This window comes from Lepus europaeus, chromosome 10 (genome assembly GCF_033115175.1).
Source record: "Lepus europaeus isolate LE1 chromosome 10, mLepTim1.pri, whole genome shotgun sequence".
In the NCBI taxonomy this organism is placed as follows: Eukaryota; Metazoa; Chordata; class Mammalia; order Lagomorpha; family Leporidae; genus Lepus; species Lepus europaeus.
The window spans coordinates 111,800,105-111,868,110 of NC_084836.1; the positions used below are offsets into that span (position 1 = coordinate 111,800,105).

Sequence of the window (68,006 nt, forward strand, 5' to 3'; positions counted from 1 at the left end):
TTTTATCCACTATGCTACAATGCCGGCCTCAGCTGCCAGTTGTACAGTAGGATGAGGATCTACTACAGTCCAAGGTCAAGGCTGGAACGTCATATGCATCTCCTCTGTCTTAGCCTATTTCTTGCAATTGCAAGGAAACATGCTTCACTCAAGACCCCTTAGGAAAAGGGGGCTTAGGAGTCATTGGGAGGAATGGGAAGGCTTAAGACTAAAGTCAACATGGGGCCTGTGCTGTGGCCTAGCAGGTAAAGCCTCTACCTGCAGTGCCACCATCCCATATAGACGCCGGTTCGAGACCCAGCTGCTCCACGTCCAATCCAGCTCTCTGCTATGGCCTGGGAAAGCAGTGGAAGATGGCCCAAGTCCTTGGGCCCCTGCACCCACATGGGAGACCTGGAAGAAGCCTCTGGCTGCTCCTGGCTTTGGATCAGTGCAGCTCCAGCCATTGTGGCCATCTGGGGAGTAAACCAGCGGATGGAAGACCTCTCTCTCTCTCTCTCTCTCTCTCTCTCTCTCTCTCTCTGCCAGTCCCCCTCTATCTGTGTAACTGTGACTTTCAAGTAAAGTAAATAAATCTTTAAAAAAAAAAAAAAGACTAAAACCAACGGGAAATCATCACGAAATCAAGAACTGAGTTGACGCCGTAGTTTACAGTCTGATCTCCAGGTCTTTAAGCCTTTCTACCTGGTCTTCATTTGAGGCACCTCTTCCTTTTCCTGGATGTGTGTCTTCCCTTTTCCTGACTTAAGAGCTCTCCCAGTCTGAACGGGGTGGGGTGGGGTAGGGGGGTGGGGGGATGGGGAAGACTGTCTGGTTGGCTTGGCTGTGGCCTGCATCGTTCCTTGAGGGCGTGCCTGCAGGCCAGGCCACTGACTGGATGATGAGCTGGCCTAGAGGGTGAACATCTTCCAGCTGTAAGAGACCTTGAGCAAGGGTGTGTTTAGTTAGAAGACAGTGTTGAAGGTCATCCTCAGCTGGCCCTGTGCGGTCGGTGGTAAGCGTTATCTCTACGTAACAGATGAAAAAGCAGGATGAGAGAGGAGAAATGACACAAGGCTGCCCCAGCTGGTCTGCAAACCCATGGTAGAGAAATGTGTGCTCCTGCTGCAGTCCACGGACAGTTAGAGGCTATTTTGTTATGCAGCAAAAGCTGACCAGTGCAGGATTCAAGCTCAGGTTTCTTTGATTCCGTCTGCCTCCTCGTGCTGTCCTACTGGAGGCACAGCCCTGATTTCTCTTCTCCCTCAGGAACATTTTTGAAGGGTCTGGTTCTTAATGGAGCAGAGCAGAGGATGCTGGGAAGGGTCCTGTATCCAAGAGACAACCAGGGTAGGCATTTGGTGCCGACGTTGAGATACCATTTGGGGTGCCTGCATCTCATATCCGAGTGCCTGGGATTGAGTCTCAGCTCTGCTTCCAATTCCAGCTTCCTGCTAATGTGCGCTCTGGGAGGCAGCAGGGGATGGCTCAGGTGCTTGGGTCCCGGCAACCCTTGTAGGAGAGCTGGATGAATTCTGGGTTCCACTTGACTGTTGCAGGCTTCTGGGGGAGTGAACCAGCGGATGGAAGATCTCTCTCTGCCTTAAATAATTAAAAATAAATAAATAAAAATTTAAAAGAGAGAGAGAGAGAGAGAGAGAGAAACCACTGCAGGTGCTCAGAGTTCAGCCATCACTGGTAAGCCTGGCATTGTGCAGCCTCTGTAGGGAGAAGGTTTCCCAAAACCCACCGGCCAAGAGTCTTGGAACACAGAAAGCCTGTTTCCAGAGCCACTTTGGGTAAAGGAAGGAGCAGAGAGAGGTAGGAGTACAAAGACAGACACTGCAGACATCTCTCGCCCAGGGCTGTTCCAGCCAGGAGAACCACCACACCCCGGCTGTGTGAGTCACTTCCTGCTTGAGCCTCAGTTTCTTCACCTGTAAGGCAGGGAGAATGGTCAGCCCTCCCTCCCGGGGGCTGTTGGGACAATAAGGTGAAGCCATGGAGGTGAGTGCTCAATGTAGACTGCCAGGTCCAGGGCACTCCTTCCGTGCTGGGGAAGAGGCAGTGGGAAGTCACACTGACCTGGGCCAGAGTTCAGCTCTGTTAACCCCCCGCAGTGTGGCCGGGTGTAAGTGGGGCTGCTCCTCTGTGCCTCAGTTTCCTTACCTGCTAAGTGAGACTATTATGGTACCTACAACCGGGCCGGTGCTGTGGTGTAGCCAGTAAAGCTACCACCTGCAGTGCCGGCATCCCATATAGGCTAGAGTCCTGGCTGTTCCACTTCCAATCAACTCCTTGCTAATGTGCCTGGGAAAGCAGTGGAAGATGGCCCAAGTGCTTAGACCCCTGCACCCGAATGTGAAACCTGGAGGAGCTCCTGACTCCTGGCTTCAGATTGGCCCAGCTCTGGCCATTGCGGCCATTTGAAGAGTGAACCAGCAGATGGAAGACCTCTCTCTTTCTCTCTGCCTCTGCCTCTCTGTAACTCTGCCTTTCAAATAAGTAAATAAATATATTTTTAAAAATTCATAGAAAATGTAACTAAAAGATAAGTTTATTTTTTTAAAAATCCAGCATTTTAATGCATATATATAGAAATTTTAAAAAGTATCTACAGCCCACCACTTTTTTTTTTTTTAAAAAGATTTATTTATTTATTTGAAAGAGAGAGGTCTTCCATCTGCTGGTTCACTCCCCAGTTGGCTGCAATGACCGGAGCTGTGCTGATCTGAAGCCAGGAGCGAGGAGCTTCTTCCAGGTCTCCCACATGGGTGCAGGGGCCCAAGCACTTGGGCCATCTTCTACTGCTTTCCCAGGCCATAGCAGAGAGCTGGATTGGAAGGAGCAGCCAGGACTCGAACCGGCGCCGATATGGGATGCTGGCGCTTCAGGCCTTGGCATTAACCTGCTGTACCACAGCGCTGGCCCCATGCTTGTTTTAGAAATTAAATAAGCATTACATGAGATTCTGGCGCTCAGCAAACATCCCTCCTCAAACATAGATGCACACACAGTCCTTAAAGACACCTGGGTGACAAAATGTTCTTGGTCTGGAAATAAAACAGGCAGCCAATGAGCGCTCTCTGCAGCTTCCCTCCCAAGAGAGGCGCCCGCTGGCCCAAGTCCAGGATGGTCGCTGATGTGGAGGACGAGCGGCCAAATGCTCGCCTCCCACGCAGAGTTTCCGAAAAGTGTGAGCACAGAGTTGCATAACCTGTCCCTAGGACACGTGTCTGCTGAAGTGTCTTCACGCAGCCTCCCAAAGGGGAAATGCCAACGGGGCAGTAGGGCAGCTCAGGGAAGGGAGGGGCGGGCGAGCTGGGGAGCCTGGGAGCCACTGTGGAACTAGGAAGATAAAGGATCTCATTTACTGAGCTCCTACTGTGTGCCTGGCACCGGGCTCCCCTGCCTGATACCTAACTAAACCCTGCCATAAATCTGAGAGATCAGGAATTTCCTCTCCCACATACCAAAGGAAGAAATAATTATAATAATTAATATTGCTAATGTTCAAACAACACCAAAAGGTTATCAGGCAGTGGGCTAAGCACACTTCTGGTTAAGACAACCCCTAGGGGCTGGTGCTGCGGCTCACTTGGTTAATCCTCTGCCTGTGGCACCAGCATCCCATATGGGCGCCGGTTCTAGTCCTGGTTGCTCCTCTTCCAGTCCAGCTCTCTGCTGTGGCCCGGGAGGGCAGTGGAGGATGGCCCAGGTGCTTGGGGTCCTACACCCACATGGGTAGACCAGGAGGAGGCACCTGGCTCCTGGCTTCGGATCAGCGCAGCGCCAGCCATAGCGGCAATTTGGGGAGTGAACCAACGGAAAGGAAGACCTTTCTCTCTGTCTCTCTCACTATCTATAACTCTACCTGTCAAATTAAAAAAAAAAAAAAAAAAGACAACCTAGGCATCATTCTTTTTTTTTTTTTTTTTTAAGGCAGAGTGCCAGAGAGAGAACGGAGACACAGAGAGATCTTCCATGCCTGTAATGGCTGGGGCTGGGTCAGGCCAAAAGCGGGAGACTGGAACTCCACCCAGGTGTCCAATGTGGGTGCCAGGGCCACAAGTACTTGGGCCACCTTCCACTGCCTTCCCAAGCACATTAGCAGGGAGCAGACTGGGAAGCAGAGCAGCCGAGTCTTGAACCAGTGCTCCAATATAGGATGCCTGCATTGCAAACAGCAGCCTGACCCCTGCACCCCAACATCGGCCCCCTGAGGCCCATTTTATAGAAGAGGAAATCAAGTCCTGCCCAGAGAGATGGAATACTTTCCCTCAAGGTCACCCTACAAGACAGGAGAGCCAGGACCCAAGTCTAAGCAAGTCCCCAAACCCAGGAATCCATGCAAGGACATTTCTCAAGGATTTATGGGGGTGGGGTCAGAAAGCGAGTCCAGTGGGTGGTGTCCTTGCATGCCCACAATGGGGGCTTAGTGTGGGAATGACGAAAGGGATCAAGTGACCGCAGGCACTCCCCTCCCCTCCACTGGGAGGACAGTTTGTCCCAGCTGGTAACTGTTGGTCACTCTGCCCCTGACCTAAAGTTGAACATTTCATTCATAAGTTGGGAGCCACAGACTTGGCAGTGTGGGAAAGGCCCGTGGAGACAGGCTATTCTAGTCCAACCCCCTCATATGACAGATGGAAAAAAAAAAACCCTGGAGCCCAACAAGAGCTGTGGCTACGCCAAGGTCACAGCAGTTTTCTGTTGGAGAGTTTGTTCTGGGGTCACGACAGCTCACGTTCTGTAGTTACCAAAGGTGGTCACACCTCTGACTCAGAGAATTCTTTAAATACACACATTTCTGCACGCTGCTCTTGGAGACTTAGATTTTGCAACAAAGGCTGAGAATCTGAATGTGTAACGTGCTTCTCAGATGATTCAGAAGGCACAGGGCCAGGGGCTGCATTTAGAAATCAGAGTCCAGTGCCCCACTTTGATTTTACAGATTGGGATTCTGGGATCCAGCAAAAGGCTAGCCTGGGGCCTGCAGCGAGGCAGTGGGACTGTCCTAGACCCGCGGTCCCGACCAGGTTGCCCACAGTCAAATTTTGGAAACGGGCCCAGGAGATCGGCACAGGGTGCTGCTGTGGTTTCCCCCAGTTCTGGTTTCCGTCTCGGATCTGAATTAAGGCGCACGACGGTGCCTGTTTCCGGGGCTCGGCAAGGCAGGCACCCAAGAGCCCGGCTTCTGAAGGGAAAGGAAAACAGCAGGAAGCTCCTCGCCTGCCCAGCGGGGTTTTCCCAGAGGAGAGCTCCCGCTCCAGGGGTGACGTCAGACACAGCAATTCAGCCGGCCTGTGTGGTAAGCTCTGGGCTACCTGTGTGCTTCCGTTTCCGGAGAACGGGGAGGCAGAGCCTGCCCTGTGGAGAAGGTGGGGGTGGAGTGGGCCCAGCGAGGGGGCAGGCCAGCTCCAGGAAAGGCCACACATTCCAGCTCCTGGCAGGAAGACAGCGCCAGCACTTTTCCTAAAGCTCTCCCACCTCTGCCTGATCCCTCACCCCGGGGTGACCTGAGCTCAGAGATCCACTGCTGCTTTTCCACTTCCCACTATGGCACCATCTGACTGCCTCACTGTCCCTGTCTCTGTCCTTCGTTCTCCCTCCCTCCCTCCCCCCTTCCTTCCTCCCTTCCATCTTTTATTTGGTGTTGGGAGTCAGTTGCCTGGGTTTGAATTCCAGCTCAGCTTCCTGTGAGCTCCCCTCCCTGAGCACGAATCTCATCACCTGTAAAAAGAAGGACAATGGGGGCCAGCGCTGTGGCACAGCGGGGAAAGCTGCCACCTGCAACTCTGGCATCCCATATGGGCGCCGGTTTGGGTCCTGGCTGATCCAGCTCCCTGCTAATGTACCTGGGAAAGCAGTGGGAGATGGCCCAAGTCTTTGAAGCTCCTGGCTCCTGGCTTCAGACTATCCTAGCTCTGGACTTTGAGGCCATTTGGGGAGTGAACCAGCAGATGGAAAATCTCTCTCTTTCTCTGTAACTCTGCCTTTAAATAAGTCAATAAATAAATCTTAAAAAATAAAAAGGGGATGAGAATCGACTGCAAATTTTCTTCCCAAACTGTACTCTATATGTTGTACGTGTACATGGGTGCAAATTGTTGAAGTCTATGCTTAGCCTGGAGTTGGTCCTCTGTATATAAAGTCATACTAAAAATGAACCATAATGAAGAAGGGGATGGGAGAGGGAGAGGGAGAGGGAGAGGGAGAGGGAGGTGGGATGGGAGCTGGGGGGGGGGTATGGAGGAATCATATATTCCTAAAGTTATATCTATAAAAAATGCATTCATTAAATAAAAACTAAAAAAAAAGGGGGTGGGGAGACAATAGCTACCTCCTTAGATTGTGAGGGTTAAACAAGATCATGTAGGCACTTAATACACAGAAGATGTTTTCTCATAAGCACTCGGTCATGTGGGTAACCAGTGGACTAGAGGAATCTATGTTTTTCTGAGTTGCACTGAGATGACTAAAAGAATGGCTGAGCTGGAAAGCACCTCGGAAGTCTTAGGCATTAATAACTCCCACACTGCAGCCCGAAGAGAATTGTTTACAGTATTTCCAAACGATAAGGGAAATCACTTAGCACTCAGTAAAGTCTCAAGTTGCTTTACTTTTGTCTGGAATTGTATCAACTCAAGGTGATACCCAGGCTATCACACGCTGTTCAGGAATTCTGATTGGTGATTGCATGAGTCTTTGATAGCTTTTTTTTTTAATGGGAAAATAATTGGTGGAGGGTAGATTAAATGTTGGAAAACGTTAACCGTCTCCAACTCCTCGTTTCATGAACAGAGAAGCTGAGGTTTAAAGGAGGAAGTGCTTTCTGGTCCCACAAGTACTAAGTGGTGGACCTGGCTCCAGGATCTCTCTCTTCTTTCCACTCCAGAGAGGGACGCCCTGGGATTAATGAAGCTGAGGGGCTCCGGTGGCCGGGGCAGGAACAGTGAGTCATGGGGGCCCACACTGTGGCTTAGCAGGTAAAGCCGCCGCCTGCAGTGCCGGCATCCCCATATGGGCACCAGTTTGAGTCCCGGCTGCTCCACTTCCGATCCAGCTCTCTGCTGTGGCCTGGGAAAGCAGCAGAAGATGGCCCAAGTCCTTGGGCCCCTGCACCTGCATGGGAGACCTGGAAGAAGCTCTTGGCTCTTAGCTTTGGATTGGCATAGCTCTGGCCATTGTGGCCAATTGGAGGGTGAACCAGCGGATGGATGACCCCTCTCTCTTTCTCTGCCTCTCCTCTCTCTATGTAACTCTGACTTTCAAATAAATAAAGAAATCTTTAAAAAAATAAGTGAGTCATCAGCTTGCTGTTGCCCTTTCTCTGTTCTTGACTCATTGAGGAAATATTTGCTCACTGCCCACGATTCAGACTTGGGGGCAAGGGCAGAGATAACATGGCTATGGCATCAGGCCGTGCTCGAAGTGACTTCAGAGCCATTGGATCGCTGCCTCATAAACACCCATCACCCTGACCGAGGGCAGGGACCCTCTCACGTGTACAGGTCCTGCAGTTCCTGGGACCCAGTAGGCACCAAATCAATCGTGCAGTGTTGGATACACCTGGATTCTTTTTTCTTAAAGTCCTTATTGTTTAAATATCTTATTTATTTGAGAGGTGCCCCTTGTGGTTACAGGTAGAGTTATAGAGCGAGGGGGAGACACAGAAAGAGGTCTTCCACCTGCTGGTTCACTCCCCAGATGGCCACAACGGCCGGCGCTGTGCCGACCCGGAGCCAGGAGCCAGGAGCTGCTTCCAGGTCTCCCACGCGGGTGCAGGGGCCCAAGGACTTGGGCCGTCTTCTACTGCTTTCCCAGGCCATAGTAGAGAGCTGGACCGGAAGTGGAGCGGCCGGATACTAACAGGCGCCCACCTGGGATGCCGGGCCGGGGCGGAGGCCCAGCACCTGCATTCTAACCCTGCCTTTGCCGGTAAGCGCAGGTCCTCGGGACAGCCTGCTGCTTCCTTCCCGGTCCTCAGTGTTGTCATCCATATAACGGGAGCAGTGGCGAACCGCACGTGGAAGAGCTTTCAGGCTCAAGTTACCCCAGACTGTAACCACAAGAAGCAAACATTGGGAACCGAGACTGAAAACAAAGCCCACGTTTATCCCCTCGTGGATTCCCCAACGTCATTCCCTCGGCCTCGGCCGCCCTCCTCATTTTCAAGACTGTCCTCTAGGGGGCACGCAAGCGCCGCGGCTCTCGTTCCTCACTTCCGTTCGCCTTCACTCTTCGTGGTGCGCATGCGCACCACCCGTTCCGCGCAGCCCACTCACTCCAGGTGGTTTGGGCAAAGGTTGCACCCACTACGCCTGCGCAAGGTCAGCCCCGCCCCTCCGCCGCTGTCCCCGGAAACGCTTCCTCCCCACGCAGCCGCTGCGGCCCCTCGGGTAGCCGGAGCTTTGCCTCTCTAGGCCTGTGAGGCCTCTCCTCCATGGTCCTGTCTGTCAGCGCGGGGCCAGGAGCCTGCGGCTGAGGCCCGGCCACTCTCGGACGCGTCGATCTTCGAGTCCGTCGCCGGTGAGTGGAGCCCAGAGGAGCTGGTGGACGGGCCGGGGCCGAGCAGCCGGCGGGGTGAGTGGGATTTCCCCGCACTCAGGGAAGGGGTCTGTCCGCCCCGCCCTGCCCCGGGGTCCCGGGTCCTCCTCCGGGGCCGGCTGGCTGAGGCCCGCCCCGTGTCTCCGCAGGTGCGGGGCGGCCGGGGGCCCCATGGCGAGGCGGCGCTGACCGAGGCCTGGGCGGCGACCCGGCCCCGCGGGCGGGCATGGCGGGCCAGTTCCGCAGCTACGTGTGGGACCCGTTGCTGATCCTGTCGCAGATCGTCCTCATGCAGACGGTGTACTACGGCTCGCTGGGCCTGTGGCTGGCGCTGGTGGACGGGCTCGTGCGAAGCAGCCCTTCGCTGGACCAGATGTTCGACGCCGAGGTAGGGTCTGCGGGCAGACGCGGGTGGGGGTCTCAGCCTGTCGGAGTCAGCTTTGTGGTCCGGCGCCACTGGGCCCTGGGCTCCGCCACCTGCTTCGCTGCGTGACCCCGAGGAAGGGGGGGCCCACTTGGTACCAGAGCGAGAAGCTGGACAGGCGTGGGTCCAGGCGACGCTGCCGCATCTGCTTCCGGAGACCGGGGGTAGTGGCTTAACTTGGATCGTGGCCTTTGGGGTCAGGCGGGCCTCTGTGTAAGCTAAACTTACTAATCCGTGACCTGGGACAGGTGGCATCACCTCTGTGCGCCCTGTTCCCTTCTGCAGCTTCTTGGACTGGAGGCGCGAGAGCTTGCTGGGTCGGAGAGGCAGCTGTGGTGCGTGGTGAGGGGCCCAGCTCCGGGAGCCGGGAGCCCTTGGTAGCCCTCGGGGAAGTTGTCATCCCAAAGAGATGCCAGTGAGACGCGTGATCGTGGCTTTGCTGGGCTTTTGTAAGGATAACGCGGGGTCATGGCTTGGCAGAGGCCTTTCTCTGTGAGCTGGAAGTGTGGACAGATGTTTGGTTCTGGGTCGTTTTGGGGCAGGGGTGGTAGACTGCAGCCTGGCCGGGTGCCAAGTGGCTTCTTAGGAGCTTCTGTCCTGAGGAGGGCGCGTGGGGACCCTGGACTTTGTTGAAAAGCCATCTGCTACACAGTCTGAGTCCCAGGCTAGAGGTGAGCACGCCTTTCCTTAAAGCAGGAGGTAGGAAAGATTTCCGGCTACAGCCACTCAGCTTTGCATCCATAGCCAGTATGTGAGTGAGCAGGTGCGACTGTGTTTCGGTCAAACCTTATTTGCAATAATGGGTGCCTGGCCTATGGGGCCATGGTTTTCTGAAGTCTGTTCTAGACCTGTCTCTTGCTGTTTGTTTACTGTGTCACTTTGGGCGACAACTTCTCTGAGCTTTTATGCCCTTGTTTGTGAAAGGAGAACGCTAACCTGTCCACCTGCTGTGAGGATGGAGTAAGATACCGTAATGGATGTGTGTGGAAGCACCTGGTGAGAATCGGGCTGCTGGACAGCCCAAGAGAGGTGTTGTCTTGTGTGCCCTTGCTTACAAGGCCTGCTGGGATCCTGGAGCCCGGGGCTCTCCTGGGCACATCTGCAGTGTCTTTCCGTTTGTGATTCCCCTCAGATCCTGGGCTTTTCCACCCCTCCAGGCCGGCTCTCCATGATGTCCTTCATCCTGAACGCCCTCACCTGGTGAGTATCACCAGTTTTGCTCTCAGCTTTTGGGGTCTTAGCACTAGGACTAGCTCCCTCAGTGTGCACAGGAGACGGACTGGCACTTGTTCCCAGGGAGCAGTGGGCTGAAGTGGCTGGCAGAGGCTGATTCCGGGCCTGGCTCTCTCCTGGGCTCCTTCCTTTGCTGTTTTGACTTAGCTGGAAACTTCTAAGGTCACCGTGTGTGCTGCCAGCAGGACAGCTCCCGCGTGAGCTCCCTTCTCTGCTCTGGAGCAGGTAGAGGGAAGGACTAGACCATCAGGAGAAATGTTTCTATTTTGGTCTGGGTGTCATCGACGGGCCAAGTTATTTCCCGCCCCTCTGGGTCTGCAATTCCACATCTGTACACAGAGGGTGGACTGGGCACCTCTGGGGCCACTGTCCACCGTTGCCTGTCTCTTGAGAGGGGCTTTAGCGTGGGCGAACAAGCTCTCAGGCCCCAGTGGCAAACTTACGTGGCTTTGAGTCTCGTCTTTCCTATCTGTCTAGCGACTGGGCAGGCTCACCTAGCTAAGCCCCAGGTTCCTCGTCACCAAAAGGGGCAAATAGTCTTACCTCTGTCAGAGTCGTGAGGCTGACGTGCGCTACTTCACAGGAAGTGCTGAAAACAATGCCTTGTCCTTACTCCGGAGTTTGAAAACTGCTGGACTGACTTGGACCTAAATTTGCCTCCCAGATGTGCTCTGAGTGGCTTATACAGGTATTCGCCCAAGCTTAGTGTTTAAAACATTTTTGTTCAATTGAAAGTATATTTTATATAAAAATCCAGGTTGCTGGCTTATCTTGAATAATGGGAAGATAGATTGATTTCAAGCCAAACATCTAGCATGATAAGATTTGCCTAGGTACAAGTTAGGTGTTGTTTTCACTTTAGATAGAACATGTTTGCTTTCAGGGTGCCACAGTCCCCACCAATCCCTAAGATCCCCCCAAGTGACAATTGCCATTAAGCATCAAGTTTATGCTTTCATTTTCTGCTCTTCCTTCGGACTCACTTTTGATAGTACCTGCCAGGTTCCTCTAGGTGTCTGATAGTATAACCCTTGCCTCACCCTTATCTCCTTCTCTTGTGACCACAATGTTCTTATCCTAAGTGTCCCCACCCCCAAGTAGCCTCATCTAAGGCCAGGACGACCCATGACGACTCGCTGCTGTCCTTTCCCCACAGCGCCCTGGGCTTGCTGTACTTCATCCGGCGAGGGAAGCAGTGTCTGGATTTCACGGTCACTGTCCATTTCTTTCACCTCCTGGGCTGCTGGTTCTACAGCTCCCGGTTCCCCTCGGCGCTGAGCTGGTGGCTGGTCCAGGCTGTGTGCATTGCGCTCATGGCTGTCATCGGGGAGTACCTGTGCATGCGGACGGAGCTCAAGGAGATACCCCTCAACTCAGCCCCTAAATCCAATGTCTAGGAGCAGGCCCTGTGGACAACCCTGCTGGAACACCTTGAGGCGCTCAGACCCTCCAGATGAGGTCCAGCCCAGGTCTCAGAAGATCCCTGGAAATGTGAAGTCTGTTGGTGTGAGAGAGGGGTGAGGCCCCGGCACGAAGGCAGGGAGCAGTCAGGATCAGAGCCGCACGAAGGGCCTCCATCTACGGAGCCTTGGTGTCTGGGAGGTCAGGAAGGGGACCTCCCTGAGGATCATAACAGAATTGAAACCGTGTCACTCTTGAGCCATCATACCTGTCACCAGCCTGTTATTCTAAAACGAGAACCGACAAATCAAGGATATCTGATTGGAGCAAACCACTCTTCTAGTCGTGTGTCTCAGCTCCCCAGACAGCTGCTGCCTTGGTCTCACTGCTGAGCCACAGGGACCGTGCTGGAGAAGCCCATGGTTTCTGGATCCGCAGCTGCGGAGAGATGGAGGTGCAGCGCACGAGGCCGCTGGCCGGGAGAGCGTGGCTGATGGAGGCATCGAGCACAAGGAGAACGCACAACCTGTGACCTGTTGCACACACGTGTGTGTGCGCCCACGAACCCATGACCGACTTCCTCCAGTTCCCTCCACCGAGTCCCCACCCTGGTCCCAGCTCTCAACATGGCAGCCCAAAGGACCCCAAGAAAAGTCCCAGCATCGCCCCCAGCCTAACTCTCATAACGAGTTCCCGCCAGCCCCCACTGGCGCTCTGTTCTGGCAGGAGCTCCATTTTCTTGCCTGATTTGGAATTCTGCGGTGAGAAGGGTGTGATCTGTTGCCCAGAGACAAGCAGCCCAGCCTTCCAGCCTGGGCCACACTGATAACGCTGACGGAGATAGGAGTTTGCTGCTAAGATTTTCCTTTGGGACAGAGTTTCCTCTGTGAGGGGCTTGTGGCTGGCCTTCCTATGTACATAAATGCAGTATTTTCCACGGTTCTACCTTTACTTTATAATGCCATGGTTGGGGTGGAGAGAGATTAACACAGCCAGCAAGGGAGCCATCAAGAACTGTAGGCTTCTCCCATCCTGGGCCCCATCTGCTTCAAATGCTAAGGGCAGGGACCCCCTGTGTCCCATCCCCTCTCCCTGCAGGTGCCTCAGCCCTGCCTCCGGTGAGCTGCCGTGAGCCTTGGGATTGCATCCTGCTCCCTGTGGTTTCTGGTCTAGACGCACTTCTGCGTTGAAACATCAGCGTTGCTCTTTGGTTTCTCTGGAGCTTGCCCAAGAAGCTGTCCATTTGCAGCTTCAGAGTGAGGGGTGGGCCCTCCTGGCAAGTCTTTCTAGGCTCCTGGCTCTCAGTCCTGAAGAGCAGGGGGCTGAGGCTGGCCAGGTGAAAGGTTAAAGAGTGAAAGCGCCTGGCAGACCTGGGACAGCACTGGGGTGAGGCACCTCGGTCACTCCGCGTGGTCTGGGACGCTGATCCCGGCTGACGGGTCCGGGAGCTGAGACCAGCTGGGGTGACTTGGCCTTGGGTGCTGGGTCCCCCCGCCCCCCGGCCACTGTGCACTGCACAGATGGGTGACTGGTGTCACTCTGAAAGGCATCAGGACCACGTGTGGCTGCTGCCCTGTGACCAGCTGTGGCTGAAACCCCTCTTTGGGATTTTCCTCAAGGGCTTGTGCCCACTTCTCTACGTGTCTTCTGCAGTGACAGATCTCTGTCTCTTGAGTGCTAATTCGTTTTTGGAAACCACCAAAAAGGGGAGCCAATTTTTAAACAAGTAACATAGCGACTGACCTGACACTTGGGGCTAAAAATGCATGCCCATCGTGGGCTGCTTATGATTTCCCTGTATGATAAGGGCAGTTTCTAGAGGTGAGTCCCGGAGAGGATGGCAAGGACAGAGACACGTCCTGTCATTTTATTAACAAATGACATCTGTCAATAAGTATCGGCAGTGGCTAAGGGCTCTATGTCTGCCCTGTCCCGCGGTCATCACACAGCCTTCTGAAGTAGGGAGCTGCACCTTCCATGTGTTGCAGGTCAGGAAGCTGTAAGGGGCTTACCCAGAGCTGCCTGTGCGGAGCTGGCAGGCCCAGGGTTTGTGCTCTGGTAGCGATACCAATAAGCTCATCCTGAAGGGGTCCTTAGTTAAGTTTTCGATTGATTAAGCAGCCCGTCGGACCTCAGGTCTTCTCATCCTGCCGTACTTGTTTTGTTTGAAATACTGAAGATGAATAGTGCTTTATAAAGTTACTGTGTTTCCAAGAAAAACTGTTAGTACATGAAATATGTCTAGACTTCCTAGCGACTGTAGGAATGAAGAAAATGTCTTTACTTCCTAAGGATAAAGGGTGGGGCCTGCATCAGGAAGTTGCTGCAGCCTCCTGCTAAGTGGGCGTAGTTTTTGACTTCCTAGGGTCTGAAGTCTGGCCCTCCCTCCATCCCATTCTCACGTGAACCCTGTGAAAAGCTGAGACTGCTGGGTAGCTGGTGCTCAGGGTGGCTTACAACCCTGAAGGAGGAGGAGAAAGGGGTCCCTGGCAAAGAGCAACTCTGACTCTTGGCTCCGTCTAGGCAGCTCTGTCCAAATCCGGAGCACGTGGAGGCCAGGATGGCAGCCAGCAGACGTTGGGGGTCCCCTTCAGTCCGGGAGGGCTGGTAACCCAAGCACGTTCCCCTGGAAGCTGTTTCGTGGGCTCCTTCCTCGGTGACTCCCGGCCAGGGTGGCTTGCCTCTGGCAGCCCCCGAGCAGAGCCTGTGCACAGGTGTGGAACATTCCCTGGTACCCGCAGCCCAGAAGCCACCGACTTGGGGCAGGAGCGGTCGTCTGTGGAGAGTAAAAGCCAAGGTCTTGGGACTTTTCCGTAGGAAAGTAGTAAAGGGTGGTGAGCAAGCCCCGGGGCCAGGGAGCTGAAGGTTTGAGGTCTGGCCTGCCACTCCCGGAGCGTAGGGCTGAGTCCCAGGGTCCCCAGTACCTGCTGTGAAAACCTGGGTGAGCTGCTCCAGCTCCCCTGTCCAACGAGGTGTCCCGTGTGAAGCACCTAGCACACTTCCTGGCCTGTAGGCTGTGACCCAGAACTCAGAACGCGTAGAGTTCTTGGGCTGGTGCCTCTGCCGCTGCTCCCCGTGCTCTGAGCCTTGGCGTCTTCTAATGTTAGGTCGCCTGGGGTCTGGGTGCTTGGTACTGAGCTCCTGTCTGCTCTGCACCACAGCTGACCCCTGCGTCTTCCCATGCAACCCAGTGAGGTCAGGATTTTACTGAGCCGGGAAGAGGAGCCTCAGGTTGGAGGGACTGAACAAGGGGAGCAGAGGGGTGGAGGGCCCCCAGTTGTGCCAGTCTGGCCACGGTCCACCCCATTCCAGCCTCCACGCGGGGCTCCCGTGAAAACTAGTGCAGCCCACACCCCCAAAGAGTGATTTTTGTTGGGAGTGCAATGCCCTGACACAGGATCGAAGTGTAGGCAAAGCCGATGGAACAGAAGTGCTTGAGAAAGAAGGCAGAGGCCCACTTCCGTTCTGAGGTTGATGGGGTGGATGGTGCCCGGCCGGCAAAGCCACGTGGAGGCCACTCAGGGTGTGGGCCAGAGGCCAAGCTGGGCAGGAAGACAGATGGAGGTGGAGGTCACGGGGCAGAGACTGTATGGGAAGTGGGCGTGCACCGTAGGCCGCAGCATGGTGGTGAGCTAGCGAGCACATGGCACACACCGCAGGCTGGTGCCGGAGCACACAGGTGGCGGGAGGTGGGGGGCACGCAGCAGAGGCGCCCAGCAGAGACTGAGGATTAGCCGGCTTGGAGCAGTCCCCACGCCGAGGCTGGGCCAGCCGGCAGTGCCCAGTGTCAGTGCCCAGCACTCAAGGGGAGACCTGCCCTGTGTTCTCCCTGTCTCCTAGACTGGGCCCTTGGGTCACTGCCCGGCTTCCCTCCGGGAAGGCCGTGGCCCCTCGCTGACGGCGCTGCTCTCCGGGGCCGCCTACCCCGCGCAGACTGCCTCTGCAGAGTGTGGAGAATTAGACTTACTCCGGAGAAAGGGTTCCCTCTCCCGACTGACTGCTGCTCAGGGCCCTGTGGCTCGGGTGAGGGTGGATGCCCATTACCAAGCCCCGCCTGGCCCTGTGTGTCTGACCTGTGACTCAGGCCGTGCACCCGTGGAGGCCTGGATGACGCCCGTTTGACAGCAGGGGCGCTGATCACCTCGGCACCACGCTGATGCACACGGCCGGCCTGTGAGCGCTGGGCAGCCTCTCCTCCCGGCCTTGTTCTTTTGTTGGGACAGTGGAATGGGGAGCGGCAGACGCCAGTTGGAGTTCGTACCCCTGTCTCTTCTGGACGAGCGAGCCTGGGCAAGGCGCTGTGCGTGTCCGTGGCTCTGGGCAAGGCGCTGTGCGTGTCCGTGGCTCGCAGAGCCGTCCTGAGGCCCCTTGCGCCCCCTCCGCTGACCTCACAGAGGAAAATGCAGCGCCGGTGGGGGAGGGGTGCAGCTCGCAGTGGACGGGAGTGGGGCGAGGCTGAAGTCCCGGCCCGCACACTCCCTCCCCTCCTCTGTCCTTCCCAGCCCCGGACAGACAGGTAGAGCTCACAGCAGTGTTCTGCAGTGCCCTGTGGGAGATTTTATTTGCAGACGGGAGACTTGTCCTGCCCCTCCCTCCCGTGCAGCCAACGGCGGGCGAGATCTCCACCCTCTCACACCTCGCTCTGGCGCCCACGCTGGATCACACCACCTGCGTGCAGAGACCTCAGTGTTAGGCGCCAAGGCCGCCTCCAGGGGGCACTGTCGGCCGGCGAGAGGCGCCGTGACGGCCGGCGGGTTGGAGGTGCTGGTTTTGCGGAAGGGGACCGCCGAGCCAGCCACCCCCTTCCTTTCACGGACACGCAGTGCTCCCACGGTGGGGCTGGAGTATTTTTTTTTTTTTTTGTTCACAGTAAATCTTATTTGAGGCATGCATGAGTCCAATATACATGGAGAGCAGATTTGGTCCAAGGGGGTGGAATGCCTCAAAGCCCCAGCTGGCACTAACCCACTCTCATGTTTGTTCCTAAACCCGCTTGCTTAACCTCTGGCTGTGAGAGTCAGAGGCGGGGCAGTTCTGGTTCCTCCCGAGCCATGAGACAATCCACCTGCGAACCCACACTTCCAGGGCCCCTCCTCCCCCAGAGCCCCTAGTGGCATCCGGAGGGGCCTCGTGGCCTTGGTCAGTGGCTTCTCCCTCCCTCTGGGCCCGAAGGTGGGACCTCCCAGCACTGCCAGTCACAGCTCTGCAGAACTCCGGATGTCGAACCCCACGACTTCAGGGCCTGCACCTCCCGATGGCCCGGCAGCGGCTCACCCACCTTGCGCGGATGGCCCCTGGGGTGCTCAAGTGATGCCGAGCAGAGGCGGGTGCAGCAGCGCTTGACCCAGCGCAGAGTGGAGGCCCTGCACATGACCCGGGGCCCTGGCAGGCGGATCCGTGTGGGCAGCCCCTCAAACCAGTCGCCCTGGTGGGCTGCACCCAGCTGCCTCGTCTCCTCCCAGGGAGTTCTGTGGTAGGTCTTGACGAAGTTGGCTTGGGGGCCCACAGCGGGTAGTTGCGTCCCCCAGGCACCAGGGCTCGTGCCGTGGCCCCTGGATGTCCTTGGGGCCTCAGGCTCCGCCTGCCCTTCCTTCCATGTCACTGCTGCACATGACCCCTTTTCCGTGTTCTTCGTCCCTGATGCCACCTCGGACTCCCACTCTGGGGGCTGCGTCTCCTGAGATTCCGCACTGGACTCGAATTGCTTGGACTCCAGATTCTTGTCAAGGCACTTAGCTGCCTGCAGCTCCTCAGTATTTTGTTTTTCTGTGTTGCTGACTTTGTTGTCCCTGGCAGGGAGAGGACAGGCGGTCAGTGGAAGTGGACAGAGGCCCTGGTCCTCCTGCCCAGGCCCGAGTTTGCGGCTTTGCAGCCAGCACAGGGAGCCTATTAGGATAGTGAGAGAGAGCCTGAAAAGAAAGTTCTCTACTGCCCGGCAGTGGGGTGTGGGCTAAGTAGTGGCAGAGAGAGGTGAGAGGTTTGGCTGGTGACAGGTGTGACCCACTATAAGGACGCATAGGAATATGAGGGCGGCTTCAAAAAGTTATGGAAAGATAGAATTAAATGGCTGGCGCCACGGCTCAATTGGCTAATCCTCCGCCTTGCAGCGCCGGCACACCGGGTTCTAGTCCCGGTTAGGGTGCCGGATTCTGTCCCGGTTGCCCCTCTTCCAGGCCAGCTCTCTGCTATGGCCCGGGAAGGCAGTGGAGGATGGCCCAAGTGCTTGGGCCCTGCACCCGCATGGGAGACCAGGAGAAGCACCTGGCTCCTGCCATTGGATCAGCGCGATGCGCTGGCTGCTGCGGCCATTGGAGGGTGAACCAACGGCAAAAAGGAAGACCTTTCTCTCTGTTTCTCTTTCTCTCACTATCCACTCTGCCTGTCAAAAAGAAAAAAGAAGAAGAAGAAGAAAAACAAAAAAGATAATGCAGGTTTTCCCGTGAGCTTTTTGAAGTGCTCTGTGTATGGTCCACGTCTGCGCCTAGGTTAGGGGTCTGTCTCTCTGGAGTTCAGCTGAGGGAATGAACAGCCTGGTGTTGTTTCAGATTGTGTTCCCAGGTATTGCAAGTACCCTGCATGGGTGGTTCTGGTGGGGGAGTGGGGGCAGGATAAGGGCAGGACACCACCCCTCCTCAGTACAGTTGGAGCTTGGGGGTACACATTTGAGGGAAGTTCCACTGACCTAAAAAAAAAAAAACAAAGGTGGAAAGCCTTGGGACTATGTGATCCCAGTCCTTTGGCTCCATCTTTCTGGGCTGCCCAATCAGAGAGATGGAGACATTGCGTGCTGGAAGGAGACAGCCTCTAAGGGCGTCTGATCAACTGCAGAAGCCTGTAGTGGCTACACTGCCCTGGCTGAGCGTGTGAGGAGGGCGAGGCCTTGGGCTCAAGATCACAACACTTCTGCAGTGGAGCCACAGGGCAGCTTACGGAGCGCGGGCTTTGGAGTCAGCAGATGGGCTCAGATTCTTCTACCCCTCACTGCCTGTGCAACAGGGCAAGAACTCTGACTGTTAGAGTTTTTGTTTCATTGTCTGTAAGGCTGGGATTGTCCTGTCTACCCAACAGGATTGTGGTGAATAATGAAATTGTGAGACGTGTGATTGCAAAGTGCTTAAAGCACAGGAGGTGGCATTGAGCAGGTGCCCAGCGAACGGTAGCTTTCTGACTGTTCTGATGGGAACTCCTATTCTGATGGGACTCGGCGATACGGCCTCGTCCCCAGATTTCAGGGGCCAGTCTGCAGGTGCGTCTCTGGTTGTGACGGCTTGGGAGGGAGAGGGAGGGGACTGAGCCCCCTCGGTGCCCGATGGTGGGCTGGCCCATAGTTGAATGATTATGACCATTGTTACGACCACAGCAGTGGCCTCGGATCCCAAGTCTGCCACTTCATAGTTCAGTTAACTGGGATAAGTCTCTTCACCCTCTGAGCCTTAGCCCCCATCAGGAAGGTAGGGCTGACAAGTAACCTTTGCCTGTGACGATCAGACCCATTCTGTAAGTCCCTTAGCCAGAGCTCCGTCCCTGGGAGACAGCTGTCGGGCTCCCCAGGGAGCGACAGGCGGCCAGGCTCACCTGGAGGCCATGTGGAGGATCTTTGGAACGCTGAGCAGTGAATTCCAACACCTCTTGGCCAGGTTATGCAGCTCCAGGATCCGGTGGTTTGAGCTCTTGAGTATCTTCAGGAGCGACAAGTTCCTCAACACCTGCCAGGGGTTGAGAAACCAGAAAAATAGAAGCTTCAGCTCTCCTGGCTCAACTCGGCTCCTGGCTGCACCTGCAGACCCCTCCTGGGTCACGCAGCCTGGCACGGGGGAGCAGCGCGGTGTGGGCACACGGGCCCCCCCGAGCTGGGGCCAAAGGGGGACGTCTCACCATTTTAAGTCGGTTCCGCTTGATTATTTTGTTGATAGGCTGTCTTATCTTGTTCTGCAGTTTCTCATCTTGTGTCTGCAGAACAGAGAGAGAGAGAGAGAGCGAGCGCGCGCGCAGGAGCTAACACAGGAGGACTTCCCCAGTGCCTCCACTGCACCTGTCCATTTGGCTGAGCAGTTTGACCTACCCGAGACTGGGAGTTTGACACCTTGGTTTTGGGGGCAGAGCTGGAGAGACCATTTTAACTCTCCCCTCTCCCTTCACCCTTCCCCCTCTCTCCCCTGTCCTTGGTATGGATGGACTCTCTGTTTAGGCCCCTTGTAGGGGGCTCACCTCCCACCCCCCCGTCGAGGGCTCTGGTCCAAAGTCCGACCTGGAAAACCACTCTACTCTGGGGCCTCTTCTTTGCTGGTGGGCTCATGCTGGGGCTGTGAGGCTCCAAGACAGATGGAGCAAGACTGTACCAAGTATATCTAGCACCCTGCCCCTCTCAGCACAGCCAGCACTCAGGCGGGGCATTGGATGTGACTGCTAGAGCTCCCAGGCCGGAGGGCTGTGACGTCACTGAAATGTGTGACAGGGCCAGGGTCGGAGGCTCAGAAGGAAGTCCCCGTCTGTGAGGACACACAGTAGATGACAACAGCAGCACACTCAGCAGACGTTGTCACAGCCTCCCTGTGAAGTAAGCGGTGGCCCCTGTTTTTCAATGAGAAAGCCAAGCTTCAAAGAAGTTGAATAGTTTACTCAAGGTCACCTAGCTGGGTGATGGTGGAGCTGGACATCTAACAAAGGTTTGAAGCCAGGGGGTCCCTCACTGTGCTCACTGGTGTTACGTAGATTGATTGCATACCTGCTATAGGCCAGGTGTTTTTTTTTTTTTTTTCGTTTTAAAAAGATTTATTTATTTTAAAGGCAGAGTTACAGAATGTGAGAGAGAGATTGTCCATCCTCTGACTCATCCCCCGAATGGCCACACTGGCTAGAGCCGGAACAGTCTGAAGTCAGGAGCCAAGAGCTTCTTCTGGGTCCCCCACATGGTTGCAGGAGCCCAAGCACTTGGGCCATCTTCCTCTGCTTTCCCAGGCACATTAGCAGGGAGCTGGATCAGAAGTAGAGCAGCCAGGACTCGAACTGGTATCCATATTGGATGCCAACAGCACTGGCTCTGCACCAGGTACTTTTCTAAGCATTGGGAGAAAATTCTCCCCTTGGGGAGCTTACAGTCTAGTGGAGGGGAAACAAAGCCATGTGCCTAATTGTTGAACAGTTGGCTCTCTGGAATGAAGTGTGTATGTGTGGGCGTGCAAGTGCTGTACATCTTAATTATAGACATCTACAAATAATTAAACTCCACAATACTCTTTACTGTCAATTTTATTATCCAATTCATATAGTATGATTTTCTTGAATTTTTCCCTCACTCTCCTATCCATGGCTTCCAACCTGTGGTTTTAATGGATAAACAAATGTAGCATATACCAACAGGAGCGTTGGTATCTCATTTACATTAAAGAGTAAGAAACGAAACAGTAAAGGTGTTGGAGTTTTACTCGTTCCTCAGTGACCTGAGTGAGTTCCTGCTGAACTGGATCATAGGTTTTGGATGTCGGAAGTATATTTTCTCAGGTTTTTATTTTTGTGCTTTACAATGTCATGGCTATAGACTATATCTGTTTACATTTCATCTGCATTTATTAACGTTTCTTCTAGTAGTTCTTAAGCCTAGACATGGCTAAGTGGATTTCTAATGTAAAGAGCCAGGTAGTAAATACGTTAGACTTTGCAGGCTGTAAGGCCGCCACAAAACACGCCAAACACTGGAGTTCAGAGAAGGGTTTATTGTCGGGTGGGGGAAGCCTGATGGGCCCTGGGGAGAGGATGAGAGAGTAAGAGAGTGTACAAGAGAGAGATATCAAGAGAGAGCATGTGCTTGGGAACAGGTCCTGGTAAACCTTTGTAGGGATGTGGGCAGGGTAGTAGGAGCAACACATCCCATTGGGTGTAGGGGGAACGAACACCGGTGGCTGGGCCATCTGGTCACCTGGCTTCCAGCAATGGTGGTGGGGCCTAGAGCCTAGGATGGTGTCTGGGGCATAGATGGCGCCACAGATAACACTGCACCATTTTACTAACCCAGGCCACATAGTTCTACCTAGTCAGCTGTGCCGTTGCAGTGTGAAAGCAGGCACAGGTAATAGGTAAATGAATGGGCAATGGCAGTGTGACAATAAAACTTTATTTACAAGACTAGTTGGTGGGCTGGATATTGTGCATGGCCAACCAAGGGTACAGGCAATCAACAAAAAAATAAATTAAACCCAATTTGTCATGTTTGTTTGTTTCTCTGATGTGAATACTCCTACCACAGATTTCAGCCAAGCAGTTGATGTCACCAAACTCAAAGTTGGGTAGAAATGCACAGTAGCTACCCTAACCCTAACCCCAGTCCTAATCCTAACCCCAGTCCTAGCCCTAACCCTAACCCTAACCCTAACCCTAGCCCTAACCCTAACCCCAGTCCTAGCCCTAACCCTAACCCTAGCCCTAACCCTAACCCTAACCCTAGCCCTAACCCCAGCCCTAGCCCTAACCCTAACCCTAGCCCTAGCCCTAACCCTAACCCATGCCTTTATAGTATATATTTCTACTGTACAGATAAGCAGATATAAAAAATCTCAAGAAGATACAGTTAATAAAAGGTAACAAAAAACTTAGAAAGTGGTAAGTTTGAACATTTTCATCTTTGTTTTTAGCATTCAGTTGTAAAATTCTTTACAGATTTCTACAGGCCTTTTTTTCCCCCCAAGACTTATTTATTTACACAGAGAGGAGAGGCAGAGAGAGAGAAAAGTCTTCCATCTGCTGGTTCACTCCCCAGTTGGCCACAACAACTGGAGCTGAGAGCCGAAGCCAGGAGCTGCTTCCGCATCTCCCATAGGTGCAGGGGCCCAAGGACTTGGGCCATCTTCTACTGCTTTCCCAGGCCACAGCAGAGAGCTGGATTGGAAGTGGAGCAGCCAGGTCTTGAACTGGTGTCCATATGGGATGCTGACACTGCAGGTGGCAGCTTTACCACCACAGCGCCGGCCCAGTTGTAAATTTCACAAGTGAAGTTTTGATGTTAAGCTGTGCTTCACAGTAGCTTTGATGAGCCCTTGTGAGCGAGCTGCAGCACACCACCGCCAGCTCGGGTGGAAATTTCTTGGAGAAAAGACTGCAGGGTGAAGTGGACAGGGAAGGCGCAGGCAGTGGGTCTGCTCTACAGAAGAAAGCACGGGCTAGAGGCATCCCAGTGGGTTGGGGACAGAGCTTTGCAGGGACACTGGCTGCTCCAAATGCCTAGTGCTCAGCTCTCTGCTTCCCTGCCGCCTGACGAGCTGGTGAAACGCAGGCACCCCCCAGTCAGAACAGCAGCTGATGCCCAGGCAGGCGTGGGAGCCACTCCGCCCCACACCGCACCTGGCGGGAGTGTGTGGGTGCACGGGGACTGCTTAGCGCCCGCTTTGAGGGTGCTGGACCAAGCCTCTCCTGTGGAGCCGCTTTTCCCATGGAAATGTCTTCTATTATGAGAGTGAAAGCGATGGCTGTGGAGGCGGGGTCTGGGGAGTGGCTGTGACAGGTTAAATTGGCTCAGGGACCAAAGCAAGAGGGTGATTGCGAGGGAAGATGTCAAAGATGCTCCTTGCCTTCTCTCCCTCCTGTCCACTGCAGTACAGCTCGGCCTCTGCCTGCTCAGCCCCCCCTTTCCTAGCTGGCACAATTTCAGCTCTCATCAGCTGGGTTCTGCTGGACAGAGACTGCTCGGAGGCCCTGGTGCCTGCAGCTACATCAGGGTCATCTGCACCTGCCACTCAGCCTCTGGGCGCCAAGGGCTGAGGACCCTGGTGTGCCAGGTACCACAGACAGCAACACTGCAGGCAGAACATGCCTCCCTTCAAGTTCACGGCCAAGAGGAGAGGTACCACTAGAATGTGGGCTCCTCGGGAGAACATGTTTTTTGTTTTATTTATTAATAACCTCCCAGAGCCTAGAATAGTGCCTAGCGGATAACTGGTGTTTGATAAGGATTTTCTGGAAAATGAATGATAAAGGTAATCTGCAAGGCACAGAGGAGGAGCTCCTGATCCAGCTGGGGAGGCAGGGAAGCCTTCCTGGAGGTGGTGCTGAGGATGGAGGATGAGTGGCACTAGGCCAGGCAAAGGTCTCATGTGGTGGACAAGGAACTCCCCAAAGAGGGGATGTAACGAGTGGAAAGGGGCTGAGAGTGGCCAGGGTTGGCCCTGGAGACAGTTCTTAGAGTGCGAAGAGCTTGGAACCAGGCTGAGGAGCTGGGAGTTTGTCCTAAGGGTCTAGGGAGCTCTGGAAGGGCTCCCTCGACTGAGATAGGGAGGCTGGATTCTGTGCTGGGAGCCCGCTGGCTGCCCCTGCTGTTCTCTTCTAGTCTGTACTTTTTTTTATGTTTATGTATTTTTATAAGATTCCCCCCCCCCAGCAGTTTTAGGCTCACAACAAAATTGATGGAAGGTACAGAGATTTCCCATCTATCCCCTGCCCCTGTCTCTGCATAGCCACTCCCCCTATTAACATCCCCGAGAGAGATGGATTTGTTACAACTGATGGACTTACACAGACGTATGGTCATCACTCAGAGTCCACAGTTTGCCTTAGGATTCCCTCTTGGGGTCGTATATTCTGTGGATTTGGATAATTGTACAGTGACGTATGTTCACCTTGTAGTATTTTCCAGAATAGTTTCACTGCCCTGTAAGCCCTGTGCTCTATCTGTTCACGCCTCCGTCCTCACTAACCCCTGGCAACCACTGCTGCTCACTGCCTCCGCAGTGTTGCCTTTTCCACAACGTCGTATAGTTGGAGTGATGCAGTATATAGCCTTTTGGAGTTGCATTCTTTCTCCTAGTAATATACATTTAATTTTCCTCTATGTCTTTTCATAGCTTGATCACACATTTTTCTTAACGCCGAATAGTATTCTGTTGTCTAGACTTAGGTTTATCTGTTCACCTACTAAAGAATGTCTTGATTGATTCTACACTTTGGAAATTATGAATAAAGTTGCCATAAACATCTGTGTGCAATTTTTTACAAGAACATAAATTTTCAGCTCCTTTGGATAAATACCCAGGAGTGCTGTTGCTGGGTCATAGCGTTCGCTCTTCCTAAGTGGCTGTACCTAGACCATACTTTTTGCTCCTCACTTGCTTCCCTGCCTTCTGAAGCTGTGACCACCTAAGTAGATCACCCCTAAAGGGGCCAGGGAGAGCCTCGCCACCAGACTTTGTACAGCAGCCATAGCCAACAAAGCAGTTTTTCCAAATCCAGTCTTGTTTGGTCCTTTCATTTACCAGCGGAAAACCAACACTCATGGGAAGAGAGACTTGGCCAGTGACACAGAGCTAGTAAGCCTTGTGGGCTAAATCCGAGACCCTTGAGTGAGAGACCTCCATTCTTTTTAATTGTAAAGTGCACATAACAACATTTATCATCTTAACCATTTTAAAAATGTTTTAAGGAAGAAACACACGCACACACACACACATGCACACACACGCACACTCACACACATGCACACACACGTGCACACACACATGGAGAAGGCTTGCTCCCATCTGCTGGTTCATTCTCCCATGCTTGCAGTGGTCAGGAGCTGAAATGTAATTTACGGCTCCCGTGTCAGTGGCAGGCACTCAATTACTTAAGCCACCACCAGGGTCTGCATTGGCAGGAAGCTGGATTCAGGAGCCAGGAATGAAACCCAGGTCCTCGAGATTTATTTATTTGAAAGAGTTACACCGAGGGAGCGAGGGAGAGAGAGAGAGAGAGAGAGAGAGAGAGAGAGAGAATGAATGAATGAATTTCCCATCTGCTGCTCCACTCCCTAAATGGCTGCAATGACCAGGACTGGGCCAGGCTGAAGCCAGGAGCCTGGAATTCCATCCAGGTCTCCCACAGGGGTGGCAGGGGCCCAAGTTCTTAGGCCATCTTCTGCTATTTTCCCAGGCAGATTAGCAGGGAGCTGGATTGGAAGTGGAGCAGCCAGGTCTTGAACCAGTGCCCATGTGGGATGCCAGTGTTGCAGACAGCTGTTTAAACCACTGCACCACAACGCCGACCCCTCTAGAACTTTCTTCATCTTGTGAAACTGAAACTCTGTTCTCATTAAACAGTGATCCACTGTCTCTCTCTCCCTTCAGTCCCTGGCAACCACTATTCTGCGTTCTGTGAATTTGACTACTCTAGGTACAGCATGTAAGTGGAATTGTAGAGTGTTTGTGTCTTAGTGACTGGCTTGTTTTATTTACACAGTGTCCTGAAACTTCATGCATGTTGTAGTAAATGCCAGAATTTTTTTTTAAAGATTTTATTTATTTATTTGAAAGTCAGAGTTACACAGAGAGGAGAGGCAGAGAGAGAGAGAGAGAGAGAGAGAGAGAAGTCTTCCATCTGCTAGTTCACTCCCCAGTTGGCTGCAACAGCTGGAGCTGCGCTGATCCAAAGCCAGGAGCCAGGAGCTTCTTCCAGGTGTCTCATGTGGGTGCAGGGGCCCAAGGACTTGGGCCGTCTTTACTGCTTTCCCAGGCCATAGCAGAGAGCTGGATCAGAAGAGGAGCAGCCAGGACTAGAACTGGCATGGGATGCCGGCACTTCAGGCCAGGGCATTAACCTGCTGTGCCACAGCCCCGGCCCCCAGAATTTCTTTTTAAAGAATGAATGATATTCTATTGCATGGGTACCATATTTTGTCTATTCATTTATCAGTTGTTGGACAGTTGAGTTGTCCCTATCTTTTGACTGTTGTGAGTAATACTGCTGTCATTGTGAGTGTACAAATATCTCCAGACTGCTTTCAGTCTTCTTGTATATAATGAAGGGTCTTCAAAAAGTGAATGGGAAGGCCGGCGCCGTGTCTCAACAGGCTAATCCTCCGCCTTGTGGTGCCGGCACACCAGGTTCTAGTCCCGGTAGGGGCGCCGGGTTCTATCCCGGTTGCCCCTCTTCCAGGCCAGCTCTCTGCTATGGCCCGGGAAGGCAGTGGAGGATGGCCCAAGTGCTTGGGCCCTGCACCCGCATGGGAGACCAGGAGAAGCACCTGGCTCCTGGCTTAGGATCAGCATGATGAGCCAGCCGCAGCGGCCATTGGAGGGTGGACCAACGGCAAAAGGAAGACCTTTCTCTCTGTCTCTCTCTCACTATCCACTCTGCCTGTCAAAAAAAAAAAAAAAAAAAAAAGTGAATGGGAAGTGTATATTATGGAAGAGCTATGCAAGGAATTCAAAAAACATTTGCACCAAAACAAACATTTTAATTGTTTTCCACAGACTTTTTTAAGTATCCTTGTATACCAGCAGTGGAATTGCTGGACCACATGGTGATTCTATTTAAAATTTTTTTTAAAAGATTTATTTAGTTATTTGAAAACCTGAATTACAGAGAGGATCTTCCACTGGAGTATCCCCCAAATGGCAGCAATGGCTGGCGCTGGGCCAGGCCAAAGCCAGGAACCGGGAACTCCACACGGGAACCCATCTTCCACTGGTCTCCCAGGTTTACTAGCAGGGAGATGAATGGGAAGTGGAATGGGAGATGAAAGTGAACTGGTGCCCATATGGTAGCGGCTTAACCCACTGCACCACAGCGCTGGCCCCTACTTTTAATTTTGTGAGGACTAAGTGTACTGTTTTCTGTAGTAGCTGTTATATTCCCACCAGCAATGCACTTGGTTCTAGTTTTTCTACATCCTCTCCAGTGTTTGTTGTTTCTGTTTTTGTCTTTTTCTAAGTAGTAGCCATCCTAATGGAGATGAGTTTTCGTCTTTTGATTTGTGTGCTTCCTTCCATACTTAGTGGTTTAGTTCCTTCACTCCTGTCTGTGATCTCATATGTTCTACATATGGTGAAGTTAACACTTGTCGGTGTTCGCTCCCAGAAGCTGTGACAAAGGCACACTGTTACACAACCTCAACAATCGATGTGTGGAATGGTTGCATAACTGCCCTAACTCCCCTCGAGCCGACTCTTTGTGGTTAACCCCGGTCCAGCTTCCAGGCCTGGCAGCAGCTGAGATGTTTGCAGTCCCTACAGCCGTGCCTTTTCCAGAGCAGCAGATAAATGGAACTGCACAGTCCGGAGCTTTTTGAATCTGGATTTCCCTCACTCGAGAGTCACACGTGTTGAGTGTCAGTAGTTTGTTTCTGTTCATGGGTGACCAGCTTGCCCTTCTATAAACTGCCACTGTTTATCTACTTGTTAAGGGCTATCTGGGCTAGACTCTGGTTTTCAGTGATTATGGATCAAGTTAGCAAACACATTTGTGCAGATGTTTGTGGGAACACAGGTTTCTGTTTCACTTGGTTATACGGAGGAATGGAATTACTGGATTGTATGGTAATTGTATGTTTAACTTTGTGAGAACCTGCCGGTTTTCCAGAGTGGCTGTACTAGTTTATATTCCCACCAGCAATGGATGAGAGGTCTCGGTGCTCCACATGCTCGGTACCATCTGGTATTGTTAAATTGTTTGGACTTTTTTAATGTAGTTGTACCTCGTGGAATTAATTTGCCTTCCTCAATGATTAGTAATGTTGAGCATATTTTCATGTGCTTATTTGCCACTTCTGTCTTGTTTAGTAAAGTGTATTCAATTCTTTTGCCCATTTTTAAGTTGGATTATTTTCGTATTATTGAGGATTGAGAGTTCTCTCCAAAGTCTAGTATTTCCCTTTATCAGAAATTTGCAAGTATTTTCTTTTTTTTTAAAATTAATTTATTTATTTGAAAGACAGAGTTTCACAGAGAGAGAATGAGAGGCAGAGAGACAGAGGTTCTCCATCCGATGGTTCACTTCCCAGTTGGCCGCAACGGCCGGAGCTGCACCGATCCGAAGCCAGGAGTCAGGAGCCTCCTCCAGGTCTCCCATGCGGGTGCAGGGGCCCAAGGACTTGAGTCATCTTTCACTGCCTTCCCAGGCCACAGCAGAGAGCTGGATTGGAAGTGGAGCAGCCGGGATGTGAACTGGCGCCCATATGGGATTGCCGGCACTTCAGGCCAGGGCGTTAACCCACTGCGCCACAGCACCGGCCCCATGCAAGTATTTTCTACTAGTCTGTGGTTTATCTTTTCATGAACTTAAGAACAGATTCTTCTTTTCTTTTTTTTTCCGACAGGCAGAGTGGATAGTGTGAGAGAGAGACAGAGAGAATGGTCTTCCTTTTGCCATTGGTTCACCCTCCAATGGCTGCAGCAGCCAGCGCATCGCGCTGCTCTGAAGCCAGGAGCCAGGTGCTTCTCCTGGTCTCCCATGCGGGTGCAGGGCCCAAGCACTTGGGCCATCCTCCACTGCCTTCCTGGGCCATAGCAGAGAGCTGGCCTGAAGAGGGGCAACCGGGATAGAATCCGGCGCCCCGGCCGGGACTAGAACCCGGTGTGCCAGTGCCGCAAGGCAGAGGATTAGCCTCAAGAACAGATTCTTAATTAATTTATTTTTATTTTATTTTATTATTTTTTATTTTTTTGACAGGCAGAGTGGACAGTAGAGGGAGACAGAGAGAAAGGTCTTCCTTTTTGCTGTTGGTTCACCCTCCAATGGCCACCACGGTAGCGCGTTGCGGCCGGTGCACCGCGCTGATCCGATGGCAGGAGCCAGGGGCTTCTCCTGGTCTCCCATGGGGTGCAGGGCCCAAGGACTTGGGCCATCCTCCACTGCACTCCCTGGCCACAGCAGAGAGCTGGCCTGGAAGAGGGGCAACCGGGACAGGATCGGTGCCCCAACCGGGACTAGAACCCGGTGTGCCGGTGCCGCAAGGCGGAGGATTAGCCTACTGAGCCACGGCGCCGGCCCAGATTCTTAATTTTTATGAAGTCCAATTTATCATTTTTCAAAAAGTAGACAATGCTTTTACATCTGAGAATATTTGTTAACCCAAAGATACTGAGTCTTACTCCTATGTTTTCTTCTAGACATTTTATAGTTTTAGGTTTCTTTTTTTTAGATTCATGTATATAGTATAAGGTGTGAATTAAGGTTCTTTTGCAAATGATTATCCAATTATTCCAACACAATTTGTTAAAAAGAATGTCTTCTCTCCATTGGATGTTTTTGTGGTTTTTTTCAAGTCGATGGACCACACACATGTGGATCCAATTCCGTACCGTCTGTTCTATCTCACTGGTCTATGTGTGTCCTTTTGCTAGTACTGTACTGTCTTGATTCCATTATAGTAAATCTCACAATCTGTTTTGATTATTGTAGCTTTGTCGTAACACTTGAAATCAGTGAGTTCAGCAACTTTTCTATTTTTTTTATCAAAATCCCTTTGACTGTTGTATTTCCTCTGCTTTTCCTTGTAAGTTTTACAATCAGCTTGTTGATTTCTGCACAATATGCCTGTTAGGATTTTGACTCTGCCCCCTGGACTCTTCATCCTGGGGCATTGCTCCTGTTTTGTTCGTGTTTGCAGTTCTGGTTTTCTCAACCTGCTTTCTGCCAGTAGAATTTTGGGATTCAAAGGTCTCTTCTCACCTTGAAAATTTATTTTTTAAAATTATATATAATTTTAGATCCAAAGGAAGTTGCAAAAATAGTACAAAAAGGCCCCCTCTATACTTCGCCTAGTTTCCCCCAGTGATGACAACTTTCAAAACTATTTGAAATTGAGGAGATTGACCTCAATACAATACACAGGGCTTGTTTAGATTTTACCAGTTTTAACTGTTTGTGTGTGCATGTGTGTGCTATCATCAAAAAGATCTCTTGTACCATCTACACTGTTTCTCTCTATCCCATCCCTAATCCATGGAAATCACTGATTGTTCTCTATCTGTATGTTTTTGTCATTTCAAGAATGTTATATAATGGAATCACTCAGCATATGGTCTTTGGAAATTTGCTTCCCCACCCCCCACCCCAGCATAATGCTCTTAGGGTCCAGCTGTAGCAGGCATCAGTAGTTCACTCCTGGGGTGCATGTTTGGTTTTGCAGTTAAGATACCTGTCTGTAGCCCATAGCAGAGTACCTGGGTTTGAGTCCCAGCACCGGCTCCTGGTTCCAGCTTTTTATAGACTCTTTATATTTTATAGACTCACAGAATATTTCAAAAAATAAACACCTGCAGGTCCTGTGCGTTTTTCTTTCCTTTCCCCCAGTGGTAACATCTTAAATGCCCACAGCAGTGTCAGAGCCAAGTGCAGTCTCCCTTTGTGTCCATCCACTTGTTGTGTCTATCAATAATGTGTTCCTTTTCTGCTGAGCAGTTTTCCATGGTGTGGGTGTACCTCAGTCTGTTTACCATTTACCCACCGAAGAACATTGAAACTGTTTCCAATTTAGGACTGTTGGAAATACAGCAGCTACTCACATCATGTACAGGTTTTGGGGAGATATAGTTTTAGTTTCTCCAGAATAATTGCTAGGGAGTGTGATTGCTGGATCATATGTCTATGTTTAGTTTTCCAAGAAACTGCCGAGCTCTTTTTTGGGGTGACTGTATCATCTTACATTCCTTCCTACCAGCATGTATGGGCTGTGGCTCTGCATTCTAACTGCTTCTGGTATGGTCACTAATTTTTATCTTTCTTTTAAAGGTATGATGATAATTCATCATAGCTTAAATTTGCGTTTCCCTAATAGCTATGGATGTTGAATATATTTCAGTGTATTTATTTGCCATCTCTGTATCCTCTGGTGAAATATCTGTTCAAGTCTTTTGCCCATTTTCCAATTGGAGTGTTTTTTTATTGTTTAGTTTTGATATTTTTTTTTTATATTACAGATATTAGTCCTTTCAGGATGTATGATTTGCAAATATTTTCTTCCCAAATTTATTTACCTTTCATTTCTTTCTCTTGCCTTGTGCTGGCTAGGACTTTGGCTAGGACTTGCAGTACTATGTTGAATAAAAGTTGTTGGGGCAGACATATTTGCCTTGTTTTTAAGGGACAAGCATCCAATCTTTCACCATTAAGTGTGATGTTAGGCATAAATGTTTGTCAGTGGTCTTTGTCAAGTTCAAAGTTGTCATCTATTCCTAGATTTTTTTTTTAAATCACGAATTGGTATTGAGGTTTGTCTAATGATTTTTTTTTTAAGATTTATTTGTTTATTTGAAAGAGTTACACACAGAGAGAAGGAGAGGCAGAGAGAAGGAGGTCTTCCATCCACTGGTTCACTCCCCAGTTGGCTGCAATGGCTGGAGCTGCACTGATCTGAAGCAGGAGCCAGGAGCTTCTTCCAAGTCTCTCAAGTGGGTGCGGGGTCCCAAGGACTTGCACCATCTTCTATTGCCTTCCCAGGCCATCGCAGAGAGCTGGATCAGAAGTGGAGCAACTGGGACTCAAACCGGCGCCCATATGGGATGCTGGCACTGCAGGTGGTGACTTTACCCACTATGCCACAGCGCCAGCCCCTAATGATTTTTCTGCATCAATTGATATCATGTGATTTTTTTTCCATAGTTCTTTATATGGTAGATTACATTAATTGATTTCTTAATATTGACCCAGACTTACATCCCTAAATAACCCAGTTTGTTGTGGCATATAATTTTTTTATATATTGATGGATTAAATTTCCTAGTATAATAATCCCCTTTTACCTATGGTTTCACTCTCCATGTTTTCAGTTATCTGTGGTCAAACATGGTCCAAAAATATTAAATGGAGAATCCTAGAAATAACCAGTTCATAAGGTTGAAACGGTGTGCTGTTCTGAGTGGTGTGGCAACCTCGCGCTGTCCTGCCCTGATCTGCCCAGACTGGAAAGTGCTCCCTTTGTCCATCACGGCCGTGCTGCCTGCTCTGCTCCACGTTCAGTGCTTCGTACCCATCTCAGTTATCAGATCCGCCGTCCTGGGATTGCTTCTGTTCCAGGAACCCTGGCTTCACTTAGCGGTGTCTCCAAAGTGCTGGAGTCGTGGTGCTGGCAACTCAGACATGCCAACGGGAGACTGAAGTGGAAAAGGAAAAGTGCACTGAGAGATTCTGAAAGAGAGAGACCTCATTCACACAGCTTTTACTGAGGTCTGTTGTGATAATTGCTCTGTTATTATTAATTATTGTTGCCAATCTTTTACTGTGCCTTTTATAAATTCATCTTTATTATAGGTATTATTCTATAGGTAAAAACATAATGTTTTAGTATATATAGGGCTCATTACTATCCAGTTTCAGGAATTCAAAGAGGATCTTGGAACACACCCTTCAGGGATAAGGGAGGCCTACCGTTTTTTGTTGACATTTTTGTGTCTATTTTTATGATGGCTACGGATCTGTGCTATATGGTACCTGCACTACCTTTGAAGCGACAGTGAAATCAGTTATAATAAATATAGTTTATAGACTCTAGGGAAACTACTGAAGATTTTTAAAAGAACAAGAATAATTATTGGGTAAGAGAGAAAAGAAAATAGAATCATTTAAAGTGCTAAGTTAAAACGAGAGAAGAGGGGCAGGTGTGGCAGTGCAGTGGGTTAAGTCGCTGCTTGGGATGCCTGCATCCCACAACGGTACCTATTCCAAGTCCAAGCTACTTCGCCACTCATCCAGCTTCCTACTAATGCATCTTGGGGGGCAGCAGATGATGGCTTAAGTGCTTGGGTCCCTGCTACCCACGTGAAAGACCCAGATGGAGTTCCTCGCTCCTGGCTTCAGACTGGCCCAGTCCTGACTGTTGCAGGCATTTATAGAGTGAACCTGCAGATGTAGATACTTACCTTTCTCTCTCTTTCCTCTCTCTGTCACTCTGCCTTTCAAGTAGATGAAATATTTTTTGTCTTTTTTTTTTTTTTTTGACAGGCAGAGTTAGACAGTGAGAGAGAGAGAGAGACAGAGAGAAAGGTCTTCCTTCCGTTGGTTCACCCCCCAAATGGCCCTTACGGCCGGCGCACTGTGCCAATCCGAAGCCAGGAACCAGGTGCTTCCTCCTGGTCTCCCATGCGGGTGCAGGACCCAAGCACTTGGGCCATCCTGCACTGCCTTCCCGGGCCACAGCAGAGAGCTGGACTGGAAGAGGAGCAACCGGGACAGAACTGGCGCCCCAACCAGGACTAGAATCCAGGGTGCCGGCGCCGCAGGCGGAGGATTAGCCTGGTGAGCCATGGCGCCAGCCACTCTGCCTTTCAAGTAGATGAAATATTTTAAAAATTCATGTTATCAAGATGACACACCTTCATCAAGATGTTAAAAAATAAATAAGTAAAACCAGAGAAGATAAAAAAAAAAGAGGGGAAAAAAAGAAATAGAAAGCAGTTTAAAATGTGATGAATATTGAATCACTTATATCACTATCCACTTTAAGTGTGTATGGCTGGGATATACCAATTAAAAGACCAAAGGCACTGTGGGTAAAGCTACCGTCTGCAGTGCCAGCATCCCTTATGGGCACCAGTTCAAGACCTGCCTGCTCCATTTCTGATCCAGCTCTCTGCTATGGCCTGGGAAAGCAGTGGAGGATGGCCCAAATCCTTGGGCCCCTGCACCCACATGGGAGATCTGGAGGAAGCTCCTGGCTCCTGACTTCAGATCGGTGCAGCTCTAGCCGTTGCAGCCAATTGGGGAGTGAACCAGAGGATGGAAGCCCTCTCTCTCTCTCTGCCTCTCCTTCTCTCTCTGAGTAACTATGACTTTCAAATAAATAAATAAGTCTTAAAAAAAAAAAAGAAAATAAATGATAGAAGAGATTTAAAAACAAACAAACAGGCCGGCGCCGCGGCTCACTAGGCTAATCCTCCACCTTGCGGTGCCGGCACACCGGGTTCTAGTCCCGGTCGGGGTGCCGGATTCTGTCCTGGTTGCCCCTCTTCCAGGCCAGCTCTCTGCTGTGGCCCAGGAGCACAGTGGAGGATGGCCCAAGTGCTTGGGCTCTGCACCCCATGGGAGACCAGGAGAAGCACCTGGCTCCTGCCATTGGATCAGCGCGGTGTGCCGGCCACAGCGCGCCAGCTGCGGTGGCCATTGGAGGGTGAACCAACGGCAAAAAGGAAGACCTTTCTCTCTGTCTCTCTCTCTCATTATCCACTCTGTCTGTCAACAAACAAACAAACAAACAAACAAAAGCATAACCCTACTTGAAGGGTTGGTGTTTGGCCTAGCGGTTAAGATGCTGGTTGGAACCCCACCTCCCATATTGGAGTGCCCGAGTTTACGTCTCAGCTCCACTCCTGCTAATATAGACCCTGAGAGGCAGTGACGATGGCTCCCGTAATTGTGTCCCTGCTGCCCACGTGAGACACCTGGACTGAGTTCCTGGTTCCCGGCTGCAGCAGGTGCAGTCCCATTTGGGGAGTGACCAGTAGAGGAGATACCTCTCTCTCCCTCCCTCCAATTTTTTAAGAAAAGTTTAAGCTTTACTTTATATAAATATAAAGACACAGATAGTTGAAACGTAGAAGTATAGCATAAAAGAGCAAGAGTAGCTATGTAATTCCTGACAAGCAGACTTCAGAGTAAGAAATATCATCAAGGATAAAGAAGACTATTATATAATAACAAAAGGATCTGTTCTCTAAGATCTACCAATGTTCCATGTCTATGCCCTAACGGTACAATGCCAAAATATGTAATGCAGAAACTGTAGAACTCCAGGGAGAAATAGATAAATTGAGCTACAGTTGGAGACTTTAACAATCCTCTTTCAATTTTTTTTAATAAGATCTAGTTTTTTATTTGAAAGGCAGAATAACAGAGAGACAGAGAGAGGGAGAGAGAATCTTCCATCTGCTGGTTCACTCCTCAAATGGCCCCAGCAGCAAGGGCTGAACCAGGCTGAAGCCAGGAGCCAAAAACTCCATTCAGGCTTCCCACATGGTTGGCAGGGCCTAGGTGCTGGGCCATCTGCTGCTGCCTTCCCAGGTGCATTAGCAGGGAGCTGGCTGGGAGCTGCGTGGTCAGGACTCCCACCAGCACTCTGACAGAGGATGCCAGCCTGGCAAGCAGCAGCTTAACCCATAAAACTGGCTCCCTCTTTCAATAATTGATGAATCAAGCAGGCAGGAAAGAAATCAATAAGTGTATTGTTAACATAAACACCTCTATCAATCAACTTGATCTAACTGGCATTTATCATACTTCATGCAACAACAGCAGAATGTACATTCTTATTGAGCTCACTGGAACATCCAAGATAAAATACATTCTGGGCCATAAGACACCTGAACAAATGTAAAGAAATAGAAATCATACAGGCTTTGTTTTCAAACCACAGTGGAATTAAACTAGGTAACAGAAAACTGGAAAATCCCAAGATATTTGCAGATTAAGCAACACGCTACTAAATAACACATGGATCAAAAAAGTCTCAAGAGAAATTTAAAAATATTTTGAGCTAAATGAAAATGAAAACACAGCTGATCTACTCTGTAGGATGTAGCAAAAACTGTGCTTGAAGGAAAATTTATAACATTAAATACATTTACTGTGGTAGAAGAAAGATTTGAAATCAACCTAAACGGTTGCTTTCTTTTGAAATGTGAGCAATTTAAATTTAAAATAAGCAGGAGAAAAGAAGTAATAAAAAATAGAGCAGGGCAGGTGTTACGGTACAGCCGCTCAGCCAGCACTCGGACAACAGCACCCCATGTCAGGGTGCCTGGGTTGAGACCCGCCTCCATGTCTGAGCCAGTGCCCCACTCTCGCACCTGGGAGGCAGCAGATCAGGACCCAAGTACTTGGGTTCCTGCCACCCATGAGGGAGACCAGGGTGGAGTTCCTGGCTCTTGCCTTTGGTCTAGTCTAGCCCTGGCTGTTGTAGGAATTTGGGGAATGAATCAGTAGAGGGAAGACCTCTCTCTCTTTTTCTCACTCGCTCTTTGTCACTCTGCTTTTCAATAAATAACAGATAAAATTTATGAACCTCTAGCCAGGCCAATCAAGAGAAAAAGAAATAACATGCAAATTACCAATATTAGAAATGGAAGATGGGTCTGTCACTACTGATCCCATGTACCAGCAAAAGAATAATAAAGAAATATCATGAACAACTCTATGCCTTTATAGTAACTTAAGTGAACTGTGTCTATTGTGCTTTGTTTTTGTGTTGTATTCATCCGGATTTGCTATCGAGGTAATACTGGCCTCATAAAATAAATTAAGAAGTGTTCCCTCTTCTTCCATTTTCTGAAAGAGATTGTATAAATTGGTGTTACGTCTTCTATTAATGTTGGGTAGAATTCTCCAGTAAAACCACCTGGGCCTGGATATTTCTCTTTGAACAGGTGTTTGTTTCTGCTTGCTTTTTTGAAATTTTTACAAAAAACTACAGATTCCAATTTTTCAAAATATAGTTATTTATCTATTTGAAAGACACAGCAAGAGAGAGAGAGAGAGAGAGAGAGAGAATGAGAGCCTCCATTCGCTGGTTTGCTCCCCAAATGGCTGCAACAGCCAGGTCTGGGCCAGGCCAAACCCGGGAGCCAGGAACTCTATCTTGGTCTTCCACATGGGTGGCAGGGGCCCAAGTACTTGGGCCACCTTCCACTGTCTTTCCAGGCATAGTAGCAGGGACCTGGATCAGAAGCAGAGCAGATAGGACTCAAATTGGCACTCTGATATGGGATGCTAGCGTTGCAAACGGTGGCTTAGCCCACTGTATCACAATACCATCCTCCAAATTACATTTCTTAATAGTTATAGGGCTACTTCAATTATCTTTACATATTGAGTGTGTTTTCATAGTTTGTGCTTTTCAAGGAATTAGTCCTTTAACCCAAGATGTTAAAGGTATGTGTGTAGAACTGGTCCCAGTAGCTCCTATTATCTTGTTAATGTCTGTGGAGCCTGTAGCATTATACCCTGTTGTATTCTTGATATTGACCATTCAGGTCTTCTCTGTTCTTTTGGCAATCTTATTTTTTCTTTGTTAATAATTTTTTAGTACAGAACCAGAAATCTTCTTTTTATTCTTACCCTCTTTATCCCTAAAAGTTTAAAGTGCAGATGTTTCCGGATATATAAATAAGAACTTGCGGAACGCTCTGTCTTGTTCACATCCATTCTGTTAGACAAAGACACGTCTACCAATCTCTGAGATAAAGCCATTCTCTACCGTAGGCTACAGGCTCAGCCTGCTGAGACGGCTACAGGACGGCAGGCACCGTGGAGCTTTTTAGAACCCTATTGTTTGATTCAGATCTGTGGGACGTACTTGGGATTTGCTTAGAGGTCTTTTATCTGGTTGAATAGTACTCTAGGCGCTGCCTTAAGTTGTATTGAGATGTTAATACAGGGATTTGCAGTCATACTTTATGTTTGGAGCAGATTTTCCTGACAGTGATTTGCGCTTTGCTAGGAAGCCATTTCTCGGTGTTGCCGTCATGTGCCATTTGGAGAGCCAGCATTTTCTAAACCATCAAGTCCTGGCTCTCGTTTATCACTGTAGCGTTTCTCAGCCTCAGCGCTGCCGACTTTTGGGTCATTCTTCGCTGTGTGCCTTGAGGGGTTGTCCTGAGCATTGCTGAGTCTTTCGGAGCATCCTGGCCTCTGCTAACCAGCAGAGTTGCCGGTAGCAACCTCGCCAGCTTTGACAACTGAAAATGTCTCCAGACATTGCCAACTGTCCCCGAGGAGGCAGAATCACTTTCACCTGAGAACTGTTGCTTTCGCTTATTCTCCGCCTCCTGCATTTTACTATTAGCAGCAAGAAAAAAACCCGGCGGCATCTTCATCATGCTACCCGCAGGCGTGCTTCTGCGGATCACCTCTTTCGTCGGCACATTTTCTGATTTCCACTTGGCTGCAGGCAACACAGTTGCTAACCTCCACGCCACAAGTAGTTTCCCAATAGTATTTACCTCACTTTGTGCACATCCTCCATGCCACCACCCCTCTACCACAGCACCAAGATCTCTGTTATCTGTTGACACGTAACATTAAGGTATCCCAAAATCTACCAGGTTAAAGCCCGAAGTCTTCATTGTCTCAGCGCGCTTGAGCATCAGGTGTTCAGGGGTGGTTAATTGAGTGGTTCTGCCTCTGAGGCTCTCTCGGGGTTTCTGTCAAGCTGTGAGCCAGGGCCTTCCGCCATCTCAGGCTTCCACGCTCACCCACTGTTGCTGGCAGGTCTCGGTTCCTCACTGGCTGTTAGCTGGACACATCACATCCTCCCCATGTCAGCCTCTCTACAGGGAAACTGACAACATGGTGTCTTGCTCACTCCAGAATGAGTGATCCAAGCAATAGAGAGTACACACAGAGACAGAGCTGCAGGTTTGTGGTTTTTTTTTTTTTTTTTTTAAGATTTATTTTTTATTTATTTGAAAGGCAGAGTTACAGAGAGGAGAGAGAAAGAGAAAGAGATATCGAGATTTCTGCTGGCTCACTCCCCAAATGGCTGCAGCTACTGGGTCTGGGCCAGGCTTAAGCCAGGAGCCAGGAGCGTCTTCCAGATCTCCCATCTGGGTGGCAGGAGCCCAAGGACTTAGGCCGTCTTCCACTGCTTTCCCAGGCACATTGTCAGGGAGCTGGATCAGAAGTGGAGCAGCCAGGTCTGGAACTGGTACCCATGTGGGACCCAGAATCACAGGTGGAGGTTTAACCTGCTACACCACAATGCCAGCCCCATGTTTGTTGCTTTTCTTAATGTCAATTTTGAAAAGCACACAGCATCAGTCCCGCCATATCCTGTTGGTCACACGGATGCAGTATGGGGATGGACTGTGCAGAGTAAGAACCACAGACAACAGGGAACACTGGGAGCAAGCTGTCCGATGGCTGGCTGCTGTGTTTCAATTTTATTTAATTCAAGCTATTTTTTTCTAAAAAATAAAAAGATTTTTTCTAATTTCCCTTTGGTCTTCATCTTTGATTCATATTTTATTTCTAAGTATTGAGGGTGTTTTTCAGATATCTTTGTTATTATTTCCATTTTAATTCTGTTATATTCATAAAACATATTATTTAGTTCTAAAATTCTTGAGATTTGTTTTTATGGACCATAGTATGTGTCTTGTTGAATGTTTTATGTGCAGTTCCAAAGATATTTATTCCATTTTGTTACGTGGTTTTTTTTTTTTTTAAAGATTTATTTATTTATTTGAAAGAGTTATACAGAGAGAAAAGGAGAGCAGAGAGAGAGAGAGAGGTCTTCCATCTGCTGGTTCACTTCTCAGATGGCTACAACGGCCGGAGCTGTGCCCATCCGAAGCCAGGAGCCAGGAGCTTCTTCCAGGTCTTCCCATGTGGGTGCAGGGGTCCAAGGACTTGGGCCATCTTCCGCTGCTTTCCCAGGCCACAGCAGAGAGCTGGATCAAAAGTGGAGCAGCCGGGTCTTGAACCGGCGCCCATATTGGATGCCGGCACTGCCTCAACCACTACCACGGTGCCTGCCCCCATAGTGTTTGAAAGTATCAGTTGGAGAGCCAGTTCTGTTGTGTAGAAGGTAATGCTGCTGTCTGCAGTGCCAGCATCCCATATGAGCACCGGTTCGAGTCCTGGCTGCACCACTTCTGATCCAGCTCTCTGCTATGGCCTGGGAAAGTAGCAGAAGATGGCCCAAATCCTTGGACCCCTGCATCCACATGGGAAGACCTGGAAGAAGCTCCTGGCTCCTGGCTTCGGATGGGCACAGCTCCAGCTCCAGCCGTTGCAGCTATTTGGGGGGCGAACCAGGGGATGGAAGATCTCTCAGTTTCTTCTTCTTCTCTCTCTCTCTCTGTTTCTCCTTTTCTCTCTGTATAACTCTGCCTTTCAAATAAATACATAAATCATTTTTTTTTAAAAATGTCAACTAGGACAAGGTAGTGACAGTGTTAAGGTTTTCTATGAAACCTTACTTTTTTTTAACTTTTATTTAATGAATATAAATTTCCAATGTACAGCTTATGGATTACAATGGCTTCCCCCTCCCATAACTTCCCTCCCACCCGCACCCCTCCCCTCTCCCGCTCCCTCTCCCCTTCCATTCACATCAAGATTCATGAAACCTTAGTTTTTTGGTTTATTTGTTTTATTGATTACTGAGAGAAAAGTGTTGAATTTGCTAAGTATAATATGGATTTTTCTATGACTATTTCTTATTTACATCAATTTTTAAAAAGATTTATTTGAGAGTCAGAGCCAGAGCCAGCACTGTGGTGTAGCCAGTTAAGTCGCTGCCTGCTGTGCTGGCATCCCATATGGCCTCAATTCAAGTCCTGGCTGCACCACCTCTGATCCAGCTCCTTGCTAATGTGACTGGGAAAGCAGCAGAGGGTGGCCTAAATGCTAGGGGGCCCCTGTATCTACGTGAGAGACCTGGATGAAGCTCCTGGCTCCTGGTTCCTGGCTTCAGCCTGGACCAGCTTTGGCTGTTGTGGCCATTTAAGGAAGTGAACCGGCAGATAGAAGACTTCTGTGTCTCTCTCTGCCTCTGCCTCTACCTCTCTATAACTCTGCCTTTCAAATAAATAAATCTTAAAAAAGAAAGAAAGAAAGAATTAAAGTCAGAATCACAGAGAGACACGGAGAAAGAGAGATCTTCCACTTGCTGGTTCACTCCCCAAACGGCCACAACAGCTGGTACTGGGCCAGGCTGAAGCCAGGGGCCAGGAGCTTCTTCTTAGTCTCCCACATGGGCACAGGGGCCCAATCACTTGGGCCATCCTTTGCTGCTTTCTCAGCCATAGCAGAGAGCTGGATCGGAAGCAGAGCAGCCAGGACATGCACCGGTGCTGGCAGTGGCTTACCCACTACACCATGACGCTGGCCCCTATTGCTTCGACTTAATGTATTTTTCAAGTTCTGTTACTAGGTGTATGGTTATTAAGTCTTCTTGGTGAACTGGACCTTTTTATCATTATGTAATGCCCTATTCATCCCTGGTACGTCTTTCTTCTGAAGTCTACTTTGTCTGATATAATATTACCCCCTCTGCTTTCCTTGGTTAGTGTTGTATGGTATATCTTATTCCATCCATTTACTTTTTTTTTTTTTTTTTAGATTTATTTATTTGAAGGGTAGAGTAACAGAGAGATCTCCTATCCACTGGTTCACCCCCTCAGTGGCCACAGTAGCCAAGGTTGGGCCAGACTGAAAGGAACTTCATCTGGGCCTCCCACATGGTTGGCAGGAACTCAAGTACTTGGGCCATCATCCACTTCTTCCTGGTGCGTTAGCAGAGAGCTCAGTCAGAAGAGGAGTAGCTGGGACTTGAACAGGCATTCAGATATGGGATGCCGGTGTTGTAGGCAGTGGCTTAACCCACTGTGCTACTTGCCGACTCCATCCTTATACCTCTTAAAACATCTTATTTAGTGGTTGCCCTTACCTTTACAATACCTACCTCTAATTTATCACTGTCTATCTTGAAATGTTATAACACCTTTTTAAAATTTTATTTATCTATTTGACAGGCAGAGTTACAGAGAGGGAGGTCGTCCACCCTCTGGTTCACTCCCCAAATGGCCACAATGGCTGGGGCTGGGCCAGACTAAAGCTAGGAACCAGGAGCTTCTTCCAGGTCTCCCACATAGTGGCCCAAGTACTTGTACCATTCTATGCTGCTTTTCCCAGGTCATTATCAGGGAACTGGGTTGGAAATGGAGCAACCAAGACATAAACTGTTGCCCATATAGGATGCTCACAAATGCTGCAGCCTGTGGCTTAACTTGCCACAGTGCCGGTTTCTTCTTCTCCTTCTCCTTCTCCTTCTCCTTCTCCTTCTCCTTCTCCTTCTCCTTCTCCTTCTCCTTCTCCTTATGTATTTATTTGCTCGAAAGGCAGAGTTACAGAGAGGCAGAGGTATAGAGAGGTCTTCCATCCACTGGCCTGCTCCCCAGGTGGCCAAAACGGCCAGAGCTGCGCCCATCCATAGCCAGGAGCCAGGAGCCTCCCCCAGGTCTCCCACATGGGTGCAGGGGCCCAAGTACCTGGGCCATCCTCCACTGCCTTCCCAGGCCATAGCAGAGAGCAGGATCTGAAGTGGAGAGGCCGGGACTTAAACTGGTGCCCATATGGGATGCCGGCACTGCAGGTGGCGGCTTCACCTGCCATGCCACAGCTCCCACCCTGAACCTCTCTTCTTTTGTTAAAAAAAAAAGATACCACTCCATTATTTCTGGTGAGAAATCTGCTGCCACCGTTGTTATGTTTATTCCTCTGGAGATAGTTTTTTTTCCCCTCTAGATGCCTCCAAGATTTTCCCTTTGTTTTGGTTTTCAGCAGTTTGAATATGTCAGCTTGTGTTTGTGTGTGCTTATTTGTCGTGTGTGTGTGTTTGTGTATTGACACTTGATCCTTTTTTGGATTCTGTGTGTTTCTTGGCTCTGTGGTTTGATATCTTTCATTATTTTCTGAGAATTAAATATAAAACTATATATGAGGGGTTTCGAAAAGCTTGTAGAAAATGAAATTGAGAGAACCCAGGGGTGGGTGGTGTTTGGTGCAGGAGTTAAGTCTCAGCTCCACTTCTGTTCCAGCCTCCTGCTCATGCACACCCTGGGAGGCAGCAGGTGACGGCTCAAGGACTTGGGTCCCTGCCACCCATGTGGGAGACCCAGCTTGAAACTGGGACTCCCAGCTTCATCCTGGCCCAGCACTGGTTGTTGCAGGCATTTGGGGAGTGAACCAGAGATGGAAAATCTCTCTCTCTCTCTGTCACTCCCTCTGTGTATATTTCTCTGTCTCTTTGCCATTCAAATAAAAATAAATATTTTTAAAAAATATTTACTAATTTGAAAGAGAGACAGGACAGAGGGAGAGACAAAAAGATCTTCCATCTGTTTGTTCACTCTCCAAATGTTCATGATAGCAAGGAAGCCAGGAGCCCTGAGCTCCATCTGGGTCGCCCATGTGGGCTGCAGTGACGCAAGCATGTGGGCCATTATCTGCTGGATTTCCTGGCACATTAGCAGGGAGCTGGATCAGAAGCAGAGCAGCTAGGACTTGAAGTGGTGCTATGATATGGGACGTGGGCTTTCCAAGTGGGGCTTAACCTGCTGTGCCACAATGCCCATCCCAAAATAAATAAATTTTAAAATAAAAATGCATTTTTCATGAACTTTTCAAAGCCTCTTCTTATTTCCCCATCCCTTCATTTGAAATTTGAATCACTTGTATGTTAGCTCTTGGATGAGTTGTTCTGGCTTTTTGTTTGTTTGTTTCACTCTTTTCTCTTTCTGTTTCAGCTTGAGTAGTTTCCTGTTGCCCTGTCTGCAAGTTCTCTGATTCTTTTTTTTTTTTTAAGATTTTATTTATTTATCTGAGAGGTAGAGTTACAGATAGTGAAAGGGAGAGACAGAAAGGTTTTCCTTCCGTTGGTTCACTCCCCACATGGCCACAATGGCTAGAGCTGAGCTGATCTGAAGCCAGGAGCCAGTTGCTTCTTCCAAGTCTCCCACGTGGGTGCAGGGGCCCAAGGACTTGGGTCATCTTCCACTGCTTTCCCAGGCCACAGCAGAGAGCTGGATTGGAAGAGGAGCAGCCGGGATTAGAACCGGCGCCCATATGGGATGCCGGCGCTTAACCTAGTGCGCCACTGCACCGACCCCTTCACTAATTCCTTTCTCAGCTGTACGGAGATCATTGAGGAGCCTTTCGGGGCAGTCATCAAATCTGGTATATGGAGGTGGGGGGGATTTTTCTAGCATTGCCATGTGACTCTCTCTCTCCCTCTCTCACAGTCTCCTCTCTGCTAAAATCCCCCTTCTCTTCATTCACATATCTACATTTTCCTAAGAGCCTTCCACAGACCGGCTGCAGGTGTCTGAAACTCCGCCAGGTAGCTGCAGCCCTGGTCCTGCTCATGGCTGTGTCCTCGCAGTGGGGTCCAGTTGCTCCGTGGATGCGGTGTGAAGGGTAGGGTTTGTGGGTCTGAGCCACTCTGGCCAGGAGTGCAGGCCGGTCAGGTTCTGTTCTGTGATCCCCTCAGTGTCTGTGGCTCCCACAGGTTCCGTGCTCTCATGCAGGCCTCCTGTGAATCTGGTGGCTGAGCTCGCCCTGGCACCTGCTGCACCTGCTGCACAAGTGACCCCGGCCTGGACCCCACCTCTCCTCGGAGGCCCTGTCCTTGCTTGGAATTCACGTTGATTGGTTGCTCTGCAACCTCAGCTCTCCGATGGGTTTGACAAGCGTTATGATCTTTGTAGAATACTCAGTGGTAATGATACCCTTCCCAGACTTTTTGTCCCACATGGGAGCCAGAAGTCTCCGGCCATCTGCTTTCTACCTCCTTTGTCCACCCACCCCTGACCTGCCTCTCTCTGGGTGACACCCTTTCCAGTTAGCCCCTTAAATGATTTTCGGCTTGGGTGTTCTCCCTGCTCCCTCCACCTCTTCTTGTGGCAAATATCTAGCACAAAAAAGGAGTGGAAGTTGCTGATAGTTCAGCTTCTTGGGCTCCAAGTAATCCATGGGGTCCTATTTCCAGGGATAAGCCTGAAAATGGGGGAGATGGCTTTGGGAGCTGAGCTCTCATCCGTCATACACATGCGTCGGTCTCATTCTATGCTTGAAAATGGGACCAAGTGTCTCCTACTGAGTGACATACTTCTTGGAAAGTGAAAATTGAGGCCAGCATGATGGCATAGTGGGGAAAGCTACCACCTGCGACCCCAGCATCCCATATGGGCACTGGTTCAAGTCCCGGCTGCTCCAGTTCTGATCCAGCTCACTGCTAATGTGCCTGACAAGGCAGAAGAAGATGGCCCAAGTGCCTGCACCCATGTGGGAGACCTGGAAGAAGCTCCTGGCTTTGGCCTGACCCAACCCCAGCCGATGCGGCCATCTAGGGAGTGAACCAATGGAGGGAAGATATCTCTCTCTCTCTCCCCTTCGGTAACTCTGCCTTTCAAATAAATGAATAACTATTTTTTAAACAGGGGAAACCTCATCAAGAGAGACAGGCTGGGAATAGTGGTTCCAAGCAAGCAGTCTCTGGAGCAGGCAGCCTACATTCAGTTCCAGCTCCCTCCCACACCAGCTCTAGGGCCTTCACCTCTGTGCACCTGTGTCTGTATCTGTACAGTGGAAATAATAAGAGTCCTTACCCCGTGGGACTGTCCAGAGTAACACATGTACAGCACGGGACACTGCCGCTGGTACACAGTAAACTCTGTGCACGCGTGAACACTGCAGGTTCACTCCCTGCAGTGTCAGAAAAGTGTGGAACAGTTCTCTCTCAACCCATCAGATCAGCTAATGTCTGCTGAGTGTCTCCAAGGGGCCCAGGTCCTGCCGTAAGCGCTTATATGGGTTGTGTCATACAGACCAGGGGGTTAATTATTCCCATTTAATGACCTAGATCAGGGAGGAGAGAAGGTGAGTGTTTACCCAGCTGGCTAAAGGCAGCAGCAGGTTTCCAACCCCAGGGAGACCTGTGGACTGCACCGCCTTAACCACCTCGCTTGTTGCCTCCCACAAACTGGTTTCCACTCTCATAAACCGGTGGGCGAGCCGCTTGCTGTATTTATCTCATTGGGTTGTGATGGGATCCACCTAACGCCAAGAGACAGCTGTGGGTGTTTGCAGGGTGCTGGTCCAGGACTTTCCACACCTCCACCCTCTGCTGATGAACTCAGTTCTGCCAGACTCAGCTCGGCAGCACAGCACCGGGATTGTATTCTGACAACGAAGGGATCCGAGCAGGGGTGGCCCGGCAGGCCTCTGTTCTGAAATGGGAACTGGCTGTAGGGTGGGGGAACCGTCCCGGCCAGGCCTGGCCAGAGTGAGTACCGAAAAGCCAGGCAGAAAGAAGAGATTGTGGCGGAAACGGAGGGGCACGGCGGGCTGCAAAGATCCTTAGGAAAGCGAATGGACAGGAAATGGAGGTGTGTTTTAATGTGGGCGGCAAGGGACAGGGAGGTGCCAAAGACGACGCCCAGTTCCTGGCTGGCTCCCGGATGTTTGTTGAATGAATTATCGAGTGACCGCAGGGCAGAAGCGTCTCGGGGTGACACCCGTCCTCGGCTGCTGGTGCCCCGCTGCTTCCGGAGCTGAGAGGACGAGGGGATGGGCGGGAAAGGAGGAGGAGAATGGGCATGGAGTCGTGGTCCAGGGGATGCTAGACTGGGCACGGCCAGCCCAGCTCCGACCTAGGAGGCGCTGCGAACGGGACAGGCGTCGCTCCTCGGGGCGGGCAGCCTGCCTCGGCGTCTCCGCCCTAGCCGGGAGGGATGGGCAGCGCCCCTCTTAGTACCATGGGGTTGGCTCCTCGCCGGCGTTCAGGGGCGCGGCGCAGCGGCCCACCCCTCCGGCGCCCATCCCGCCCAGTGCGCTGGTAGGCTGGGCGGCGGCTGTCCAGTCCGGAGCCAGGCATCGGGAGAGCAGCGGGGGTGAGTCCCGGGGTCGGGGGTCGCCTGCTGACCGGCTGGGCCGGGCACCGGGCCGGGGCCCCTCCGCCGCTCCGGTGGGTCGCACCCTCCCTTCCCCAGCGTGCACCTTCTCAAGTGCGCGGGTTAAGCGTGGCAAGTGTGTCCAAGGGTGCGGCGAGTCAGGGCGCGTGGGCGCCGCCGGGAGTGGGAGAGCAGCAAGTGTGCGTGGGCAGGGCCGGCGCGTGTGCCCGCCGCGGGTCTGCGCGGGGCGGGGGCGCCGCAAGTGTGCAGCGGGGAGGCGGAGGTGAGCGCTCGGGCGTCGGCGGCGAAGGCGGAGTGCCGAGGAGTCCCGCGGCTTGCAGGGAGGCGGGATGCGTGCGGGTAACTTTTTGCCCGCCCTGGAAGTAGGAGCAGTGGCGCTCCGGAGGGGCTGCCGCGGACCGCCGGGCCAAGAGCGAGCGAGCGCGCCCGCCGCCGCCCCTCCCCCACTTCCGCCTCCCGCCTCTTCCTCGTTCCCGGCTCCCAGGGCCCGTCGGTCCCGGGGGAGACCCGGAGGCGCAGCCCCACCCCGGCCGGCGCGGCTCGCTCCCACGCCCCCGCCGCCGCCTCGCCGGAGCGGACAGGCTGAGTCAGCGGGGGCGCCGGGCGCGGCAGGTAGGGGCTCGGGCGGCGGTGGGCGCAGGTGCCGCGGGGGGGACGGCGGCGGGTGGACCGGCCGGGAGGGGCAGCGCTCCCTTCCCCTCCCCCGCCGGCGCGGCGCGTCCCTTTTTAGGGAATTCTTTGCTTCTTGCCCACTCCGCTGCGGGTGGGGCTGAGACAGGGCGCTCTCGCTGGCTGCTGCCCGGACCTCGGGCAGCCTCCGGCCCCCCACCCCCAAACCCTTCCTCCTGGCCTCTGCATGCAGCTATGGTCGCGTAAACAGTGCCTGCATCTGCTCCCGGCTCCGCGGCCCCCGGAGAGCTGCCCCTTCACTCTGGCGAGACCCCGGAGGTTAGAGGGGGGAAAGAGAGGGGTCGTCCGGCAGCCCCCGGTCCCGGCAGCTCCCCCGCCCTCGACCTGTCCTCCCCCGCCCCGCTGCGGGAGCGGACGGCCCCCGGGGCCCTGGGTATTTTTAGCGTGATGACCTGGGCGGCAGCTCCCGGAGCCGTTCCCTGGATTCGGCGTCAGCGCCTCCCTCCTCCGCGGCCAGCCCGCGGTCGCACAGCCTCCCCACGCTTCCTCGGCCCTGCCGGGCGCACTTGGCTTGGGTTCCCCTTGAGCTGCCCCAGCGCCCGTGGGGCTGGCCAGGGTCCCGGACAGGCTGGGCCCTGTCCCAGGGCAGAGTGGAGAAGACTGCTTGGGAGGATGAGGGTCCGGTCCTGAGAGCCGAAACTCCCCTGCCCCTGGTGACGGCCGGAGCAGAATGCCAGGGCCAGGGACGGGAGTACAGACGCCGGCTCGGGCTCTGGTAAGGCCTCAGCTCTGGGGTCAGGAAGCCCGGCCCGCGCTGGACCTGGGACCCACCCTTCTGTCTACTCACTGACCAGTAGGGAGATAAGACCGTGGGGGCGGGGGGGGGGGCAGCGGGAAGCGGCAAAGGAGCTGTTGGAGTGGAGAGAAAAAGATGGTAGCCCCCGGAATGGCCACCTTCGCGGGGGTGTCTTGTGCCATCGTCAGATGGGCAGAGCCCAGTCTGGAAGTCGGGGCTGTGACTTCAGGGCAAGGGTTTGGGAGGGATGGTGGGGGTGGGGTGTGGAGGGAGAGAGATGCGGAGGAACTGGAGTTGGGGGGGGCACCCTCCACCCCTGCTCTGCCGTGTCCGCCTCCCCCACCTGCTGAGACGAGTCAGTCCAATTAGTGGAGAAGGAACTCCGCCCCTTTTGGGCTGGGCCAGCCCCTGGAGCCCCACTCTGCAGGGCACCACGCTGCGTGCTGGCCCTTGGCTGCGCTCCCTGAATACAGAGGACCGCTTGCCGTGCCTGGAGCTGGCATCCCCTTTGTGGAGCTCGGACAAGCCCCACCCCCAGCCTGAGACTTAGCAGGATGGACTTGGTTTCAGGGAAGGAGAGGGAGGCGGCCAAGGCCAGAAGTGCCCAGGCTGGAACCAGAGGCCCCCACTGCTGGGGATGCTGGCTGCAGAGCGCCCTGCTCACCCAGCCCGAGCCCGGCTCTGCTCCCTCCCAGCCTCGCCGCCACACCTCCTCACCTTGCTCCTTTTCCCTGCAGTTGCTGACATGGACCCAAACCCGCGGGCCGCCCTGGAGCGCCAGCAGCTCCGCCTGCGAGAGCGGCAGAAATTCTTCGAGGACATCTTACAGCCAGAGACAGAGTTTGTCTTCCCTCTGTCCCACCTGCATCTCGAGTCCCATAGACGTAAGTTGCAAGTCCTGAAGACAGATAGAGGCTTGGGTTGAGCCGAGAAGGCGGTGTGTGGGTCCTGAGTCCTGGGGGGCCCCTCCCCTCTTGTTTCCTTGGCCCTGGACCCCTCCACCTTGGGGCCTGTTGGCTCCCGCTGGGTCCTCCCCTCCTGACGCGCCCCATCCCGGTCTGCAGCCCCCATAGGCAGTATCTCATCCATGGAAGTGAATGTGGACACGCTGGAGCAAGTGGAACTCATCGACCTTGGCGATCAGGACGGAGCAGACGTGTTCTTGCCTTGTGAAGACCCTCCGCCGACCCCCCAGACGGCAGGTACAGCCCCTGCTTCGGTGCCGTGGGCACCAGTCTGCCGGAGCCGGATGTCGGGCTCTGGGCTGGGGAGGATTCCAAGTAAGGGGCTGGAAGTGACTGTTTCCGCCGAAGCAAGGCTGCTTATTCTGCTTTTAGGGAAGTTGACCCTGAGGGGAACTGGGTTACAGATGCCCAATCAGGACAGAGGAATGGCCAACCTCTGCAGCCTTTTTAATTTTATGTTTGTGAGTTTAGCATAATTACTGTAATTAAGCTAATATATAATTTTTGTACTCGACAACTTAAGCAATTTTAGTCATCACAATATTTACAGAACCCTAAGACTTCGCTAAGGTTCCTAGTACTTGTGTCTAAGTATTTACATGTATCACGTCAGTGCTTATGCTGTCTCATCAGAGCAGGTGCTAATCCCCACTTTATTCTTTTTTTTTTTTTTTAAGATTTCTTTTTATTTGAAAGTCAGAGTTACACAGAGAGAGAAGGAGAGGCAGAGAGAGAGAGAAAGGTCTTCCATCCGATGGTTCACTCCCCAGTTGGCCACAATGACTGGAGCTGCACCAATCTGAAGCCAGGAACCAGAAACTTCTTCTGGGTCTCCCATGTGGGTGCAGGGGCCCAAGCACTTGGGCCATCTTCTACTGCTTTCCCAGGCCATAGCAGAGAGCTGCCAGGACTTGAACTGGCGCCCATATGGGATGCCAGCATAGCAGGTGGTGGCTTTACCTGCTATGCCACAGCATCGGTCCCATTTTATTCTATTTTTTTAATTAATTAATTAATTTATTTGTGAGGCAAACAGACAGAGTGAGCTCCCATCGCTTGATGGTTCACTCCCTGAATGCCCTCAACAGCAGAAGCTGGGAGCTGGGAACTCAAACCAAGTCTCCCATGTGGGTGGCAGGAACCCAGTTATTTCAGCCATCACTACTACCTGCCAGGGTTTTCACAAGCAAGAAGCTGGAATTCCCTTTTTCTTAAATTTTTATTTACTTATTTTTTTAGATTTATTTATTTGAAGGGCAGAGTTGCAAAGAGAGAGAGCAGAGGCAGAGCAACAGTGGTCTTCCATGCACTGGTTCACTCCCGGAATGGACGCCACAACCAGGGCTGGACCATTTGGGAGCCAGGCACTTCCTCCAGGTCTCCCACATGGGTGCAGGGGCCCAAGCACTTGGCCGTCTTCCGCTGCCTTCCCAGGCACATTGGCAGGGAGCCAGATTGGAAGTGGAGCAGCTGAAACTCAAACTGGTGCCCATATGGGATCCTGGTGCTACAGGGAGCAGCTAACCTGCTACGCCACAGCACCAGCCCCACTAATCCCTGCTTTATAAAGAGGGAAATTAGGCTCGGAGAAGTTGTCACACCACCACAAAATGGAAAAGCCGGGTTACAAACAGTCTGACTGCAAAGCCCATGTGCTTCCCTTGGAAGATAGACACTCCTTATTTGAATACTTACAATGCCAGACATCTTATAAGCATTCGTAGATTTTATCATCAAGGCCCTTGGGGAATACAGGTAATGTTTTTTACAGAAGAGGAGCAGAGTCCTTGAACGGGGTGGTGACTTGCCCAAAGCTACCGTAAGCGACACAGGTAGCACTTTCTGCATGGATTGGCCTTGACGATTGCCCAGAAGTGTGGTGATGGGGAAGGTGCCAGGGGTCAGGAGTTGGAGGTCTTCATGTCGGCTCTTGCTGGTCGGTGAAGTAACTTTGGACAAGTCCTTTCTGGACCTCAGTTTCTCCTGACCAGATCATCTCCATGGCGTTCTGTGCGCCTGACCCCCTCTTGTTTCTGAGCAGGGGTGGACGACCATCCAGTGGAGCTGAGCCTGCCAGTGCCCGCGGCAGACAGGCCCACATCCCGGACCTCCTCCACGTCTTCCGACGCCTCCACCAACCCGCGCAGCCCAAATCCAAGTGACGGCGGGGCAGACACGCCCTTGGCACAGTCCGATGAGGAAGAGGATGGAGGCGATGGAGGGGCAGAGCCTGGAACCTGCAGCTAGCGCTGGGCCCGTCCGACAGACTGACTGAGCTGGCTCTTCTTCATCGGAGGTCCTGGGCCCAGCCGGAGCTCCCTAGGGGAAGAACAGACTCTACTTACAGTAGGCACGAGAAGGAGGGCAGGATGGTGGGATGGCATAGTCCTCTGAGAATTAACCCGCTCCTGCTTTCGCTAATCAGTTCCCGCTGCAGCCCTCCCGCCGGTTTTTGGGTTACTCTGAGGTAGGCCTTGCGAGTGAGGAGACACAAGATGACATAGGACAGGATGCCACTGCCTTTCTCAGCACTGCTCCCTCCCCAGACTTTCCCATAGTTTTCTCCTAGAGTCTTCTAAACCAGTGTCTAATGGACGTGAACTCCTTAGTACTGTAAGTGAGGTGGTGCTCCAGCCCTCTGCCTCCTTACGTCCTTTTTGGAACAGGGCACGGTATAAATAATAAAACAAATAACAACCTACCAAGCATCCCATTGCATTTTTCACATTGCAGAGCTGTCAGACTCACTAGGTGTCCAGCTCTCTATCAGTACTCTATACCAGGACTGTATCCCGATCACTCATTTATCCCACTCTCAAGAAAATCTTGAACACTTGCACTAGGTATCTGGAAAACAGTTCTGAGCGAAACAGGCCGCGTCCCTTGCCTTCCTGGAGTTTCTCCTCCTATCTGTGGAGGAGAAAATAAAGCGAATGCCACAGCTCACAGCGTAGTCAGTAGCATGATAGGAGCGGCTGTGGCACCAGAGGACTTGGGAGAATCCATGGAGAATGGGGTTAAAGGATGCTCATTCTGGTCCAAAAAGATTTTGAAGTCTATGCACGTATTCTGTGAACGTTTGAAGCCCCTTGGTACCAGAGGATAGGGGCATTTTAACCGAGCTCGTGTGGACATGGAAGAGCTGGTTTTTAAGCTGAGATTCGAGGGGTGGTTAGGAGGTAGCCAGGTCAGAGGATGGGGAGCGAGCCAGGCAGAAGGGGCAGTGTTTGTAGACCAAGTGGAGGGAAAGGAGACACCCTCAGTTTGACTGGATTTTTGACTGTGACGAGGAGGGAGAAGTAAGACTGGCGAAGGTTAGGTTGTGAAACGCGTGAGGCCTGTATCACGTTTCATTCTGCCTGCTAGGAGAAGATCATGGCTCCAGAAATAAGTTTATGTCCTCCTATTAAAGAAGTCCAGCATAAGGGGCTGTATGGATGCTGCCTGGTTACTGTGCCCCGGGCTCCGTTGTGTCTGTTTTTGCTCAGCCAGACAAGGTATGCGGCTGCTTTCTCACTGACACCTCATGTCGAAAACGGCTGTCAGAGCCCAGCCACCATGACCTTGAAACTGGAAGAAAGCTGAAGACGTGGGGGATGGGCAAAGAGGGCACGGCCAGATGGCTGTCCCTGCTTTTAAGTGTCTGGAAGTTCTGACCAACAGCATTATCTAGAAGAAAGGAAATTCTGGTTTTTGGAAAGATAACCCTTTTGAGTGGCTGAATTATCAGTGATGTGACTTCTGTGCCACCTGTCAGGCGCCTCAGAAGCACCCTGGCCACTTCCTTTAGAAGGGCGTAGCTGCTGTGTCGGGAGAACTGGGGTTTTGTTGCTAAGGAACAAGGTGACATTCGTAATGGGGTCGGTAACTAGAAGCCATGTTAAGAGTTTGAAATGTATCAGAAGGAATAAAACATTACCGGTGGTCGGCTTTCTTAAAAAGCTGATTCTGGCTGTAACGCAGGGAGTGTGCAGGAGAACAGGCAAACAAGCCAGTAATCCAAGCAGGAGATGACGGCAGTTCACAGACCCGCGTGCTCGTGCGCTTAATTGGGTCCAGGCAGGATACAGACAAATAAATGCCACTCTTCGTTCAGTAAATACTCAATGTTAGGACTTCACATGTGCAAGGCTCTGATGGTCTTGTGGATGTAGTAGTGGCCAAAAAGACACATTTCCTGCTCCTGTGACGTTAATGGTCTACCAGGGGCCTCAAATGTAAAAATTGTGAGCATGACTGGCACTAAAAAGGACTTGGCCTATTCAGAGAGATTCCCTCCCCCCCTTTAAAAAATTATTTATTTATAAACAAAAGGCAGAGAGAGAGAGCTTCCATCTGCTGGTTCACTCCCCACATGGCCTCAATGGCTGAGCTGGTTTGGTCCAGAGTCAGAAGTTTCTTCCCAGTCTCCCATCTGAGTGCCAGGGCCCTTGGGCCATCCTCCATTGCTTTTCAGGCTCACTAACAGGGAGCTGGATTGGAAGTGGAGCAGTCGGGAGTTGAACTGGCGCCCATAGGGGATGCCAGTGTTGCAGGCAACAGCTTAACCAGCTATGGCGCAATGCTGGTCCCCAAGAGATCCTGTCGGTGTTCCCTGTGAGGAAGCAGCACTGGAGCTCAAGTCTGAATGATGAAACGGAGGAAATGATGGAAAGAGTGGCTGTAAGGGCTGCTTGGTGGACACTGGAGAAGACGCCTGGAAGCTGTAAGAGGATTGTAGGGGTCTACGTAAGAGAGTGGACGAGGTGAGGGTAGAGGGGCTGCAGAAATGGCAAGCAATGAGGAGATTTAGGAGGCAGAGTCTCAGAGATGTAACAGGTGAGTGAGAGAGGAAGGCATCCAGGGTACCGCCGTTGTTTCTGCTTGTCCGAAGGATGATCCGGAGGCTCTACTCCGATGGGAAGTTTAGGAGAGAACCAGGCGGGGAAAGAAGGTAAAAAAACACTGGGTTTTAGACAGAATGAGTTTCAGGTGTCTCAGGAGGACATTCTGGGTAGGCAGTTGGATCCATGGAATTTAGGTGAGAGGATTGGGCTGGAAAAATGTCAGTGAATTGTCAGTCTATTAGTTGTAAGTGAAGCATGGGTGTGAATGAGCTTGCCCAGGGAGAGAATGTTGAATGAGAGGACCCAGCCTTAAGGAACTACAACTCATTTGTCATGTTAAAAAAAAAAAAAAAAAAGTCATTCCATTTCCATCTGTCCAACGCCACTCATGGGATCCATGACCTTCAGCCTAAATCTCAAAGCTCTCTGTGCCGCCCAGGAAGCCATGGTAAGTGACTGTTCCCAAGTGCTTTTTCTAAGGCTAGTGAGAAACTTACTCCAGAGAAGGAGGCGTGGCAGCCTTTCCCCATCTCCAGGAAGCCTGTGAAGTGAATACCTTTGTACGAAAGCCTCCGAGTCCAAGTTGAGGCCTCTGAGTCCAAGTTGAGATCATCTGCTAAGCTGGGCTGGGGCCAGCCCCATGTTAACCTTTGAGTGTTTTCTGACTTGCTTATGGCCGCTGCACACGGCAGACTTGGTCTTCGCTCTCTCCTGCCTCCACCTTTTCCTTCCTACCACCCATTTGACTGTCTAAGCTGTTCTTGGGCTGTGACCCATGAGCCGCATAGCCCCTGCCATTCAAGGCTTCTCAGCAATTAGGATCACCCCTTCCCTCAAGGGTTAATGATGGGACGCTCTATTGGCTGGCTTGCTGTCAGCATGCCAAAAAATCTTTTAGTACCCCGGGCACACAATGCTAAGATTGTGAGGTTTGGGATGGGGAGCCTGCCCGAGGAGACGGATCTACAGCCCTCTCAAGACGGACAATTGTTTGTGAGACTATGGGGTGACTTCAGATTGGCTACTGTGAACCCCAGCCGTGTCTGGAAAAGTCTAGGGTCAGCTGAGACCACAGGCCCACTTCCTGGTTGGGACAGTGATCTCTCCTCCTGCCAAACCACAAGGGCCTTGGCTGGTCCTCAGAGCCCCCATCTCCAACTGACTGTTTTTTGAGGCTACAAAGTACCCTTTGAGATGGGAGGATAATTTGGAGCCAGCGCTGAATCAAGGAGCCTAGCTTTCAGTCTCTTGACGACAATGTGGCTGCTGTCTGTTGTAATAAAGTCACAGTGCGGCTTCTCTGTTGCCTAGACTTGTCACAGGGTGGACGTGGTGACGGACTCGAGAGGAGGGAGGATGACTAACTCATCCTTGTAGAACCCTGTGCTCTGCAGGAAATAGAAGGAGTGGCAGCTCAAGAGGATTCATCAGAAGGCTCGTGCTGTAGGGACTCCCAGAGGTGCACAAAACTCAACACTGCATAGCAGGGCAGGGTGAGAGCAATGTCTGTGACGGTGTTGTCCTGCTCACTCATTCAAATGTTACTGAGCAACTACCATGTGCTTACCAGTTTGCTGAGGCAACAGAAACACTAAAGTGACCAAGAGTTCTTCCAGGAGCAGCCGTGGCCACAGGTAATGGGCATACAGCATGATGAAGGCTATAGTAGAGGTGCCCAAAGAATGATGGCTCACGAGAGAGGGTGGAGGGGTAAGCCTTCGCTGGGGGTGACTGAATCTTGTATGATGAGGATAGGCAAATTCAAGGAACTTCTGAAAACAATAAAAAACACCAAATGTTGACCAGTACATGCAGCAAGCAGAACTCACACATTGTTGGTAGAAGCATAAAGTGATATATTTTGGAGAAACAGCTGACAGGTTTGGTTGTTTTTGTTTTTGTGGTTTTTTTTAATTAGGCAGAATTACAGACAGAGGGAGAGACAGAGAGAGAGAGGTCTTCCATCTGCTGGTTCACTCCCCAAACGGCCAGAATGGCCAGAGCTGGGCTGATCAGGAGCCAGGAGCTTCTCTCAGGTCTCCCACGTGGGTGCAGGGGCCCAAGCACTTGGACCGTCTTCCACTGCTTTCCCAGGCCACTAGCAGGGAGCTGGATCATAAGTGGAGCAGCTGTTGCCCATATAGGATGCCACACTGCAGGCTGAGGTTTAACCTACTACACCATGGTGCCAGCCCGACACTTTCTTATAAAATTAAATACACCACCTCTTTAACCCAGCAATTCCACATGCCTACAGGATATGATAGATACATGTCTACATTCTAACTTGTACAGACAACACTATCGTTCTTAGTAAGAAAACTTCAAAGAGTTCAGATGTGCATCGGCAGAATACATAAAAACAAAAAACTGCTACTACATGCAAGAACAGGAATGATTCTCCAAAACCATCTTCCCATGAAAGAAGCCTCACACAAAAATCACGCATGTGATAATTTCATTTATAGATTTAGTTCTGGAACATTAGAGGGAAAAAAAAAAAAACCAGAACAGTAGAACAGTGGTCATCTCTGGAAAGTGGAGGGGAGGCAGGGGTTAAATAGGGGGAGACATTAGCCAACTTTTTTGGGGTTTCAGGAATGTTACATGGGTGTATGCATTTGTCACAATTCAATGTGCACGTCAGGTTCACTTATTTCACTGGATGTGAGTTTCACATCAGAAAAAAAAATGTAAACATGGAACCCCAGTTAATGAAATGCATGCTTGAATTATTATTATTATTTTTTTAAGATTTATTTATTTGAGAGGTAGAGTTACATACAGTGAGAGGCAGAGACAGAGAGAAAGGTCTTCCATACGCTGGTTCACTCCCCAAATTGCCGCAGCCAGGAGCCAAGACTTCTTCCAGGTCTCCCGTGTGGGAGCAGGGGCCCAAGTACCTGGGCAATCCTCCACTGCTTTCCCAGGCCACAGCAGAGAGCTGGATCGGAAGAGGAGCAGCCAGGACTCGAACCGGCGCCCATCGGGGATGCCAGTGCTGCAGCACTGGCCCCATGCTAAATTATTCAGGGAAGTTGAATTATGTCTACAATTTACATTGAGATGCAGCAAACATAAGATGGATGCATGGGCAGATCTGCGATAAAACTCGAGTATGGTAAAATGTTAGTGGTAGAATCTAGGTGATGGGCAAAAATATGCTCACCGTATCAGGTGCTCATTCTTTCAAGTCTGAAAAGTTGCATGACAAAAGGGCCAATGGGGAGCTGGCTCGGGTTAGGACGGGGTACCTGCGGCCACTGGAAACCGAGGAAGGCATGAGCCCCACTCTGTGACCTCGCAAAAATGACCTTTTTCAGTTACTTTCCTCAGATATTAAGTGGACACACGGTAGTGGTATCGCTCCCTATTAATATGCACCTCCGGCGGTGCAAGCATCTGGACGGCAGTGGCTTCTCAAGCGAGCTCCCTGCCTCGCCACTACCCGCTTTGGTGTCACCTCAGCGCCCCCTCAAACCCACTAGACCAGACGGGGATCAGGCAGCCTGACAAGTGGGCAGCTCTGGTAACCGCAGTCGGGTTTCCGGGACGACACCGGAAGTCACTTCTCATGCGCCCTTCCTATTGGATGCCGGCCTTTCATGGGGGCGGGAGCTGCTGGGAGGCGGAAGCAGCCGCTGGCATGGCGGCGGCCATGCCGCTCGCTCTGCTGGTGCTGCTGTTCCTGGGGCCAGGCGGCTGGAGCCAGGCAGAGCCCCCACGCGACACCCTGCGGGAGGAGCTCGTTATCACCCCGCTGCCTTCCGGGGACGTGGCCGCCACCTTCCAGTTCCGCACGCGCTGGGATTCGGAGCTGCAGAGGGAACGAGGTGTGCAGGCGATATCTGGCCGCAGAAAGATCTCTGTGGCACCTGCTTGGCGGGTGGGAGGTGACGGCGAGCCTTGGGCGCGGGTCCCGACGGGAGGGGTCGTCGCTCATCTGCTCCCTCTTCCCCAGCGTCTCATTACAGGCTCTTCCCCAAAGCCCTGGGGCAGCTGATCGCCAAGTATTCTCTCCGCGAGCTGCACTTGTCGTTCACGCAGGGCTTTTGGAGGACCCGATACTGGGGGTCCCCCTTCCTGCAGGCCCCATCAGGCGCAGAGCTCTGGGTCTGGTTCCAGGACACTGTCACTGAGTGAGTGGCCACCTCGGGTCCTGTTGCAGGTCACGGAGGGGGTGGGCAGCAGTTCCGGTCCGCGCGACTCCGTGGGATTAGAGCCTTGCTGGGAATAAGAAATGGTATCACCAGGGAGTGGCATCCTCTGGTTTGCCGAATAAGCTTCCTTCCCCTGATGCTTCTAGATGATGAGGTACCATCAGATGTGAAACGACTGACGTGTGTTTGGATGTTAAAACAGCAGGAAACAGGCAATCTGGACAGCTTTCTAAAAGGCGGTCATGCATTTTATTTTTAATTTTTAAAATGTAAGGAGACATAGAAATCCTCATCTCCTAGTTCGCTCTCAAATATGCACAACAGCTGGGGCTGAACCTGGCTGAAGCCAGTAGCTTGTAGCTCAGTCTCGGTCTTCCAGGTGAGCGGCAGGGACCCAGGTACCTAAGCTGTCACCTGTTGTCTCCCAGCGTGTGCATTGGCAGGAAGCTGGAGTCAGCAGCAGAGCCAGGACTTGAAGCCAGGACTCTGATGTGGGATGTGGGCATTTGCAGTGGTGTTTTAACCACCGCCTTTGTGCCCAACCCCATACTTTTAAAGGTAATGTGTTGGCCCACAGGATGCTAGGTTTCTGTATTTGAGGGATTATTTTGGTTGGGAGAGGGGCAGGGCTAGTAACTGCTCTTGTACTCAGTGACTGCTCTGCTGTCCTGGAGTAGGACTGTTCTATGCAGAAGTTACCAATGTGTGCCTCATGAGTAAGGGGTAAACACATTGTTAGAGGCCCAGGGATGGGAACTGCATCTGGCTTCCTCCTAGCCCTGCCACAGGAAATCAATAGGGCAGGTGTCGTCAATTTTAGGGCAGTAGTGGTAGGGCCTGGAGGCTGGAGAGGCCAGCCGCTGGTGGGACCAGGGCTCCAGCGTGCTCAGGCTCTCGGTTTTCGGGAGACCAAGAACCTGGAATGTACTGTGAACATGGGAAAACTTATGTATCAGCAAGTAATTTACACATTTTTAAAATGCTGTGTTGGTCCACGTTAGGCGTTTCAATGGAAGTATAATTATGGTTTGGGTGGAACTTTGGGGCTTCAGTCTTTATTTTAGGCTTAAGGATGGGAGTGATTGAAAAGCTGTGAACGGCGGATTATCAGAAACCGCAGCCGGCACTGAGGCGTTGTCAGAGGAGGAGCAGCCGGTGGCCTTCGCCTTCCGAGGAGGCTGTCTCTCTGCCTGAGCTCTGGCACTCTTCATTTTTCTTTTTTCTATCTGCTCTGCTGTCCCTGTCTCTCCTTCACCCCTTATTGCCTACAATGTTGCAAATTCTAGTACTTACTCAATTTATTACTTGTAGTACTAATTAGGGAGCAGATCCCTTTTGATATTCCTCTAAGAACACAATTAACTTGATGTTTTTGCGGGGTCCTAGAATGGGGGCCTTCCCCTTGTTCAGTGAAGTTTTTGATAGCAGACCGCCCAGTGAAGTTTTTGATAGCAGACCGCCCCCATGGTCTGAGCCCGAGGCGTAGGACCAGGGCTTGCCTCCCTGCCCAGGGTATTCACAGGGGAAGTGGGCTGCTTTGTCCAGCTGGCACGCACAGGAGGATCAGGGAACTGAGCTCAGCTCTGAGCTGTGGGTGCCATCCTGGTGGTGTGGGGGAACAGAGATGACCCAGAACAGCCCGTGTCCTCAAGGTGCTCCCAGCCCATTTGGGAATCGGGGATGCTCAGGACAGGATCCTGGTGCCATCTCCCAGGAGGGACTGCACAGCGTGGAGGGGGTCGTGCTGGAGGAGGGGCTGGGACTGGAGCTGCACCTTGGAGTGGGCAGAGAAGAGTGAGCGGGGCAAGGAGAGTCTTAGCAAAGACATGGGGGGTGCAGGGATGCCCAGAGGAGCGTGAGGAGGAGGTGATAGGTAGGGGAGACCAGGACGTGGACTGAGTGATGTCCTGGCTCCATCTGGCCTTGCCAGTGAGCGTGCAGCCTCCTGCTACCGTGCGCTTGGCAGCCAGCTGCAGGCTGGGAGGGAGGGAGGGGGCAGCCCGGGCCAGCGAGTGGGTTTGTGTTTCCTCCAGCGTGGATAAGTCGTGGAAGGAGCTCAGTAACGTCCTCTCGGGCATCTTCTGCGCCTCTCTCAACTTCATCGACTCCACCAACACAGTCACTCCCACGGCCTCCTTCAAGCCCCTGGGGCTGGCCAATGGTGAGATAGCCCTGGGCCCTTGCCCTCTACACCGCCTGCCCACACTGTGGCCTCTTGGCCCCTTGGTCTCCTCCCTCCCTGGCTTGGGCTCCATCCTCAAGCCCCGGGTTTGCAGGCCCCAGCAGAAGTTTTCCAGAGCCTGTGCTGTCCCCGCATGGCCTCCTTCTCGGGGGACGGAGGCCGAGTCCCAGCCGCGACTGTCGGGTGGGCGGGGAGCACGTGGGGCCGCTGTCACCTGTGGACTGTGGGGACAGCCCCGTGTCTCCCGCAGACACTGACCACTACTTCCTGCGCTATGCCGTGCTGCCGCGGGAGGTTGTCTGCACCGAGAACCTCACCCCGTGGAAGAAGCTGCTGCCCTGTAGTTCCAAGGTGAGGCCAAGTGTGGGCAGGGCTGGGGTACCAGGGTGGGGAGCGAATCGGCAGACGCCCCCTGACAGGCTGGCAGCCGGGGCATCGGAGCGAACCTGCTCCAAGCCAGGCTCGCCCCGCAGGGTGCTGCCTCTCATCTCGTCTCAACCTCCTCCAGGCCGGCCTCTCTGTGCTGCTGAAGGCGGACCGCTTGTTCCACACCAGCTACCACTCCCAGGCCGTGCACATCCGCCCCATTTGCAGAGTAGGTCGTGGGGGACGGGGACGGGGCAGAGGTGCCATCCGGGGGCTCTGGGGGAAAGTGCAGGAACAGACATGGCCCATTTTCTGGCTCGGGCTGCGCAGGAAGTGGTAGATGGGGCAACGATTATTTGGCCGCACACCGGGAAAGGTTGCCTGGTGAGCACTCAGTACATCTTTGTCGTGGAGCACTGTGGTTGAAAACAGTAGTGGTGCGGGTGCAGTGCCAGCCCGGTCCCTGGCCAGCTGGCCCAAGCTGGGCAAACGTGTTGTCTTCCTTGGCCTGGTTTCCTCCCCTGTCACACGAGCATAGTAGAGTCAGCTCCCAGGGTTGTTGGGATCGTTCATCAAGTTGAAGCCCATAAAGCTGTCAGCAGGGTCTAGCACAGGTCACGTGCTCCGTAGTGACTGATAGCAAATCGATGGGTGTGAGATAAATGAGGGATTGAGTCCAGGCAGGAGCCCCTGGGGCGCCCTCACCTCCGCCGTCTGGCCCTCGTGGTAGAATGCACGCTGCACCCGCGTCTCCTGGGAGCTGAGGCAGACCCTCTCGGTTGTCTTTGATGCCTTCATCACGGGGCAGGGGAAGAAAGGTAAGCTGTGCCCGCCCCGCCCCGCCCCGCCCCCGCTGTGTGCACGAGGCCTAACCCCGGCCCCTGCTCAGCCTCCTGTCTGCTCCTCAGAGTGGTCCCTGTTCCGGATGTTCTCCCGAACCCTCACCGAGCCCTGCCCCCTGGCTTCAGAGAGCCGAGTGTATGTGGACATCACCAGCTACAACCAGGTACCAGGGTCTCCGGCCAACACCCGCTCTCCCAGGCCAGCCTGCCCCCTGCTTGCTTGTCAGCCCTGCTTTGTGTCCTCAGAACAATGAGCCGTTGGAGGTGAGCCCTCCCCCCACCACCACGTACCAGGACGTCATCCTGGGCAGCCGGAAGACCTATGCAGTCTATGACCTGCTCGACACAGCGCTGATCAACAGCTCCCGCAACCTCAACCTCCAGCTCAAGTGGAAGAGACCCCCAGAGAGCGGTGAGTGGGGCGGGGGAAGGGGCTGCAGACACTGCTCGAAGTGGGGCTCCCAGCCCCGTCTGCTGAGAGCACAAGGATGTGTTTAGGGTCAGGTCTCTGGGTCAGGAGCTCCCGACTCTAACTTCACCCGCTCCGTGCTGTCTGGGCAGATTCCTAGCCCCTTGGAGCCTTAGTGTCCACATCTGAAAAGCAGGACAGTAAGACCTAATGGATTGGGTGAGATGAAAATTAATGGGCCAGCGCCGCAGCTCACTAGGCTAATCCTCCGCCTGCGGTGCCGGCACTCCGGGTTCTAGTCCCAGTTGGGGCGCCGGGTACTAGTCCCAGTTGCCCCTCTTCCAGTCCAGCTCTCTGCTATGGCCCGGGAAGGCAGTGGAGGATGGCCCAAGTGCTTGGGCCCTGTACCCACATGGGAGACCAGGAGGAAGCACCTGGCTCCTGGCTTTGGATTGGCGCAGTGTTGGCCATAGTGTCCATTAGGGGAGTGAACCAACAGAAAAGGAAGACCTTTCTCTCTGTCTCTCTCTCACTGTCTAACTCTGCCTGTCAAAAAAAAAAAAAAAAAAGAAAGAAAGAAAATTAATGTAAAACATGGAGTTTGTTCATGTAGACATCAACCAAATATTTTTCAATTCAACCAAATGCAAATACCTTTTTTTTTTTTTTTTTGTATGTGTCTCAACATTAGGAACGTAGTAATTCTTCCCACCCTCCCATTCTCCCTCCCACTCCCCCCACCAAATACTTTGGAAACCTTCACTGTGCACCAGGTATACAGTGGTGAATAAGACAGAAGTCACTGCATTCATGAAATGTGTCGGGCCGGCACTGTGGCTCAGGGGGCTGGCCCCGCGGTGGGACACCCACACCCCCTGTTGGAGAGCCTGGTTCAAGTGCTGGCTAGTCCGCTCTGACCCACCTCTCTGCTGCTGCTGCATCCTGGGAGGTAGCAGGTGATGGCTCAAGTACTCGAGTCCCTGCCACCTCTGTGAGAGACCCAGATGGAGCTTTAGGCTCCTGACTTTGCTATGGCCCAGTCCTGGCTGGGGAGGGTACTTGGGGAGTGAACCCATGGATGGAAGATCTCTCTCTCTCTGTCACTCTGCTTTCAAACGAATCAATTTTTTTTTTTTTTTTTTTAAAGAAGCATGTTCACTAGCTGAGCCAGGCATTAGGTAATTCACTGTGATCGTGTTCAGTGCTAGCAAGGAAAAGGGCGAGACAGCCCAAGAGCACCTGGGCCACAGTGTTGGGCGCATGCGCTCTTAGTAAATGCTCGTGGTAGCACCCCCATTCTCCTGTCACCTGTGGGCTGGGGAGGATGAGGGGGATTCCAGACTCTGGTCTCCCTGTTCTAAGGGCGGGACTTTCGCCATCTACTCCGTGGCCTGGGACTCGGAACGTGGCCCAGGGGGTTGGGTGGCGGTGCCCCTTGCTTGAGGAACGATTAACTGTCGACTTTGCCCCACACAGAGGCCCCGCCGGTGCCCTTCCTGCACGCCCAGCGCTACGTGAGTGGCTACGGGCTGCAGAAGGGGGAGCTGAGCACCCTGCTCTACAACACCCACCCGTACCGCGCCTTCCCTGTGCTGCTGCTGGACACCGTGCCCTGGTACCTGCGGCTCTACGTGCACACGCTCACCATCACGTCCAAGGGCAAGGAGAACAAACCAAGTGAGGAGCTGAGTCCCGAGCCAGGGCCCCCAGCCCCCTGACTCATTCTCTCTCTAGGTCCACCAAACCCACTTCTCATCCTCTGAAAAACTGCAGAGGCACAGAGTCAGGTTTAGTTCCAGAAGTGATCGATGAAGCAAAAATAATGAACACGCAGAGCGCTGGTGCTTCTGATAGGGCTGTGTGTGGGCAGCAGCTCCCGCGTTCTCACTCAGCTTCTGCAGCCGCTCAGCTCTGGGCTCTGTGCCGAGTCGTAGGCTCTTCAGGGCAGAGGAGGGGGTGGCGAGAGCCGGGAAGACCGCCGAGCGAGTGGATGGTTGTGTGCCTCCTTGCCCTGGGTGAAGGGGTGTGGTGTAAGAATTCCTCTCCATGTTCTATCATCTTTCTAAGGAGAGGTTCGTGTTTGCTGAGTGCTTTCTCTCGAGTGCCAGGCATGCCTCTCCCGTTAGGCACTTGTTTTTCTTAGGTGTGGGAGGAAACTAATAATATGGGAAAGGCTTTTTAAGAAGAGATTTTATCTCCTCCCGAGCAGCCCAGGTCTTCTTTAAATCGCTCTGTTGTTTTCCCTTTTTTCAAACCCGTGGTTAACAGTTTTATTGTTTTAGCACCATTTTTGTAACCCCTTCAGAATCTATTCCAAGCGTGCTATCTATGTGTTCTGTAGGGTTTTCTGTTGTGTTTTGCTTTTGACCCTTTAGTGTGGGAAATTTCAAACACATAGCCACATGGGCCAGGCTTGTGAACCCCACGTGCCCTACCTGCAGCTCCAGGGGCTCCGGCTTCCTGTCAGTGTTGTTCGTTCCCCTTCTCTTTGGATATATTTGCTCTAAGGTTGCAATCATGTCATTCCCACTCCGGTTTTCCCCTTTGATCTCCTGTTTGTAATTGGTTTGAACTGGATCTACACAAGGGCTCACATTACATTTTCTGGGTCTGTCTCTGAAGTTCCTTTCTCCGTGGGAGTGAGTAGGTGGATTTTTTAGGGTGGTTGTGGGTTTACAGAAACACTGAGCAGAAAGGACAGGGTACCCGTGTGCTCCTCCCCCCGCCAGCGTCCGTCACGGCCCATGTCTTGCATCGGTGTGATGCTCCTGTCCGTGTTCAGCTGTGACAGCTCCCATGCCCTTTGTCTTTTTCAGGGCTACTTATTTTTTGGAGAAAACTGGGTCACTTGTCTAGAACGTTCCACATTCTGGATTTGCCCTTGTGCTGGCGTTGGACATGCCCTTCCGTTCCCTGCATTTCGTAGGCATTGGTGGTTACATTTAGAAACTTGATTAGATTTCTGTCCCATATTTTTGGCAAGAGTTATTCCCAGGTGGTTCTGTGAACTTCCTGCACAGTCCATCAGGCGTGCGGTGTCTGGTGCCCCAGTTTCAGTGATGTGAAGATGGATCGAGTGCTGACTGTGTCCTGGGACCGCTGCCCAGGACATGGCCTCTCTGTCTGAGACTGCTTCCTCCCCTAGACTGCCGGGAAGAGGGAGGCCCCAGGCAAGCAGTGGGGGTGGCAGGTGTAAGTACGCTGGCCCCGGGAGACAGGTGTGGGCGGCCCTTGTCTGTGTCCAGGTTACATCCACTACCAGCCTGCCCGGGACCGCCTGCAGCCCCACCTCCTGGAGATGCTCATCCAGCTGCCCGCCAGCTCGGTCACCAAGGTCTCCATCCAGTTTGAGCGGGCCCTGCTCAAGTGGACCGAGTACACCCCAGACCCCAACCACGGCTTCTATGTCAGGTGGGCTCTACCCCCGCTGCCCCTGCCCTCCGGTCCCACCCTTTCTGCCGCTCGCCCCTTGGTGGAGGGGACGAGGAGCCTGAGCCGTCTGTTTCTCTGCAGCCCGTCTGTCCTCAGTGCCCTCGTGCCCAGCGTGGTGGCAGCCACGCCCGCGGACTGGGAAGAGAGCCCCCTCTTCAGTACCCTGTAAGTGTGGCCACACCCCTGCCTTCTGTCCTGGGCCCCCGGGGCTGGGCAGGCCCTCCCAGAGCGTGGTGTGGATTCAGCTCAGTCTCATAAGAACCCCAGCGGCCCGTGCTTGTAAAGGCTGCAGAGTGATTCTCAGATGCTTCTAGAATAAACCAGAATGGCAGCACTCCTGGCCTGCATTTCCTCACTGCTTCTCTTGACAAATCTTCCATGGAGCACCTGCCACGTGCTAGGCTTGGAGAGCCCTGAGTGGACAAAGCAGACTCACCCCGGCCCGCTCCTACAGGGCACATTCTGGGGAGTAGGGAGTCATCTAGCGGGTTATCCGGGAAGGCTTCTTTGAGGAGGCGGCATTTAGGCTGACAGCAGGCAAAGAGGCAGCCGTGCAAGCAGCTCCCCTTCCTCCACGCACACCCGGGGCTGCTCCACTCTGATCAGTCGTAGGTGTGGAGCTTTCAAGTCAGACGCCTGCCTTTGGGAGGTTTTAGAGGCCAAGGGAGCTTTGAAAACCCGTGGCATGGAGCCCGGGCCATGTGCAGCTGCGGGATGAGGCTGGGGGCGTGGGAGGAGTGGCCACTCTGCCTCACTCTCCCTCTGCGCCCCAGGTTCCCGGTCTCCGACGGCTCCAGCTACTTCGTGCGACTGTACACAGAGCCGCTGCTGGTGAGCCTGCCCACGCCGGACTTCAGCATGCCTTACAACGTGATCTGCCTCACGTGCACCGTGGTGGCCGTGTGCTACGGCTCCTTCTACAACCTCCTCACCAGGACCTTCCACATTGAGGAGCCCAGCACCGGCGGCCTGGCCAAGAGGCTGGCCAACCTGATCCGGCGCGTGCGCGGCGTGCCCCCGCTCTGAGGCCCGCGCAGCTGCACCTGCTCGCTCTCCGGGGAGGGGCGTGCCCACGCCGAGGGCTCTTTCTGCCACTTGCTCGCCCCCGTGTTGGCTTTGGAACCAGACTGTCCCCGGAGCAGGCCAGGGCCTAGGGCTGCGCTGTCCATCCCTGGTCGTGAGCCCAGCGTGGGTCTGAAGCCAGATGGACTGGCAGGAAGAACCCGGTTCCTCCGCGGTAGCAGCCGCATTTTCACTGCTGTAACCAGGAGTGGGCACGGCCTGGACGGTTCCGCCCCGCCGCCGCAGGGCCGGGTGGCGGGAGTGCAGTGGAGCCTCACTGTGTGGGGGTGCTGCTTCCTGCTCATGGAATAAAAAGGGGCCCCTCCTACCCCCGCAGGAAGTTTCTTGTCTGCTCCCCCTCCCCCACCCCACCTCCCTTCATCTGATTGTGATTCCCAGGATTCCGGGAGTCTGGCGGGAGTGTTTCTGAGCAAGGACTCCCTGCCCACAAGAATGAGTCTCACTGCTTTCGGGGGCTCTGGAAGCCGCTCCCCACCCCTACGGCTAGCGCGGAGAGGGCCCTGCACCGCTGGCCCAGCCTGTGGTTTTCAGCAGCTCCCAGGAGGTTGTGGGAGGTCCCCAGACCACCCTGAAGCTGGCTCCCGCCCCTGCCTGCTTCCCCTTCTAGGGTTACAGGGACCCCTGCCTGGGCTCCTGTAAAACGGACCCCTAGGTGATGCCCCCACTGCCGCTTCCATTGGCTTCCCTGGCACCCCTGAGTGACTTGTTCCCTCCCACCCTGCCCCATGCCCTCTTCCATCCTGCAGCTTCGGCTGAGGCCACCCTGTGCTGCCGACTGGCCCCTCCCCCAGCTGCTTAGTTCACTTCCTTAGAAAACCAGGTGAGGCCTTGCTTCCTCCAGGAAGTCTTCCCTGCATGAGGTCCCCCTGCCACTCCGCTACCACAGCTGCCCAGACTTCACAGTTGCTATGCCCTGGCCACTGCGCCCGTGCTGCCCGGAGGCACAGGCTGTCTTTCACCGAGCCCGGCAGGTGGTGAATTGGATGGCTTCAAGCTGTCCTGGGGTGGGATCTGGGCTCCAGGGCAGGCATGGGGCAAGGGTGCCCTCGAAGCCCCAGGAGTGAGTGCAGCAGTGCTGTGGGGTCTGTGGGGCCAGCCTAGACCAGCTGTTCCCAGAGCCCCGGAACAAACAGGAAGGAAAGGTGGGAGCCGTGGGCTGGAGCAGCGTGCTCGAGAGGCATGAATACGCAGGCTGTAAGAGGCACTGCGGTGGCTGGGTGCCCGGAGAAGCTGGGTGGTCTGGGCAGCCTGCAGGTCACCGGTGTCTGCCAGGTCGGGGAGCACGGAGCATGGGCCTGGCTGACTGCACACCAGCTGGTGCCTGGAAGCCGCCTCTGCTTCCACGAGTGTGTAACCTGCGTTGACAAAACCGCGCGTTCTCCGTCCAGCGTCCTCCCTGAGTTCATTCGCTCAGCTGCCTGCTGGGGCAGCCCCACCCGCTGTCTGAGGGCACCTTGAGTCTCCCCCCACACCGCTGACGTGCTTGCCCACAGTCATCTCTGTCAGGGCGACTCGGTCACCTCCGTCTTCCCCCACTCTTCGTCCCATGTCCTGTGCATGCTCGCCTTCACACCACCTCCA

The 68,006-nt window shown here is 52.5% G+C and overlaps 4 protein-coding genes across 10 annotated transcripts in view; 3 read left to right on the plus strand and 1 right to left on the minus strand.

Annotated features, from left to right (window-relative positions):
• Positions 1-8,306: 8,306 nt before the first annotated feature.
• Positions 8,307-13,822, plus strand: SYS1 (SYS1 golgi trafficking protein). Of its 4 annotated transcripts, none has more exons than XM_062204260.1 (4): positions 8,307-8,565; positions 8,679-8,917; positions 10,086-10,153; positions 11,343-13,822. In XM_062204260.1, exons 2-4 carry the CDS (start codon positions 8,756-8,758, stop codon positions 11,581-11,583), a joined length of 471 nt encoding a protein of 156 aa, XP_062060244.1. In that variant the 5' UTR covers positions 8,307-8,565; positions 8,679-8,755; the 3' UTR covers positions 11,584-13,822. The 4 variants fall into 4 exon arrangements, with proteins under 4 accessions (XP_062060244.1, XP_062060245.1, XP_062060246.1 ...); XM_062204261.1 differs by having other exon boundaries at positions 8,307-8,511; XM_062204262.1 differs by having other exon boundaries at positions 8,312-8,565; positions 8,810-8,917.
• A 2,395-nt stretch (positions 13,823-16,217) lies between these two features.
• On the minus strand, positions 16,218-19,883 carry TP53TG5 (TP53 target 5). The gene is made up of 5 exons (XM_062202564.1): positions 19,836-19,883; positions 19,463-19,537; positions 19,163-19,293; positions 16,814-17,376; positions 16,218-16,255 (listed from the first exon to the last, which is right to left on the minus strand). Exons 1-5 carry the CDS (start codon positions 19,881-19,883, stop codon positions 16,218-16,220), a joined length of 855 nt encoding a protein of 284 aa, XP_062058548.1.
• A 26,731-nt stretch (positions 19,884-46,614) lies between these two features.
• DBNDD2 (dysbindin domain containing 2) lies at positions 46,615-51,826 on the plus strand. Of its 4 annotated transcripts, none has more exons than XM_062202377.1 (4): positions 46,615-46,713; positions 48,898-49,044; positions 49,225-49,362; positions 51,167-51,826. In XM_062202377.1, the coding sequence occupies exons 2-4, from the start codon at positions 48,906-48,908 to the stop codon at positions 51,370-51,372; spliced, it is 483 nt and encodes a 160-aa protein (XP_062058361.1). In that variant the 5' UTR covers positions 46,615-46,713; positions 48,898-48,905; the 3' UTR covers positions 51,373-51,826. The 4 variants fall into 4 exon arrangements, with proteins under 4 accessions (XP_062058361.1, XP_062058363.1, XP_062058362.1 ...); XM_062202379.1 differs by lacking the exon at positions 46,615-46,713 and adding an exon at positions 47,253-47,346; XM_062202378.1 differs by lacking the exon at positions 46,615-46,713 and adding an exon at positions 47,526-47,682.
• A 5,754-nt stretch (positions 51,827-57,580) lies between these two features.
• PIGT (phosphatidylinositol glycan anchor biosynthesis class T) overlaps positions 57,581-68,006 on the plus strand; it is an 11,464-nt gene continuing 1,038 nt past the window's right edge. Inside the window, exons 1-12 of the mRNA XM_062204265.1 lie at positions 57,581-57,784; positions 57,913-58,090; positions 60,145-60,272; positions 60,544-60,644; positions 60,802-60,888; positions 61,390-61,477; positions 61,568-61,665; positions 61,748-61,913; positions 63,387-63,587; positions 65,156-65,321; positions 65,424-65,507; positions 66,116-68,006. The exon at positions 66,116-68,006 is cut by the window's right edge and continues 1,038 nt beyond it. Coding sequence (XP_062060249.1) covers positions 57,598-57,784; positions 57,913-58,090; positions 60,145-60,272; positions 60,544-60,644; positions 60,802-60,888; positions 61,390-61,477; positions 61,568-61,665; positions 61,748-61,913; positions 63,387-63,587; positions 65,156-65,321; positions 65,424-65,507; positions 66,116-66,368 — 1,737 coding nt within the window. The 5' untranslated portion in view covers positions 57,581-57,597 and the 3' untranslated portion in view covers positions 66,369-68,006. The remainder of the gene's footprint in view (positions 57,785-57,912; positions 58,091-60,144; positions 60,273-60,543; positions 60,645-60,801; positions 60,889-61,389; positions 61,478-61,567; positions 61,666-61,747; positions 61,914-63,386; positions 63,588-65,155; positions 65,322-65,423; positions 65,508-66,115) is intronic.

Coding starts and splice junctions, on each gene's coding strand:
- TP53TG5 (XM_062202564.1), bottom strand. CDS start 19,883: ATGAGCCCACCAGCAAAGAAGAGGCCCCAGAGTAGAGTGGTTTTCCAG. Junction 17,377..19,162: donor ATCCTCCACATGGCCTCCAG/GTGAGCCTGGCC, acceptor TCTCCCTGCCAG/GGACAACAAAGTCAGCAACA. Junction 16,256..16,813: donor GCAGGCCCTGAAGTCGTGGG/GTTCGACATCCG, acceptor CTCTGCACGCAG/GTGGTGTGATCCAGCGTGGG.
- DBNDD2 (XM_062202377.1), top strand. CDS start 48,906: ATGGACCCAAACCCGCGGGCCGCCCTGGAGCGCCAGCAGCTCCGCCTG. Junction 49,045..49,224: donor GCATCTCGAGTCCCATAGAC/GTAAGTTGCAAG, acceptor CCCGGTCTGCAG/CCCCCATAGGCAGTATCTCA. Junction 49,363..51,166: donor GCCGACCCCCCAGACGGCAG/GTACAGCCCCTG, acceptor GTTTCTGAGCAG/GGGTGGACGACCATCCAGTG.
- SYS1 (XM_062204260.1), top strand. CDS start 8,756: ATGGCGGGCCAGTTCCGCAGCTACGTGTGGGACCCGTTGCTGATCCTG. Junction 8,918..10,085: donor ACCAGATGTTCGACGCCGAG/GTAGGGTCTGCG, acceptor GATTCCCCTCAG/ATCCTGGGCTTTTCCACCCC. Junction 10,154..11,342: donor ATCCTGAACGCCCTCACCTG/GTGAGTATCACC, acceptor CTTTCCCCACAG/CGCCCTGGGCTTGCTGTACT.